This window comes from Panthera tigris, chromosome C2, assembly GCF_018350195.1.
Source record: "Panthera tigris isolate Pti1 chromosome C2, P.tigris_Pti1_mat1.1, whole genome shotgun sequence".
Lineage (NCBI taxonomy): Eukaryota > Metazoa > Chordata > Mammalia > Carnivora > Felidae > Panthera > Panthera tigris.
Genome location: NC_056668.1, coordinates 45,737,676 through 45,809,764, shown reverse-complemented (window position 1 = coordinate 45,809,764; position 72,089 = coordinate 45,737,676). Strand labels below are relative to the sequence as shown.

Here is a 72,089-nt window from a genome sequence, read left to right as displayed (position 1 = left end):
AGGGAGAGAGTGAATCCAAAGCAGGCTCCATGCTGTCAGCACAGAGCTCAACATAGAGCTTGATCCCACTAACCATGAGACAATGACTGAGCCAAAACCAAGTCAGATGCTCAACCAACTGAGCCATCCAGGTGCCCCAGAATACGCATTCTTTTAAGTGCACATGGAACATTTTACAGACTCACATATTAGGCCACAAAATAAGCCTCAATAATTAAAAAAATTGATATCATACTATGTGTCTTTTCTAACCACAATGCTATGAAAGTAGAAGTCAACCACAAGAAAAAATCTGGAAATACCACAAATACATGGAGGTTAAATAACATGCTACTAAACAATGACTGGGTTAACCAGGAAATAAATAAATTATAAAGTACATGGAAGCAAATGAAAATGAAAACACAACCATTCAAAACCTTTGGAATGCAGCAAATCCATTCTAAGAGAGTTTATAGCAATACAGACCTACTTCAAGAAGCAAGAAAAATCTCAAATAAACCACCTAATCTTACACCTACAGGTGCTAAAAAATACAACAAAAGATAAAATTAAAAACCAGCAGAAGGAAAGAAATAATAAAGATTAGAAGATAAATAAATGATATAGAAACAAAATGAACAAACAAAAAACACCTAGCAGAACAGATTAATGAAACCAAGAGCTGGTTCTTTGAAAAAGCAATAAAATTGATAAATCTCTAGCCAGACTTATCAAGAAAAAAACAGAAAGGGCCAAAATAAATGAATCACAAATGAGAGAGAAGAATAAGAAACACCACAGAAATACAATTATAAGAGATATTATGAAAAATTATATGCCAACAAATTGGACAACCTAGAGGAAATGGATAGATTCCTGGAGGCATATAACCTACCAAAACTGAAGTAGGAAGAACTAGAAAAGTTGAACAGACTGATTATCATTAATGAAATTGAATCAGTAATCAAAACACTTCCAACAAACAAAAGTCCAGGACCAGAGAGCTTTACATGCGAATTCTACCAGACATAAAGAGTTAATACCTATTCTTCTCAAACTGTACCAAAATATAGAAAATGAAGGAATACTTCTAAAGTCATTCTATGAATTGAATAAATTGATTTGAATTGATCACCATGAACAAATATTACTCCTTTATTCCATTTAATTTCTCTTCTGAACCATTTATCAATACCATTCAGAGGAATGTTAACATTCAGTCAAAAAAAGAGAGACACCTCAAATTGAAATAAGTGTCAGTGTTCTACATGATCTATGAGGCCAGCATTACCCTGATACCAAAACCAGATAAAGACACCACAAAAAAAAAAAAAAAAAAAAGAGAGAGAGAGAGAGAGAGAGAGAACTACAGGCCAATATCTCTAACTGATGAACATAGATGTTAAAAATCCTCAATAAAATACTAGCAAACCAAGTAAAACAATACATTAACAAAGTCATTCACCACGATCAAGTGACATTTAATCCTGGTTTGAAAGGATTGTTCAATATTCCCGAATCAATCAATGTGATACATCGCATCTAATAAGGAAAAGGTTAAGAATTATATGTTCATTCAATAGACATAGAAAAGAATTTGACAAACTGCAATATCCATTCATGATAAAAACCCTCAACAAAGTAAGTTTAGAGGGAACATGCCTCAACATAATAAAGGACATCTATGAAAATCCCACCGCTAACATCATCCTCAGTGGTAAAACCTGAGAGCTTTTCCTCTATGGTCAGGAATAAGAAAAGGATGTCCACTCTCACCATTTTTATTAAACATAGTACTGAAAGTCCTAGCCATGCAATCAAACAATAACAACAAAATAAAAGGCATCCAAGTTGGTAAGAAGTAAAAAATTCACTATTTATAGATGACATTATTCTACATATAGGAAATCCAAAAGACTCCACCAAAAACCTGCTAGAACTGATAAATTTAGTAAAGTTGCAGGATACAAAATCAGTGTAAAGAAATATGTTTCATTTCTATATACCAATAATGAAGCAGCAGAAAGAAATTGAGAAAATAATCCCATTTACAACTGCACCCAGAATAACCTACCTAGGAATAAATTTAGGCAAAGAGATGAAAATATATATATATATATACGTATATATATATATATATATATAGTCTGAAAACTATAAAACACTGATGAAAGACATTGAAGAAGACACAAAGAAATGGAAAGATATTCCATTGTCTATGCTACCCAAAGTAATCTACACATTTAATGCAATCACCATCAAAATACCAACAACATTTCTCACAGAACTAGAAGAAACAATTCTAAAATTTGTATGGAACCACAAAAGACCCTGGATAGCCAGAGCAATTTTGAAAAAGAAAAGCAAAGCTGGAGGCATCACAGTTCTGGCCTTCAAGTTATATTACAAAGCTGTAGTCATCAAAACAGTATGATACAAAAATGGAACAGAATAGAAAATCAATGGAACAGAATAGAAAATCTAGAAATAAAACCACAATTAGGGGTGCATGGTAGCTCAGTTGGTTAAGCATCTGACTCTTGATTTTGGCTCAGGCCATGATCTCACCATCATGAGATTGAGCTCCGCACCGTCGGGCTCTGCGCTGGCTGTGGAACCTGCTTTAGATTCTCTCTCTCCCTTTCCCTCTGCCTCTCCCCTGTTTGCAGGTGTAATATTTCTCTTTCTCTACCTCTCTCTCTCTCTCTCTCTCTCTCTCTCTCTCTCAAAAAATAAATAAAAACCACAATTACATGGTCAATTAATCTTCAACAAAGGAGGCAATAATATGCAATGGGAAAAAGACAGTCTCTTCAACAGATGAAGTTGAGAAACTGGAAAGCAACATGCAAAAGAATGAAACTGGATCACTTTCGTATACCATACATAAAAATAAATTCAAAATGGATGAAAGACCTAAATGTGAGACCTGAAACCATAAAATTCCTAGAAGAAAACACAGGCAGACACTGGCCATACCAACTTTTTTCTAGATATGTCCCCAGAGGCAAGGAAACAAAAGCAAGAATAAACTATAGAGACTACATCAAAATGAAAATCTTCTGCATAGCAGAGAAAACAGTCAACAAAACTAAAAGGCAGTCTGTGGAATGGGAGAAGATTATTTGCAAATGATATATCTGATAAAGGATTAGTATCCAAAATATATAATGAACTTGCACAACTCAACACCCCCAAAACAAATAATCTGATTAAAATATGAGAAGATGTGAACAACCATTTCTCCATACATACAGATGCTCATCACCACTATCATAAAGGAAATGCATATCAAAACCACAATGAGATACCACCTCACTCCTGTCAGAATGGCTAACATAAAAAACACAGGAAACAATAGGTGTTGCTGAGGATGTGGAGAAAAAGTAACTCTTACACTGTTGGGAGCAATGCAAACTGGTGTAGCCACTGTGAAAAACAGTATGGAGGATTCTCAAAAAGTTAAAATAGAAATCCCCTATGATCCATCAATTGCACTACTGGGTATTTACCCAAAGAATACAAAAACACTAATTCAAAGGGACACATGCACCCCTATGTTTATAGCAACATTATTTACAATAACCAACATATGGAAGCAGCGCAAGTGTCTATTGACTGATAAATGGATAAAGAAGTTGTAGTGTACACATAATATATATATATATATGTAATATGTAATATATAATATATATAATACATATATTACACACAGTGGAATATGATTCAGCCATAAATAAGAATGAAATCTTGCTTTTCAGTGAGATGGATGGAGCTAGAGAGTATTATGCTAAGAGAAATAAATCAATCAGAGGAAGACAAATACCATATGATTTCACTCATATGTGGAATTTAAGAAACAAAACAAACAAGCAAAGGGGGGAAAAAAAAGAGTAAGAGGTACAAACCAAGAAACAGACTCTTAACTATAAAGAACAAACGGATGGTTTCCAGAGGAGGGGGTATTGGGGGATGGGGGACATAGGTGATGAAGATTAAGGAGTGCAGTTTAATGATGTGCACTGGCTGATTAAAATAAAACTGTAAAAAAATAAAAATAAATAAATAAAATAAAAGATCTTATAAAAAATAAGTAATTACATTGGTGGCCTAAAAGAATAAATAAAATATGCATTGTTTCAAACAAGTGAGCATTTCTGTCTTCTTGGATGTAATCTGGAAATGCACCAAGGAACTGTAATATTAAGAATGACCTTGAAGAAAGGACACCATTTCAATTGTATATGAACATGGGCACACTTGAGGAAGGATTCTCTGTAGAGAGACCATATGAACAAAAACATATATTAGGAGGAAGTATACGGAAGGCTTTTAGTAACTTAGAAGTTCAATAGAATTGTGAGGAAAGAGACTTCAGAATCAAATCAAGATTTTATTGGGAAGTACCTCAAATACTGCCATGGTCACAAATGCAGAATAATATATAGAGAGAGGTATACATGTTTATATACCAACTGTATATCATGTCATTTGTATATACATGTGAACATAAAACATATACATATGCATATATAGAGTTCTATATATGTATGCTATATATACACATAAACTGGTAGATATGACCATCCTTGAAAAGTTATTCAAGAGGCATATTACTGAGTCAGACTTCTGCTTATGAAGAATAATCTGACAGCATTGTTTGGGAAATAAGAGGATATCAACAGGATGTATGAGAAGTAATAAGACTATGACAAAAGGCAGATGTGAGTAGTTTTAGTGTGTGAGCCTCAGTGGTTTCAATAGGGTTGTATATGGAATTAGTGGTGAGAGAGGAAGGGTAGACTGAAATTGGATCACTCATTATACTTTTTTGCCTGTGTTCACTCAAACACAACACTGACTCCACTATGGAGTGAAATGTGATATGAAAATTTGGGCTACACAGCTGTATGACTGTCAAAGATATTATATTTAAATTATTTTCAGAGAAATTACACTATTACAGTGCTTAATGCATTTCTGAAGCCACATTGAAAACATACAAACATACAAAATATTTTTTTTCTTAATTATTATAGTATGACAGGAATACCTGATTAAAATTCTTTCTATATTTTGAATAAAATACACACATATTTAGATGGTCATTAGTATTCTCACCTTAAGTCATTTGAATGCTAAGGCAATTATAACTGCAAAAAACTTTAAACACCAATCAACACATAGCAACATCTAGTCTGCACAATTTTGTGTAATTTTAATGGAAGAAGGACAGATACTAGTATGAGTACTAAGCATTTCTCTTTAACATTTTACTCAATGACTCTATGACTTTCTTATTTCTCAGGCTATAGATAATTGGATTTAACACAGGAATTATGACAGTGTAAAATAGAGAGTCCATCATATCTTGATCATCTGCCTGTGCAGATCCAGGGCGCACGTACATGAAGAGAAGGGGGCCATAGTATAAAGATACGGATAAAAGATGGGCTCCACAAGTAGAGAAAGCTTTCCGTATGCCTTGTAGAGACTTCTTTTTTAAGATTGTAAAAAGAACTAGTGTGTAAGAGACAAGAACAGTCAAAATGGTGAATACTTGTATTGACCCAGAGAAAATAAATACCATCAGAAAATTAATAGAAGGGTCAGTACAAGAAATCTTAAACAATGGCATAATGTCACAGTAAAAGTGATGTACTATGATGGAATTGCAGAAGGTTAATCTGAATAACAAAGCATTGTGAATTATGGCATGAAGAAGGCCACCTGAAAATGACAAAACTAACAGCCGGATGCATAGTGTATTGGACATAATCACTGGGTAAAGTAATGGTTTGCATATGGCCACATAGCGATCATAAGCCATTGTTGCCAGCAGAAAACATTCTGTGGTTACACTGATTGCAAAGGAAAAAAATTGTACCATGCATTCAGAGAGAGAGATCATCTTACTCTTGGCAAAGAAGTTGACCAGCATCTTGGGGGTCACTGTGGATGATATCCAAGCATCCACAAATGCCAAACTTCCAAGGAAAAAGTACATGGGGATGTGAAGCTGAGGTTCATTCCATATGAGGGCAATCAGACCAAGGTTCCCCACAATGGTGAGAAGATAGATAACCAAGAACACCAGGAATAGGGGGATTTGCCACTGTGGTTCATATGTGAGTCCTGTGAGAATTAACTCTGTCAGCAATGTTGCATTTTCCTTTCCCATGTCCTCACTGGGTGTTGCCTGAAATGAAATGGAATAAGATTTTTAAATGTCAGTAAGAATTTATATGTGAAAATATAGGGAGGAGATTTGAGATACAATTATGCATATCATAATGTCCTCTCAATTTTATGTGTTACCTATGTAATAGATGGAATCTGTTTTGGGGACTAGGAAATAAACGCAGTTACTCACATTTTTTAAATGTGGCATGGTTAACAGAATTGGGAAAATGAAAGGCATTGCGCATATGTGCTAAATTTATGGGATAGGATTGCATATGAAAAGCAAAGTCTATATCTGGGATGTGGATATTGGGTGAAGGGAAAGAAGCTTGAAGAGCCTGGGATATAAAATGAATTGAATAGCCCAGGAAGGACCTTGAACATTATTCATCATTGAATAACCATTCACTGATAATGTAAGAGAAGGGAGTGGCATTGTAAGATTCTTTTTTTAGTGAATATATGCTAGTGTGGAAAATAGACTGTAGGGAGAAGAAATTGAGGTCAGGAATACTAGTCAGGAAGATGTTACTGCTATCCACTGGTTCTCAACCCAGTTTACACATTGGAATTCTCTGAGCAACTTTTTGTGCAGAATATAGATCGTGAAGTTTTATTTTAGAATTAGATTTAGTGAGTCAAGAATGAAATCTAATAATCTGCATTTTAGACTTGCTCCTCAAGTGATTCAAATACATAAGATATGGCTAGTTCATGGGTGGAATCACATTGATAATGATGGGGAAGATGAAGAGAGAGATGGAAAAGAGTTTAGAATGTAGAAACACTACTTCTGTGACATATTGGAGGTGAAGGGGTGGTCAGTGAAGAATAGAGGAGTCATTAGGTGACTAAATAGATTTCGTGTACCCAAAGAAAATGAAAACACTAATTTGAAAAGGTACATGCACCACTATGTTTATTGCATCATTCATTATTTAGAATGGCCAAGATATGGAAGCAACCTAAGTGTCCATCTATAGACAAATGAATAAGCAAGATGTGGTATGATACACACACACACACACACACACACACACACACACACACATATGCACACAATGGATATGCACAATGGATATATATGTATATGTATATATTAATATCATATCTGTATCTATACCTATGTATGTATGTATGTATGTATGTATCTATACACACACTCACAATGGAATATTACCAGTCCTAAAAATAGGATAAGATCAGGCCATTTGATACAACAGGAATGGACCCAGAGACTATTACACTAAGTGAAATAAGTCATACTGAGAAAGACAAATATCATATTATTTCACTCATATTGGAGTTTAAAATAACGAATAAACAAAGAGAAGAATAAGACCTATAAATATAGAGAACAACTTGTTTGCCAGAGGAGTGGGGGAGTGGGCAAAATGGGTGAGTGGGCTTCCAGGTATGGAATGAATAAGTCAGGGAATAAGTCACAGCATAAGGAATATAGTCAATGATTGTAATAGCAATGTATGGTGACAGATGGTAGCTATGCTTGTGGTGAACACAGCACAAGGTATAAACTTTTCCAATTACTGTTTTACACCTGAAACTAATGTAACATTGTGTGTTAACTATACTCAAATTTTAAAAAATTCATGAAATTAGGATGCATTGCCAGTGTGTAGAGAGAATGTCCTCTGAATAGCGAGGTAATAAATACTTTGTTCTATGAATCTACTACAAATAATGACTTGAAAGTCATTGGGGTAGCTGAAGGCATACCTATGTATGCATCTATCCGTTGGAGAATACACAAAGTGAAGAGAAGGGTGAGGAACTAAACTGACAAAGTACATTAAGGTGGTTATAGAGGATATATATCATTTTTAGATAGCAATCTGATCCTCTTTCTGCTGCATAATCTTAGTGGCAGGCAAAGTTTACGATCCACCCTAGGAGCCAAAGGAGCTACAACGGACTTTCCTGTCCCCCTAACAACTAGAGTGAGGGGACATGAGATGTGGATGTGACAACTGAAAACCACCAACACTGGATTTGGAATTTGGAATGAGGGGGAAAAGGGACAAGGAAAAGAGAATTTGAGTTGCTAAGGCAGCCAAGGCACAATATGAAGACTCCAGCAAACGCATCATGCACTCACACCAATGACCCTGGCAGTGACATTTCCACATAGCAAGGGAACACAGCCCTCATGGAGCCAGTGGTGGCACACGATTTTTGTTGCTGACAGACTGCCTTGCTTCTTCTGTTGCTGCCCATTTTTTTTCCTTCTGATTCCTTCTATCTCCCTAGCATTTCTATGTTAGAGAAAATCCATTCATAAACATCATTTCTTGTTGAAACTAATTGCTCTGACTGACAGAGGAAAGTCAGGGAGAGACCAGGAAAGGATACTGAGCAGAATGATCAAGAAGAGAAGGGAAACAGGACAGATGTGTGTCATGAGCATAAAGAGAGGAAGATATTTAGGAAGGACAAAGAAAGTTATGGTACCAATTGCTAAAATACATGCTGTATTAGGACAAGGTGTGAACAGATATAATTGAGAATGGAAATTAAGAGATTTTTAGTGGCTTTAGCGCAAAATTTCCATTATGTGATGCAGTGGAAGACAGAGACTAATGAAAAGTGAATGGGAAACAAATTGCACAGCAGTGAACAGGGAAATTAAATTGAACATCCCAACAATGTGGAGGACAGTTGTTGTATGTATGCTGTGGGTGAACAAATAGAACATTTTTTCCCTGATATTGTCTTAATAAAAGTTTTCAAAAGAGAGAAATGGAGAGGAAGGCATTAAGAAGAGAAAGGAGGTAAAAGTAGGAGAAGGAGCAATTTTGGCTGGTGAAGAGATCAGGAGATGGAAGAAAAGCATTAAGTAGAGAATAATAGATGGATGGGTCAGTGTGGGAAAGACCACAAAGAAGGAGGAGGAAGGACATATCAGAGATAAGCAATGGACAACAAAAAAGGAGAGGGTCAGAGTTTATCTTAAGCTTGGTTTTCATGTAAAGTTGTCGGCATGTCAATCTTTTCTTTTTCTCTTAAAATTTCCAAATTTATTTTCCTATGGAGTATGTGTATGCAAGAGATTTTAAGTTTAACTTTATAAACTTGGTGCTATTCATATATATACTAACACTGTCTAAAAGTTCTATTCATATTAAAAGTGCTTTCTAATTTTTATTGCAGGAATTAGAACTTATTTTTTCTAGAAATCCTGCTGGTTTTACTTGAGAGCACTTTTTCTCCACCATTTATTTTCAGCACAATAAAACTGAGTCAAAAACCAGAGTGAAATACAAGTGACATAGATAACCAAAACCAATGGTTGCAATTGTTGAATGCATATGTATTTGGAAAGGGCCTATTTCCATGTAATCTCAAATCATTAAATTATTGAAAATTCTGAAGTTCAACTTGTGTGTGGTACTTATCAAGCCGTAAAAGCTGGAGCTGCAAAGGGACACTTACTGCCTATTTCCTGCTACATATATAAAAAATAATCAATGAAATTATTGCCAGAAGTGGGAGAAAGGATAGAGTTAATATGCAAGTGACTTTAAAAGTATTAATCAGAAAATGTGATCACTTAAACAAATGGAGCTTTTAATCAGAATAACCAGATCCATTTCTTATGTAGGAATCATTAAGACCTGACACTTAAATGCAGTTTAAATTGTTTCACATTTTAGTTCACCACACTTATCTTATAAAGTCATTATAGCTATGTTAAGAGATAATAAAGCATTGTTAAAGGGAGTAATTCAGCCTCACAGTTATTTTGCTTATCTAGATTATGGCCATCAAAATAAAATATACAACTTACACACACATTTTTTTCCATTATTTACCTGGCTTTTTGGCACCTGTAAACCCAATGTGAAATTTTTATAAATGTAATAGTATATCAACTTTGTATAGAAAAGAATAACGAATATTATAGAAATCATTTCTCTCTTACCCATATCTTATAAGAATTTGAGGAAATTGCTTCAAATTGTTAGGCTTTCTAAAGTAGATAAAAATATAGTAGCAATGGAATGACCATAACATAGGTAGCAACTCTTTGTACACTGATTCACTTTGGAGGCTTCACAAGCTCAGGAAAATGTTGCTTATACCAGTTTGTTTTGAATATGAGTTGGCCAATTGTCATAAAACTATGTGCTTTTGCCAAAAAAAGGAAGGCGTGAAGAACTAAAATTCCCCTAACAGTGCCCAAGGATTCCCCTCAGGACAAAAGTAAGGTGCTCTTTTGAGCATTGTAGATTTGAATTTGTGTGAAAAGTACAGGTATCCCATAGGGCAACACGTTCTGTAGAATACAGGCTCTAAAATCGTAAACATCAGGTCATGGTATACATTTCTAGTTTTAACAGTTGAAATTGCACTTTATGACACTACTGTCTCCCACAAATGACACTTCTGACATGTTTACACAAACTTCAGTTTGTCTATATATTTTGATGCTCTGAGTACTTTGATTAATATGGTTTTCTCTAAGCTAAGCATACATGATTTTATTGAGGCCAAAGTTCTAGATTCCTTTCAAGAGCCAACCCCAAGGAAAGTTCCTCCTCAAACAATCTACAGCTCACAACCCAGACCTACACCTAACTCCACATTTTAAGATGAAGTATGATCAGAAATCTTAGGCAAAGTTCAGGGGAGGTCAAAGGGAGAACAAAGATGATGAACCACAGTGAGAGGTGCCATAGATCAGTGCTTCTCAAGCTTTAATGCTTGTGAATCTCCTGGAGACCTTTTAAAATATAGATTCTGTACCAGTAAGTCTGAGTGGGGTCTAAGGGTCTTCATTTCTAACATGGTTATTGTTGCCTGTGGACATATGTCATCCACAAGGCCTTCATCATTGGAAGGCCTAGATTATCAGAGCGCCTAGGTCATGGGAGAAGCACAACGTGGCACATTACAAATGGAGAAGCTAGGAGTAACCAAATGAGGCAAGGAAGGCCAGCGTGGGTGGGATCACACATGCCCATAGAGGCTAGTTCAGAGACTTTGTTTTTACCCCAATTTAAAAGACATGAAGTTACTTGAACATGGTGGTAACGTACTCAGGTTTGCTTTTGTGCATTAGCAATGTTGTCAGTGAACTTTCATTCAGAAAAATAAAATTTAATTTGCTTATTTGTGACATTTTTACTTGACCTTTGAAGAGGAGGAAAAAATGTTCAACCTACACATGAGACTTGATTGGTAAGATAAGGAAAAGCAGACAGCATCTTTTTTGGCAGACCAATTAATCAGTTATCTCACTTCCTTATAATTTGGCCTGTGAAGGCCAAAATAGAGAAAAATAAAACAGCTTTAACATAAAGCAAGCTTGACTTACATTTACTGACTCCTTCAATTCTGTATAATTATCTCTTAATTCACTCTGCTGCCTATCTGTGAGTACAGAAGATCTGTAATGCTACTTCCAGTAAGAGTTGTTTTTTCAATTTTAGTCATTTATACAAGTGGGTTGTGGTATCCCTTTGTGGTTTTCACATGTATTTCCCTGATGACACATGATATAAAGTATCTTTTGTGTCCTTTTTTGGTATCTTTTTATCTTGTTTGTGTCTATTGTTTGTGTCTGATAAGCTGTCACACTGGCTCATTGCACAGATGACATTATGATGTTCAATCCCAGTGAACAAGAAGTAGCAACTATGCTATGCTTCTTGATAAGACAGGTGCATGACAGAGGGTAAGAAACTGACAAAAATTAAGAGGCCTATTTCAGTGAAATTCCTAGGGAGCCAGTGATACAGGGCATGTGGACATACCCCGTCCAAGGTGAAGGAGAAGTTGTTGCATAAGTCCCCTCCTACAACCAAAGGGGAGTCACAACACCTAGTGAGCCCCTGTGGGTTTGGGACAGAGTATAATTCTCATTTTGGTGTGCTACACTGGCCCATTTACCAAGTGACCAGATAAAATGCTAGTTTTGAGCAGGCTCAGAACAGGAAAAATCTTTGTCATAAGTGTTGGTTGCTATAGAAGCTGCTCTGTCGCTGTGCCGTGTGATTCAGCAGATCCAATGGTGCTTTAAGTGGCAGATCAGGCAGGGAGGCTGTTTGGAGCCTTTGGTAGGCTTCTGTAGTGAGCCTCATGTGTGGCCCTTAGAATTTTGGGGCAAAGCCCTGCCATCCTTGGTGGATAACTACTCTTCTTTTAAGAAACAGCTGTTGGCCTGCTATAGGCTCTTAGTTTAGACTGGATGCTTAACTATGGGCCACTAATTTAATATGCATCCAAAGTCACCCTTACAAGCTGGATGTTCTTTGATCCACCAGGACATTAAGTTAGGCATTCACAGGCTCATTCTATTGTGAGATGGAACTGGTATATACGTGTGTGTGTGTGTGTGTGTGTGTGTGTGTGTGTGTATATATATATATATATATATATATATATATGTATATATATGTGTGTGTGTGTATATATATATATATATATACATATATACGTATATGTATATACCAGTTCCATCTCACAATAGAATGAGCCTGTGAATGTATATATATACATACATATATGTAGGGGCCAGAGCAGGCCCTGAAGGCAACAGCAGTTACATGAAGAAGTGGCCTAGCAGTAGGCTGCTACACTAGCCTCTCTCCCAGGATGCACCTATGGGGAATTCTCTAGGATCAGTTGACAGAGGAAGAAACAAAATTGGGGCCTAGTTTATAGATCATTCTGCACAAAATGCAGACATCATCCAAAAGTGGACAGCTACAACACTACAACCCTTCTCTGAGACATTCCTGAAGTACAGAGGTGAATGGAAAGTGGCAGAATATGATGCAGTGCACCTGGTTGTTCACTTTGGAGGACAAATGTCCAGATGTATGATTGTATTCCAATTCATGAGCTATGACTAAGGAAATTTGTAGAAGAGGTATGTGAACAGATCTCTCTGCAAGGGTGAAAAACATAAAGATATCTGTGTCTCATAAGAACAATCATTAAAGGGTGACTTCAGCAGATAAAGATTTAAATAGTAAAGTGGATAGAATAACCTATTTTGGACAATAGTCAGCTTTTTTCTTCAAACATTTTTTTGTTATCATCCAATGGGCTCATGAATAAAGTGACCCAATGGCAAGGAAGGACGATATGCATGTGTACACATCATGGACTTCCATTTACTAAGGACATCTTGACGATAGCCATTGCTGAGTGCTCAGTCTACCAGGAACTAAAACATGAGTCTCTTATATACCACTGTTTACTAGAGTGATCAGCCAGCTGCCTGGTGGCAGGTTGATTACATTGGACAGTTTCAATCATAGAAAGGAAGTGTTTTGCTCTTACTATAATAGACATTTACTAGATATAGATTCCGCCCACCTCCATGAATTTGGTTCTACCAAAACCGTTGTCTTGGACTTAACAGAATTCCTTACCCATGTCATAGTATGGGTATGGAATACTATACAGAAGAAGTATTTCTTCTGACCAAGGAATTTACTTCACAAAGAAGTGCAGCAATGGGCCTGTGATCATAGAAGTCACTGCTCTTGCACTGTTCCCTACCATTCTGAAGAAACTTGTTCAATAAAATAATGGAATGACCTTTCTGAAGACTCATTTGTAGCAGAACTAGATGCCAATACCTTGCAAGGTTAGAGTACTAAATACTGATTGGCATCAGTATTTAATATGTGGTGATGTTTCCCCTATAACCAGGTTCCACAGGTCCAGGAATCAAAGGGTAGAAATGGGAGTTGCAGCACTCATTGTTACCCCCTAGTAACCCCCTGGCATAATTTTTGCTTCGGGTTCCCTTGATCTTATGTTCTGATAGCCTAGAGGTCTTGGAGCCAGAAGGAGGAATACTTTCATCAGGACACACAACAGTGATCCATTGAGCTGGAAGTTAAGATAGTATAAAGTTGCTATGGCCAAGGTCAAAGAGGTTGCTGCCTGTGTTCTCCTCTAGGAATTTGATGATTTACTGTTTTATTTAGATCCTTCATCCATTCTGAATTTATTTTTATGTATGGTGTAAAAAAAGTGGTCCAGTTTCATTCTTCTGCATGTTGCTGTCCAGTTTTCCCAACACTATTTGTTGAAGAGACTCTCTTTTTTCCATTGGACATTCTTTCCTGTTTTGTCGATTAGTTCACCATATAATTGTGAGTCCATTTCTGGGTTTTCTATTCTGTTCCATTGATCTATGTGTCTTTTTTTTTTGTGCTAGTATCCTACTGTCTTGATTATTACAGCTTTGTAATAGAGCTTGAAGTCTGGAATTGTGATGCCTCCAGCTATGCTTTTCTTTTTCAACATTACTTTGGCTATTGAGGGTCTTTTTTCCTTCCATACAATTTTTAGAATTGTTTATTCTAGCTCTGTGAAAAATGCTGATGTTATTTTGATAGGGATTGCATTGAATGTGAAGATTGCTTTGGGTAGTACAGACATTTTAACAGTGTTCGTTCTTCCAATCTAACGAGCAGGGAATGTTTTTTCATTTCTTTGTGTCCTCTTCAATTTCTTTCATTAAGTGTTCTATAGTTTGTCAGAGTACAGATCTTTTACCTCTTTGGTTAGGTTTATTCCTAGGTATTTTATGGTTTTTGTGCAATTGGAAATGTGATTGATTTCTTGATTTCTCTTTCTGCTGCTTCATTATTGGTGTATAGAAATGCCACCAATTTCTGTACACTGATTTTATATCCTGTGACTTTGATGAATTCATGTATCAGTTCTAGCAGTGTTTTGGTGGAGTCTCTCAGGTTTTCCATGCAGAATATCCTGTCATCTGAGAAGAGTGAAAATTTGACCTCTTCCTTGCTGATTAGGATGCCTTTTATTTCTTTTTATTCTCTGATTGCTGAAGCTAGGACTTCTAGTACTATGTTGAACAACGGTGGTGAGAATGAACACCCCTTTCTTGTTCCTGACCCTAGGGGAAAGGCTCTCAGTTTTTCGCATATAATGTGTGGATTTTTTGCATATGGCCTTTACGATGTTGAGGTGTGTTCCTTGTTTTTTTTTAATTTTTATTTATTTATTTTGACGGAGAGACAGAGACAGAGAGAAAGGGAGAGAGAATCGTAAGCAGACTCTGAGCTGTCAGCACAGAGCCCAATACAGGACCCAATCTCACAAACTACAAGATCATGACCTGAGCCAAAATCAAGAATCAGACAATTAACTGACTGAGCCACCCTGGTGTCCTGAGGTATGTTCCTTCTATCCCTACTTTCTTCAGAGTTTTTATCAAGAAAGGGTGCTATATTTTGTCAAATGCTTTTTCTGCATATGTTGAGAGAATTATCAGGTTCTTATCCTTTCTTTTATTAATGTGGTGTATCACATTTATTGATTTTTGGATATTGAACCACCTCTACAGCCCAGGAATAAATCCCACTTGATTGTAGTGAATAATTCTTTTAATGTACTGTTGGATTTGATTTGTTAGTAACTTGTTGAGAATTTTTGCATCCATGTTCATCGGGGATATTGGACTATAATTCTCCTTTTTAGTGTGGTCTTTGTCTGGTTTTTAAATAAAGGTAGTGCTGGCTTCATAGAATGAGTTTGGAAGTTTTACTTCCATTTCTCTTTTTTTGGAACAGTTTCAGAAAACTAGGTATTAATTCTTCTTTAAATATCTGGTAAAATTCCCCTGGGAAGCCATCTGGCCCTGGACTCTTGTTCGTTAGAATATTTTTAATTACTGATTCCATTTCTTTGCTGGTTATGGGTCTGTTCACATTTTCTACTTCTTCCTGTCTCAGTTTTGGTACTTAATATGTTTCTAGAAATTTATCCATTTCTTCAAGGTTGCCCAATTTGTTGGCATATAATTCTCATAATACTCTCTTTTTATAGTTTGTATTTTTTCAGTGCTGTTTGTGATCTCTCTTGTTTCATTCATGATTTTATTTATTTGAGCCCTTTTTCTTTTCTTTTTGATAAGTCTGGCTAGGGTTTTATCAATTTTGTTAATTTTTTTCGAGGAACCAGTTCTTAGTTTTGTTGATCTGTTCTGTGTTTTTAATTTCTATATCATTTATTTCTCCTCTAATCTTTATTTTTTCCCTTCTTCTGCTGGTTTTGGGTGAGGATGTGTTTTCTGCTGCTTTAGAGTGAAATGCTCTGAATATATATGTAAAGTTCACTTAATCCAGTGTGTCATTCAAAGTCATTGTTCCCCTGTTGATCATCTGCTTAGATGATGTGTTCATTGCTACAAGCAGGGTATTAAAGTCCCCTACTATTATTGTATTATTATCAATGAGTTTCTCTAAGTTTGTTTATTAATTGATTTATATTTTTTACTTCTTTCAAGTCGAGGGCATAAATATTTATAATTGTTAGATCTTTTTGTTGGATAGACCCCTTTATTATGATATAGTGCTTTTCTTCATTTCTTATTGTATTCTTTAGTTTAAAATATAGTTTGTCTGATATAAGTATGGCTATTCAAGCTTTCTTTTGATATCCATTAGCATGATAAATGGTTCTCCACCCCCTCACTTTCAATCTGGAGGTGTCTTTGGATCTAAAATGAGTCTCTTATAAGCAGTATATCAATGGGTATTGGGTTTTTTTTTATCCATTCTGATATCTTGTGTGTTTTGACTGGAACATTTAGTCCATTTACATTAAGAATAGATATTAATAGACATGAATTTAGTGCCATCGTGTTAGCTGTAAAATTGCTGTTCCTGTGGATTGCCTGTGTTCCTTTCTAGTCTATATTGCTTTTGGTCTCTCTTTCCCACTCAAAGGGCCCCCTTTAATAATTCTTGCAGAAATTTTAGTATTGGATAAAGGGCAAGTTTCCAAAATATATTAAGAGCTTATCAAACTCAACTCCCCAACAATAAATAATTCAATTAAGAAATAGGCAGAACACATGGACAGACATTTCTCTAAAGAAGACGTAAAGATGGCTAATAGACACATGAAAAAAATGCTCAACATCACTCATTATCAGGGAAATACAAATCAAAATTACAAGATACCACCTCATGCCTATCACAATGGTTAAAATGAACTCAAGAAACAGCAGATGTTGGTGAGGATGTGGAGAATGGGGAACCCTCTTACACTGTTGGGGGGATGTAAACTGGTTCAGCCACTCTGGAAAACAGTGTGGAATTTCCTCAAAAAGTTAAAGATAGAGCTACCCTACTACCCAGCCATTGCCCTAGCAGGAATTTATCTATAGGATACAAAAATAGGATACAAAAATATTGATTCAAAAGGGAATATGCACCCCAATGTTTATAGCAGCACTATCAACAACAGCCAAATTATGGAAAGAGCCTCAATGTCTATCAACTGATGAGTGGATAAGGCAGAGGGTATATATACACAATGGAATATTACTCAGCCATCAAAAAGAATGAATTTTTGCCTTTTCCATGTGGATGGAACTAGAGTATATTATGGTAAGCAAAATAACTCAGTCAGAGAAAGACAAATACCATATGATTTCATTCATATGTGGAATTTAAGAAGCAAAACTGATGAACATAAGGGAAGGGAAGGAAAAATAAAATAATATAAAAACAGAGAAGGAGGCAAACCATAAGAGACTCTTAACTGTAGAGAATAAACTGAGGGTTGCTGGATGGGAAGCGTGTGGGGGGATTGGCTAAATGGGTTATGGGCATTAAGGAGGCCACTTGTTGTGATAAGCACTGGGTGTTATATGTAATGATAAATCACTGAATTCTACTCTTGAAGCCAATATTACACTATATGTTAAATAACTTGAATTTAAATAAAATCTTGAAAGAAAGAAAAAAAGATCAGCATGGTTTCTTTGAGTTCTACATTCCTTGAATGGTCAGAAAAAAATGAAGTTACTGTGTTGGCTCTGGTGGTTGATGCTGATTATCAAGGGAAAATGGGACTAGTCCACAGTGGAGGTAAGGATGAATGTGTCTGGAATACAGATCATTTAGGGTGTCTCTCAGTATATCATTCCTTGTGATTATGGTCAATAGAAAACTTCAAAAAATTAATGTAGGAAGGACTTCTATTGGCCCAGACTCTTTAGGAATAAAAGTTTGTGTTACCCATCACGTAAAGGACCTGACCAGCTAGGTACTTACTGAAGGCAGAGGGAATATGCAATGGGTAATAGAGGACTGTAGTTGTAAATTCTAGCTATATATACATAATCAGTTACAGAAATGAGGACAGCAATTGCCAGGAGTATTTGCCTCCTTAATTTTATGAGTACGTTTTTGCATGCCTGTATGTGTACATGTAGCAAATGTCTTTGTTTTCTTTTCACTATTATTCCTTTATCCATGTAACATAAGATGTATTGCCTATATCTTATAGTAATTAAGCATTGTTAATTTGACATCATAATATTTAAGTTACCAGATATCAAAAAGATGAGAAAATATTACTCAAGGAATTCACCTCCTCCTCTGGGGAAGGGTTTAGTGCATTTTCGATGTACACGGCATACTTTTATCATGTGAGGCAGAATTATCACCATGCTGTTGTCCTAATTTGGGGATTAAATATAATTTAAGGAATTGTGTGTGTGTGTGTGCAAAGTGACATTGGGTGGACTTATGATGTTTCATTTTATGTGTCAATTTGACTAGACTGCAGGATGTCCAGATATCTTATTAAACATTTTTTCTCGTTGTGTTTGTAAGAGTATTTCCAAAAGTTATTAGTATTGAATTGGTGGACTAAGTAAAGCAGATAGAGCTCACCATTATGGTGAGCGCCTGAATTAAACAAAAAAGACAGAGGATGGCTGAATGTATCTCTGCCTGGCTGGTTTACATTGATCTTTCCCTGCCCTTGGTGATCCTGATTTGAGGACTCAGACTTGGCCTGGAATCTATACCATAGTTCTCCTGGGTCAGGCCTTTGAGCTACAACAAAGGCTCTCCCTGTCTCTAGCTTGCAAACGGCAGTTTCTCAGACTTAATAATTATATGAGCCAATATTGTATTAAAAAATCTTTATATTATAAAGATTTCTTCTTATAGATCTATATCTATATAATCATATTGATTCTGCTACACTGGAAAATCCTATACTAATAAAACAATTCATTGTGATTTATTCAGTTTCTTGCTTTACATTGAAAATAGAAGAAAATGTCATGATGCTACTGTTAGCTGTTTCCCACAAATAAGTCTTTTAATTAGTTAATTAGGTAGGTAGGTAGGTAATTAAGTGGGCTTCACACCCAACATGGAGGCAAACATAGGGCTTGAACTCATGACCCTGAGTTCAAGAGCTGAGATGCAGAATCAGACACTTAACCGACTGAGCCACGCATGCACTCCAAATTAGTCTCATTTAGAAAGTACCTTCTCAGAAAAGGTAAACATCACTTTATTATAACATCTGGAACATCTTGTTTGTGAATTTTCATTGATAATGATGAACCTAAAGTTGATCCAGCTTGAAATGTCTTTTTTTTTCTTCATTTTCTTAAATTAAATTTTAGTTAACATACAGTGCAATATTGGTTTCCGAAACAGAATTCAGTGATTCATCACTTACATACAACACCCAGTGCTCATCACAAGTGCCCTCCTTAATACCCATCACCCATCTAGCCCAACTCCAACTCTCTTCCATCAACCCTCAGTTTGTTCTCTATTGTTAAGAGTCTCTTGTGGTTTATTTCCCTCTTTTCTCTTTCCTCCCCCTTTCCCATATGTTCATCTGCTTTGTTTCTTAAATAAGCTTGAAAATTATTTTTTTTAATTAACTGAGGTCCTATCCATTAACCTTACTCAAATGAGGCAATGGAGTTTTGATTTGCTATCATCACTTTCAATCATGGCACCCAAGAGAAAGTTATAAAATGGTCCAGAATTCTTCATCCTTTGAAACAGAAGCCCAAATGAAATCTGGACCCCCCCCTCCCATAGCAGGGAGGAAAGTACAAACCAGAAGATAGAAACCTTTAGAATATTTGCATATTGTGTTTAAGTAGGAGATAGAGAATGTGTAGAAACTCTATTTTGACTGGTCTCTAAATATTACAAAAATTTTGCTTCACTGATTATTTTAAGTATGGTTTCAAACCAACAGAATTAACATTGCTGACTCAGAAACACTAATGGTGGAGCCTGTCAATATGTTTTCACAAACTCTCCACATGATCTTAATGTTTAAAGACCACCATTTTAAAAGAACAACAACATGAAAGCCTATACCAGAGAGATTGTGACATACACCTAATACACATACTCAGTAAGATTTTACCATAGCTACTCTACAACCTAGATGTTGAGAAATACTGTTCTAGTGTTGATTGGTGTTTATTTTTTTTTCTTAACCTGGTTCTTTGAATACAATCTAAGATACTTTTTTCAACAATCTTCTGAACAAAAGAAAGTATTGGAAAGTGATGAAAAAAATGTATATACTATATGTGTTTAAAGAGGTAGGAACTGTAAGTTATTTTATTTTTAAATTTTTATTCAAGTATAATTAGCATACAGTGTTATATTTCAGATGTACAATATAGTGATTCAACAATTCTATACATTCCTCACAGCTCATCATGGTAAGTGTACTCTTAATCTCTTTTATCTGTTTTACCCATCCTCCCCTCTGATAACCACCAGTTTGTTCTCTGTATTTGTCTGCTTTTTATATTTGTCTCTTTTTTTCTTTGTTTTGTTCATTTGTTTTTTTTTTCTTAAATTCCACATCTGAGTAAAATCATATGGCCTTTGTTTTTCTCCAACTTACATTTCACTTAGCATAGTACTCTCTAGGTCCTTCCATGTTTTTGCAAATGGCAAGATTTCATTCTTTTTTATGGCTGAGTAATATTCCACTATTACAATTTCTTCTTTATGCATTCATTTATGGATAGGCACTTGGGTCACTCCCACATCTTGGCTATTGTAAACAGTGCTGTAATAAACATAGGGTTGCATATATCTTTCTGAATTAGTTTTTTCATTTTCTTCAGGTAAATACTCAGAAGAAGAATTACTGTATCATATGATAATTCTGTTTATTTTTTTGAGGAACCTCCATACTGTTTTTTACAGTGGTTACACCAAATGCATTCTCACCAAATGCATGAGAGTTCCTTTTTGTCCTTTGTTATTTTTTCTTTTTTTATTTAATTTTTTTAATGTGTGTTTGTTTTTGAGAGAACAGAGTGTGAACAAGGGAGGGACAGAGAGAGAGGGAGACACAGAATCTGAAGGAAGCTCTAAGCTCTCAGCTGTCAGCCCAGAGCCCGGTGCAGGGGTAAAACCCATGGACCACAAGATCATGACCTGAGCCAAAGTTGGATGCTGAACCTACTGAGCTACCCAGGCACCCCTGTCTTCTGTTATTTCTTGTGGCTTGATTTTAGACATTTTTACAGGTATAAGGTGGTATCTAATTGTCGTTTTTATTTGCATTTCCCTGATAATTAGTAACCTTGAGCATCTTTTCACTGTCTGTTGGCCATCTGTATGTCTTCTTTGGAGAAATGTCTATTTAGATCCACTGCCCATTTTTTTTTTAATTTTTTTTTAACGTTTATTTATTTTTGAGACAGAGAGAGACAGAGCATGAACGGGGGAGGGTCAGAGAGAAGGAGACACAGAATCTAAAACAGGCTCCAAGCTCTGAGCTGTCAGCACAGAGCCCGCCGCGGGGCTTGAACTCACGGACCGCGAGATCATGACCTGAGCCGAAGTCGGCCACCGACTGAGCCACCCAGGCGCCCCATCCACTGCCCATTTTTAATCAGATTGTTTGGGTTTCCTGGTGTTCAGTTGTATAAATTCTTTATGCATTTTGGATATTAATCACTTATTGGATATATCATTTGCAAGTATCTTCTCCCTTTCAGTAGGTTGCCTTTTTGTTTTGTTGGTGATTTTCTTCACTGTGAATAAGCTTTTTGTAGGAACTGTGAGTTCTTTTAAATCTCCAGATTAAGAAAGCGAATGCACCTTGATAATAAAGAGCATTTCAAGTATGTTATCTATATTTCTAAGGGATGGTTTAATCCCACATCAGCAGTGGTAGTTCCAGACAACTAGGTGAATTTAGCATTGTGATATCATCCTTTACATCTAAATATCTATTAAATAATACATATGTAATTTCATAGTTTCTTTTTAAAGGAATCACCAGAATTAAAATATGGGCTTTACACAGATGTATATTTTACCTCTTTCCAAACATGCTACTTAGATGACAAAAACAATGTATAAAATGAATAGATCTATAACAAAAATGATAATAGGATTACACCAATGGACAAAGCTTTTTGGTGAATTTCTAGAAGGAATAAAGTAGTTGGTATTTTACTGAAGTTCAAACTGGAACAAAGGAATCTATAGACCTGACATATACAACAGGGGGCTGCAGAGGAAATCTGAGCTCCTGAGAGGCCCCCAACTGTCTGTCCCATACTCATCCAGCCTAAAGTAAGACTTGACAGGTAACACATCATGCTCACAGAGTCACAGCTGGATGTCAAACTTCTCATTCAAAGAAAAAAACAGGAAAACATACCTTTCTAATGGCTAAAGAAATACACAGTAGTAGTTCATATTATTATTTTAGCTTTGGTGTCATAACAACAAATGAATGAAAAAAATCTAGACAATTGACAAGAAAAAGCAGAACAAAGGGAATATTATATAGCAACAAAAATCAATGTAGCTATAGATATATGAAATAACATGAATTCTTCAGGCTTAAAGAGTAAAAGCAGTTGGACTGTGATCCATTCATTTCCTTTACTGGGGCTTGAGGGCATCTCCTCAGAGAAACAAAAAGAGGGCAGATTACCTGTTTTAATCTTGTGACTTGTACTTCCAGAAATACATAATAATGACTTTAGTTTTAAATATTTATATGTTTTACATCTTTAAACAAGCATCTAATTAAAGGGCTTCTCCTTGATATTTTGTTATGCTTTCCCAGGTGCTAAATCTAGTGTTAAGAAGAAGAATTCACTATTGGGGGCACATGGGTGGCTCAGTTGGTTGAGCGTCCGACTTCAGCTCAGGTCATGATCTCACGGTTCGTGAGTTTGAGCCGCTGCTGTGCTGACAGCTCGGAGCCTGGAGCCTGCTTCAAATTCTGTGCCTCCCTGTCTCTGCTCCTTCCCCACTCATGCTCTGTCTCTCTCTGTCTCCCAAAAATGAATAAACGTTAAAAAATTTTTTTAAAAAAAGAAGAAGAATTCACTATTGGTTTATGATAGTTGAGATTATCATGAAAGAAATAGGAAGGAGACCTGGCCTGCAGCAGCCATACCAAACCTAGTAATCTCTCTGAGCTCATGACCATACTGAAAAAGAGTGACAGTCTACTATATTCCACGTATTTAGGCTGTAAGATTTTTAAATTTCATAAGTATTTCACAAATACTTACTTAGGACCTGTGTGTAAGTCATGTCCTATGCACTGCACAAGATAGAAAGAGTTCTAGGACTTCTAAATTGTCATCTAAGTGTGTAGACCAAAAATAAGTACTATTGAAGACCAAGTGTGATCTAAGGATAAATAAACTAACAATGCTTCACATGAATATGCATTCCTATCCTCTTTAAGGTAATCTGCAAATGCATCAAGGAAGTTGTAACATTTAAGACAGAACTTGAAGAAAAGATATCATTTCAATTACAAATAAAAATTGGTAGTTGTGGTGTGGAGTGGAGGATTTTATTCTCCCTGGAGGGATGCATATGAGAAAAATGCTGAACCTGAGAGAGTGAGGTATGTCTAAAAAGCTTTCAGTAACTCTATATGGATTTAACACAGGACCTGTTAGGGGACTTAGGAGGGAAGGGACTTCAGAATTAAGCCAAGGTTTAAAAAAATGGGGCACCGGGTGGCTCAGTCAGTTAAGCACCCAACTTTGGCTCAGGTCATGATCTCACAGCCCTGCATAGGGCTCTGCACTGACAGCTCAGGGCCTGGAGCCTGCTTCAGATTCTGTGTCTCCCTCTCTCTCTCTCTCTCTCTCTGTCCCTTCCCTGCTCACACTATGTCTCTCTCTCCTTAAAAAATAAATAAATACTAACAAAATTAAAAATAAAAGCCTCAATGCCAGGGTGAATAAATGCAGGGTAGAAAAGATGCTGGTAGATATATAACATATAATCTGGACTTACGCATGAACAAACAAATACATGCATATATATATGTACATAAGTCCAGATATATATATGCCATATATCCACATAAACTAGTAGCAAAGACATTCTATTAAATGTTATTGAAAAGGGATATCATTAATCTGAATTATGCTTATAAAGAACAACCTAACACCTTTTTTTTGGAATTAAAAGAGAATCAGCAAGAGGAAGGGGTTAAGTAACTATAGAGTGTCACAAATCACAGAGGTAGGTAATTATGGGGGTGAGAGCCTTAGTGGTATCAGTAGGATGGTGTACAGAATTAGTGGTGAGAGAGGAAAGGTGGGGTGGACTTGAAGATGAATCACTCATTAAATTTAGCAAATGGAGTGTAATAATAAGTAACATTAATGGACTTTGAGGCACAAAACATCTAAACTCTTGTTGATTTTCATGTCTCTCTGAGCCACTCACTGCACGCTATGACATTCTATCAACTTAACATTATTTGGACTTTGGTAATGTACATTTGAAGCCCTATTTGAAGTTTATTAGTTTTGGTTATTAGTGAAGTTTTCCAGATTGCCCAACCACATACAAACATAGTTAGAAAGGACCCATAGAAGGCATCATAGACAATGAGAGGCAACTTGCCTTTGCTCCCTCTAAGCACACTAAGCTAAGCATCTCTTATAGTTTGGTCCTGTCTTCATTGTCTTAACACCTTTGTCATTTTTACCCTGTTTCTCCTATTTCTTTTTATTTCTTTCTGTGACATGAAAGTTGAATCTCCACAAGAAGCAAAATTCACCAGGCTTCAAATAAGTGGAAAGAAAAACCTTTTGAGGGCTGCAGAATTCCTAGAATTTGCCTCTGTTCACTCAAACACAAATCTGCCTATACTATCAAGCTAAATTCAATATGGGTCTCCAGGCTATCAAGCTGTATAAGGATCAAAAACATAGTAATCAAGTTCTATTCGGAGGCACTATGTATTTTAGTACTTAATGCATTTATGAAGTCACACTGAAGAATGTACAAGCCTGTGAAATGTTTTCATTTTTGTTTTCTCCTTTAATTATTTAAGTATGATAGGAATGCCTGATTAAAATTCCTTGTGTGTTTTTGACTAGCAAAGACAAATATTTTAAGTAGATTATCAGGTTCTCCCACCTTAAGTCATTAAAACAGTAGGGCAAATGGGGTGCTGGGGTGGTTCAGTCAGTTAAGCGTCTGACTTTTGATTTTGGCTCAGGTCATGATCTCATGGTTTGTGAGATCCAGCGAGCCCCATGTTGGGCTCTGCACTGACAACATGATCCTGCTTAAGATTCTCTCTCTTCCTCCCTCTCTGTCCCTCCTCTGCTCTTATGCATGCATGCACACTCTCTCTCAAAATAAGCAAAGATTTAAAAATAAATAAATGAAAGATTAGGGCAATTATAACTGCAAAAAAATTTTAATACTAATCAACACATAGCAATATCTAATCTGCACAATCTTGTCATTTTAATGAAAGGAGAATAGATGTTAGTATGAGATCTAAGCTTTTCTCTTTAACATTTTTCTCAGTGAATCTATGACTTTCTTATTTCTCAAGCTATAGATAATTGGATTTAACACAGGAATTATGACAGTGTAAAATAGAGAGTCCATCATATCTTGATCATCTGCTTGTGCAGATACAGGGCGCACATACATGAAGAGAAGAGGACCATAGTACAAACAGACAGATAAGAGATGGGTTCCACAGGTGGAGAAGGCTTTCCTTATGTCTTGTAGAGACTTCTTTTTTAAGATTGTAAAGAGAACTGATGTGTAAGAGACAAGAACAGTCAGAATGGTGAACATCTGAATTGATCCAGAAAAAATAAATACTATCAGAACATTAATAGAAGGATCAGTACAAGAAATTTTAAATAATGGCATGATGTCACAGTAAAAGTGATGTATTATGTTAGAATTACAGAACGTTAATCTGAATAAAAAGCCTGTATGAATTATGGCATGAAGAAGTCCACCTACAAATGATGAAACTAATAGCTGCATGGATAGTCTACTGGTCATAATTACTGGATAAAGTAAAGGCTTGCATATGGCCACATATCGATCATATGCCATTGTTGCCAGCAGAAAACATTCTGTGGTAGCACTCATTACAAAGGAAAAAAATTGTATCATGCATTCAGAGAGAGAGATCATCTTGCCCTTGGCAAAGAAGTTGACCAACATCTTGGGGGTCACTGTGGATGATATCCAAACATCCACAAATGCCAGATTCCCAAGGAAAAAGTACATGGGGATGTGAAGCTGAGGCTCATTGCATATGAGAGAAATCAGACCAAGGTTTCCCACAATGGTGATGAGATATATAACTAGGAATACCAGGAACAAAGGAACTTGCCACTCTGGTTGATATGTAAGTCCCATGAGAACAAACTCTTTTAGCTCTGTTGCATTTTTAGTTCCCATATTCTTAATAGATGGCATCTGAAATTAAATGTATTAAATGTAAAAAGAACATTCATTAAGGTTTATAAAAGAAAATTCAGTGAGGGTAACTGAAATAAAACCGTACACTAGCCTGAAGACCCTTTAATTTTATTTACTCTTACATGGAAGCTATTTGGGGGAATTGTTATGTTGGAAAAAACACAATTATTTCAATTCAAAATATGTAAATAATAAGCAGATTTAGAAGACAGGAAAAACATTCTGAACATGAGCAAACTTATGGAGTAATAATTGAATGAAGTAGGGAAATTCTGTGTGTAGAACATTGATGCAGCATCAAAAGTGCAGATGTTAGAAGGGCTTGGATTATACAAAGTTGAATGCCCTGTGAAATATCTTCAATTTTATTTTCCAAACAATAGGCATGGGCTGAAAAGTTTTAAGACGTGGAATGACATCATCAGATATTTGTTAAATTAAATGTTTGGTAGTAGTAAATAGACTGAAGGGAGGGGACAGTAGAGTTAAGGATACTAATCAGGAAGCTGTTACTAATGTCCAGTGATTCCCAAACCAAATTATACATCAGAATTGTCTAAGGGAGTTTTTGTACAAAATACAGATTGTGAGATATTAATGTAGAGATTAATTTGGTAGCTCATAATTTGGTTGTAATAATATGCATTATATAAATGCTCCCCAGTTGATCAAATAGCATGTGAAGTTCTTAGTCCATGTGTGATATGACGTTGGGGGTGATGAGTGGGACAAAGTGATAGATCAAAATAAGTCAGAGTGTATAGTTACTAGGACTCGGTAACCTATTACATGTGAGGGGAGGTGGTCAGTGAAGGAAGAAGACGCTTGGTGCCTGGATAGATGGTCATCAAAAACTGAGACTGAGGACTCAGGCGTACTGGCCAATTTTTGCAAGGAGCATTCTGGGACCATCCAGGTGAGATGTACTCAGCAATATTGTTCTATAAGATCTTAATAGAAATGACTTAGGAGGCGTCGGGGTGACTAAAAGCATAGTTATATATGACTCACCCATTAGAGACTGTGCATAAAGTAAAAACAAGGAGGGCATAGAAAGTAACTTCAGAAAGTTGTAGTAAAGAGATTATGAAATGGATGTAAATCATTTATTAGATGGATAATATTTAACCCTCTATTCTACCACATGAGTCTTGGTGGCAGACAAAAGCTGTCATCCAGCCTAGAAGCCAGCAGTTCTAGAAACTTTCCCATCCCCTTGCACATAGAATGAGGGGACTTGATGTAGGTTTGGCCAAACACCTACTCTAGATTTGGAATATGGAGAGAAGTAAACAAAAGTTCAGGGGGGAAAAAGAGAATTTTCATTGCTAAATCAATCAAGGGAGCAATATTAAGACCTCAGAAAATGGATCCTACACCCACATCAGTGGCATTATCGGTGTGAGCTATTGCATTCCACATTCAGCAGCAAGGCAACAGCTCTTTTTGAGTTAGATAGAAGAGGGACATAATTTTGGCTGCTGACAATCTGTCTTTATGTTCCTGTCCATTTCTCCAGTGGGTTTCTCCAACTCCTCTAGATTCTATGTTAAATCCACTTTCCGTTCAATTAACTCTTTCCGTCTTGCAACCAACAGCTGTGGCTTATACAATAGGAGAAAAGGAAAGACCAGAAAACGATACTGGGCAGAGTGATCATAGAAGCATAAAGGAATTGTAAAGCTGAGTGTTGTGGAATTAAAGAGAGTGAAGTACAGTGCCAAAAGTGAAGTAAGTGCTCTGGTAGGATGAGTGATCAGTGATCATTAAATGTGGGAATTAAGAGATTAGCAGTGGCTTTAGTGAGAGCAGTTTCTATTTTGTGATAGAGTTGAAGTCAGAGAGTAATGAGTAGTGAATGGGAAACAAATGGCACAACAGCGAGGAGAATGAAATAGAGACTCCAAGGAATGTGGAGAGCAGATGGCATTTGTCTGCTGCCTACTATGAGTATCCATAGTGTATTCATAGATGGATAGGTGTAGGAAAGACCAGACAGTGAAGAGGGAGAGAGGAAGTATTAGAGGAAGGCTGAAGATGAAACGAGGAAAAAGCTCAGAGATTGGGGGTAAATATTTGTCTTAATTCTGGTTTTTATTAAAAGTTGTTAATACTGAGAATACTTTCTTTTTCTTTTATTCAAAATTCCAACTTTAGTATCCCATGGAAAATGTATATGAAATAGAGACTGTCATTTTAATTTATGCTAGAAACTTTATATAGTTCACAAATATACTAGCACTGCTCAAAGTTCTTTCCATATTTAAAAGTTGCTTTGTCTTTGTTTTTACCGTGATTAGAACTGACTTTCTCTAGCTATTCCCATCAAGGGCTTGAGAGCCCTTTCTTCTCCACCAATTTTTTTTTTTTTTTTTTTTTTTGCAGAATAAAATTGAGGCAAAAATGGGAACCTAGTGCATGCAATATAAATAACTAATGCCAATAATTGTAATTGTTAAATGTATATTTATTTGGAATGGATTTCCTTCCATGCAATCCCAAATCAGTAAATAATTGAAAAATCTTAAATCCAATCTGTGGGCCCTTATTAAGTTAGAAAGTGGAAATAACACTGGAGGGACATTTTCTGCATTTTCATACTCAAGTTATTATCAGAGGTGGGTGAAAGTATACATAGGGTAATATTTAATTGATTTAACTTAAAAGTTTAATTATAGAATGTGGTTAATTAAATGGAATAAGTATTTTGAACAGAATCATCCGAAAGATTTCTTACATAGGAAATATTATAACCTAAATCCTTAAACTCTCTTTTAAATTGTTTAAAATTCTAGCTCATCAGAAGTATCCTACAGAGCCATTATAATTTTGTTAATCAGATATTAAATTATTAAAAAGTGCAATTCAGTTTTAGAGCTATTTTGCTTACCCAGATTTTATTCACAATTGTAAAATATATAGATTATTCATTATTTGTTTTCCGTTTCCAGCTGCTTATTTGGGTATTATATAAACCAAATCAAAATTTTTATAAACTTAACAGTATTTTTAACTTTCTATAAAAAATGAGTATTACAAAAATCATTCTCTCTTACCAATATCTGTTAAAAAATTGTGGTGATCCTTGCAGTGTTAGGCTGGAAAAAAAAATACAGTTGCACAGGAATAACAATAGCATAGGCAGTAATTCTTTGCATACTGATTCATTTTGGAGGTTTCATTTACCAAGCTCAGGAAAATGTTGTTTATGTCAATTTGCTTTGAACACAAGAGTCAACCAGTTGTAGAACTGTGTGTTTTGGCCAGAAGAGGAAAGAGTGAAGAACTAAAATTCCCCTAATAGTACCCAAGGGTTCCCTTTAGGAAAAAACTAAGCTATTCTTCTGGGTATTATAGATTTGAATTTGTATGAGAAGTCCAGATGTCCCATAGGGCATTACAGCCTGTTAAATCATAAACATCAAGTCATGGTATATAGTTCTAGTTTTAACAGTTGAAGTTGCACTTTAAGCCACTACTTTCCTACCACAGATGACACTTCGGACATGTTTATGCAAATTAGTTTATAAAATGTGTTGCTCTGAGTGCTTTGATTAATATGTTCTTGTCTGAGGTAATCATACATGATTTTATTGACGCCAAAGTTCTAGAATCCCTTCAGGAGCCAATCCCAAGGAAAGTTGTCCTTTTCATGTAATCTGCAGCTTACATCCCAGACCTACACCTACCTTCACACTTTAAGATGAAATATGATGACAAATCTCATTAGGCAAAGGTCAGGGGTGTCGTAGACTCTAAGTCTGAAGTTCTCTTTTGCCTAGCAAAAGAGCGGACACGGGATTAAAATGAGAGATGGCTAATGTCCGGGAAAAAGACAAGAGCCCCAAATGAGGGTCCTTGCCCTGTATTTATTCAGATCAAAGGCTTGCAAACGTGATGGGCGTGTACAAAGAGACAAAGAAGTAGGAACATTAATTTGTGGATGTGAGGGGAAAAGGGGATTTTGAAGATATACAGTGTTTGAGGTTTGGGTCAATATAAAACAAAATCCAGGCGTCGGGCAGATGGGTAGATGGTTGTTAACAAGCAGACAGGAGGCACCATGCCTGTTTATCTTTGCCAGCCTAGGAGATGAGACAGACAGGGAGAATAATCTCAGGGTTAACAAGACACCTTTTCTTTTGTTAACCATCTCCACTCAGGCTGCTTTGCCTGCAGCGCAGTGGTCCAAAGTCCAGTTCACCAATTTACCTAACCTGGCCCTATTCTCCTATGAAAGCAGCTTTCTGCTATAGTACTAAACTTTGGGTGCTTTCACCCTGTAATCTTGTTATTCCTACGTATTGGACACCTTTGCGCTGATTCTATTTCAGGCCTTTGCCTCTCTCTATTTTGGAGGGTTCAGCACCCCCTCTCTATTTTGGGGTGACTTTGCACCTCCCTATTCTTGGAGTGCCAATCTGGTTACCCAAACTCAGGTGTGAGCATTTTATGACTTTGTGTTTCTTTATGCCTTGTTAACCCATTGGTGTAGGCCCAGGGGATTCCTAAGTTATCCCCCACACAGGGAAGGTGCAAAGAAAAATCAAAGATAAGGAACCACAGTGAAAGGTGCCGTAGATCAGTGCTTCTCAAGCTTTGGCCTTAAGCCTGTAAATCGCCTGGAGATCTTGTTAAAATATAGATTCTGTGCTAGTAGGTCTGGGTGAGGCCTAAGGATCTTCATTTCTAACATGGTGATTGCTGCCCGGGGACATGTGTCATCCGCAGGGCCTTCATCATTGGAAGGCCTAGATTATCAGAGACCCTAGATCATGGGAGAAGTACTAAATTGTAAAAGTAACTGGAATATTAAGAGAGAAGCAGGCAGGAGCAAGTTGGGGTTAGGGAGGCCACATATGTGGATCACAAGAGACCTTGGAGGCTAGGTCGGGGACTTTATTCTTTACCCCAGCTTAATGGAAAACTATTGAGGGCTTTAAAACTTGGTTTAGATCTGTTTCTTGTGCATTACCAGAGTTAATGTTGCCATTGAACACTCATTCAGAAAAATAAAACTTAATTTACTTATTTGTGACAATTTGATTTGATATCTTACAAAAAACTTCCAGTTGCATCATGGTAGCAGCATAGGCAGGGAAAAGGGACTTATTTTTTGAAAGATTCATTAATCCATTTTCCTGGATTTCCAACATTCTTTAGAAAGATAGTGAAAGACAAAGTGAAGAAAAAACAACAAAGATACAAGAGGGTTCACTATGAAAATCTGCAGAAGGGTTGAGTGAGCAGAATGATGTGCAGAGGTAGCTTTTAAATAACCAAAACTTGACTGAAATTTCCTGCCCCCTTAAATTTTGTGCCATTATCTCCTAACTCATTTTGTTGCCTTTCTATGAGTGCAAAAGGTCTGTATTGCTGCTTCTGGTATGAATTGTCTTTTCAATTTTAGTTACTTTAATAAATAGGTTGTAGTGTTTCATTGTCGTTATAATTTGCATTTTGATGATGCTTAGCACCATTTTGTGCCCTTACTTGACATCAGTATGCCATCTTCAGTGAAGAGCCTATTCAGATTTTTCCCAATTTTAATTAGATTATTTGTTTTCCATTTTTTGAGTTTTGACAGTTCTCCATATTATCTGAATATGAGGTTTTTATTTGCTATATGATTTATACATATTTTCTGAAACTCTCTGGTTTGTCATTTTATTTTAGAAATGTTTTTGAACAAAAAGTCTTTTAATGAAGTTAATTATCTTTTTTTTTTTTCTTTTAGGGACTGTGCTTTTTGGTATTCTATTTTTCTTTGAATTTTTACTTAATTTCTAATTAGTTCAAATACAATGCATGTTAGTTAGCATCCAGTCATTTCAGGAGTAGAATTCAGTGATTCATCACTTGCATACAATACCCAGTGCTCATCACAAGTGCCCTTGTTAGTACCCATCATCCATCTAGCCCATCCTCCACACACCCCCTTCATCAACCCTCGATTTGTTCACTGTTAAGAGTCTCTTATAGTTTGTTTCCCTCTTGCTCTCTTTTTTAAAAAATGTTTATTTATTTATTTATTTATTTTGAGAGAAAGAATGGGGGAGGGAGAGAGAGAGGGGGAGAGAGAGAATCCCAAGCAGACAATTCACTATCAGTGCAGAGCCCAATACAGGGCTTGAGCTCACAAACTGAGTTCATGACCTGAGCTGAAATCAAGAGTTACATACTTATCCGACAGAGCCACCCAGGAACCCCCTCTCTCTTTTTTACCCCTTCCCATATGTTCATCTGTTTTATTTGTTAAAATCTACATATGAGTGAAATCATGTGGTATTTGTCTTTCTCTGACTGACTTACTTTGCTTAGCATAATACAGTCTAGCTCCATCCACATCATTAAAAATGGCAAGATTTTATTCTTTATGATGGCTGAGTAATATTCTTTGTACATATCTACCACATCTTCTTTATTCATTTATCAGGCAAAGGGTACTTGTGCTGTTTCCGTAGTTTAGCTATTGTTGAAAATGCTGCTATAAACATCAGGATGCAGGTGTACCTTCAAATCTGTACTTTTCTATCCTTTGGGTAAATACCTAGTAGTGCCATTGCTGAATTGTAGGGTAGTTCTATTTTTTACTTTTTGAGCAACCTCCGTACTGTTTACATTCCCACCAACAGTGCAAGAATTCCTCTTTTTCTGCATACTCACCAACACCTGTTGGTTTTTGTGTTCCTCATTTTAGCCATTCTGACAAGTGTGAGGTGGTAATCTTATTGTGGTTTTGATTTGTATTTAAAATGTGTTCATGTATTCTGCCCATTTCTTAACTGGATTATTTGTTTTTTGGGTAGTGAGTTTGATAAGTCCTTTATAGATTTGGGATACTAACCCTTTATCAGATATGTCATTTGCAAATATCTTTTCTCATTCTGTTGGCTGACTTTTAGTTTGGTTAATTGTTTCCTTTGCTATGCAGAAGCTTTTTTTCTTGATGAGGTCTCAATAGTTCATTTTTGCTTTTATTTCCCTTGCCTTCAGAGACATGTCAAATAAGAAGTTGCTGAAGCCAAGGTCAAAGACGTAGTTGCCTGTTTTCTCCTCTAGGATTTTGATGGGTTCCTGTCTCACGTTTAGGTCTTTCATCCATTCTGAATTTATTTTGTGTATGGTGTACGAAAGTGGTCCAGGTTCATTCTTATGCATGTTGCTGTCCAGTTTTCCCAACACAATTTGTTGAAGAGACTGTCTTTTTTTCTATTGGATATTCATTCCTGTTTTGTCAAATATTAGTTGATCATACAGTTGTTGGCCTACTTCTGAGTTTTCTGTTCTGTTCCATTGATCTCTGTGTCTGTTTTTGTGCCAGTACCATACTATCTTGATGACTACAGGTTTGTAATGTAGTTGAAGTCTGGAATAGTGATGCCTCCAGCTTTACATTCTTTTTCAGGATTTCTGTGGCTATTTGGGGTCTTTTGTGGTTCCATGCAAATTTTAGGGTTCTTTGTTCTAGCTCTGTGAAAAATGCTGCTGATATTTTGATAGGTAATGCAGTAAATGTGTAGATTGATTTGGGAAGTATAGACATTTTAATAATGTTCTTCCAATCCATGAACATGGAATGTTTTTACATTTCTTTATGTCCTCTTCAATTTCTTTCATAAGTGTTCTATAAATGTGTTATCTCTTCGGTAGGTTTATTCCTAAGTATTTTATGGTTTTTGGTGTAACTGTAAATGGGGTTGATTCCTTGATTTCTTTTTCCACTGCTTCATTACTGGTATATAGAAATGCAATGGATTTCTATATACTGGTGATATAACTGGCAACTTTCCTGAATTCATGTATTGGTTCTAGAAATGTTTTGGTGGAGTTATCTGGGTTTTCTGCATAGCATATCATGTCATCTGCAAATAATCAAAATTTGACATCTTCCTTGCCAATATGGATGCCTTTTATTTCACTTTGTTGTCTGATTGCTGAGGCTCAGACTTCCAGTAGTATGTTAAATAGTAATGGTGAGAGTTGACCCTGTCTTGTTCCTAACCATAGAGTAAAAGCTCTCGATTTTTCCATATTGAGGTTTTTAGCTGTAGGTCTTTTGTATGTAGCCTTTATGATGGTGAGGTTTGTTCCATCTCTCCCTACTCTGCTGACAGTTTTTACCAAGAATGGATGCTATATTTTCTTAAATGCTTTTTCTGCATCTATTAAGAGGATCATATGGTTTTTATCCTTCTTTTTATTTTTTTTAAGTTTATTTATTTATTTTTGAGAGAAAGCAAGTGCAAGCCAGGGATGAGCAGAGAGAGAGGGAGAGAGAAAATCCCAAGCAGGCTCCACGCTGTCAGCAGAGAGCCCAATGTGGGGCTTGATCTCACAACCCCTGAGATCATGGCCTGAGCCAAAATTAAAGGTGGGACACATAACCGACTGAGCCACCAAGGCACCCCATATCCTTTCTTTTATTAATATGGTGTATCACGTTAATTTGTTTGCAAATATTGAATCAGGCCTGCAGCACAAGAATAAATCCCACTTGATCATGGTGAATAATTCTTTTAATGTACTGTTGAATTCAGTTTGCTAGTATCTTGTTGAGAATCTTTGCATCCGTGTTCACCAGGGTTATTGGCCTATAATTCTCCTTTTAGTGTGGTCTTTGTCCGGTTTTAGAATCAAGGTAATATTTGTCTCATAGAATGAGTTTGGAAGTTTTACTTCCATTTTTATTTTGGGGGACCAGTTTGAGAATAGGTATTAACTATTCTTTAAATGTTTGGTGGAATTCCCCTGGAAGCCATCTGGCCCTGGACTTTTGTTTGTTGGGAGATTTTTGATTATGATTCCAATTTCTTTGCTGGTTATGGGTCTATTCACATTTTCTGTTTCTTCTTGTCTCAGTTTTGGTAGTTGGTATGTTTGTAGAAAGTCTGCCATTTCTTCCAGATTGCTCAGTTTGTTGGCATATAATTTTTCCTCATATTCTCTTATCATTGTTTGTATTTCTGTGGTATTGTTTATGATCTATCCTCTTTCATTCATGATTTTATTGATTTGGGTCCTTTGTCTTTTCTTTTTGATAAGTCTGGCTAGGGGGTTATCAATTTTATTAATTCTTTCAAAGAATCAGGTCTTAGTTTCATTGATCTGTTCTACTGTATTTTTGTTTCTAGATCATTGATTTCTGCTCCAATCTGTATTATTTCCCCTCTTCTGCTGGCTTTAGGCTTTATTTTGCTGTTCCTTTTCTAGCTCCTTTAGGTGTAAGCTAGAGTGTATATTTGCTACTTTTCCCTCTTCTTGAAGTAGTCCTGTATTGTAATATACTTCCTTCTTAAGACTGCCTTTGCTGCATCCCAAAGATTTGAATTATCATGTTTTCATTTTCATTTGCTTCCATGTACTTTTTTTTATTTCTTCTTTAATTTCCTGGTTAACCCATTCATTCTTTAGAAAGATGTTCTTTAATCTCCAAGTACTCATAATCTCTCTAAATTTTTTCTTGTGGTGACTTCAAGTTTCGTAGTGTTGTGGTATCAAAATATGCATGGTATGATCTCAATTTTTTGTACTTGGGATGATTTGTGACCCAGTAAGTGATATATTCAGGAGGATATTCCATATGCAGTCAAAAAGAATGTGTATTCTGCTGCTTTAGGAGGAAGTGTTCTGAATATATCTGTTAAGTACATCTGGTTCAGTGTGTCATTCAAAGCTATTGTTTCCTTGGTTTTCTGCTTAGATAATCTGTCCATTGATGTAAGCAGGGTATTAAAGTCCCCTCCTATTATTGTGTTTTTATCAATAAGTTTCTTTATGTTTGTCATTAAATGATTTATATATTTGGGTTCTTTTGAGTTGGGGACATAAAATATTTACAATTTTTAGATCTTCTTGATGAATAGATTCCTTAATTATGATGCAATGCCATTCTTCATCTATTGATAAAGTCTTTGGTTTAAAATCTACTTAGTCTGATGTAATTATGGCTTCCTCTGGCTTTCTTTTGACATCCTTTAGCATGATAGGTGGTTCTCCATTCCCTCACTTTCAATTTGCAGGTGTCTTTAGGTCTAAAATGAGTCTCTTTTAGACAAGCATGGAGATGGGTCTTGTTATTTTTATCTATTCTGATACCTGTGTCTTTTGATTGGAGCATACAGTCCATTTACATTCAGAGTGATTACTGATAGATGTGAATTTCGTGCCATTGTGTTACCTGTAAAATTGGTGTTTCTGGTGATGTTCTCTTTTCCTTTCCAGTCTTTGTTGCTTTTGGTCTTTTTTCCCCACTCAAAGAGTCCCCTGTAATATTTCTTTCATGGGTGGTTTAGTGGTCACAAATTCCTTTATTTTTTGCTTGTATGGGTAAGTCTTTATCTCTCCATCTATTCTGAAATACAGCCTTGCTGCATAAAGTATTGTTGGTTGCATACTTTTTCCTGCTCAGCATGTTGAATATATATCCTGTCAGTCCCTCTGGCCTGCCAGTTCTCTCTGTACAAATCTGCTGCAAACCTTATCTGTCTTCCCTTGTAAGGTAATGACTTTTTTTCCCTTCTGTTTTCAGGATTCTTTCCTAGTCTGTGTATTTTGCAAATTTGACTATGATATGCCTGGCTTTTGTTGAATTTAATGGGAGTTCTCTGTGCTTCTTGGTTTTTGATGTTTGTTTCCTTCCCCAAATTAGGAAGTTTTCAGCTATAGTTTGCTCACGTAAACCATCTTCCCCCTTTTCTCTCTTTTCATCTTCTGGGACTCCTATGATATGAATGTTATTATGCTTTAAGGAATCACTGAATTCCTAAGTCTACATTTGTGATCCAATACTTTTTTCCCTCTTCTTTTCAACTTCATTGTTTTCCATAATTCTATCTTCAGTATCACTGATTTGTTCCTCCATTTCATCCATCCTCACTCTCATGGCATTCATTTGGGTTTTCATTTCAGTTATAGCATTTTTAATTTTGGCCTGACTAGTTTGTAGTTCTCTTATCTCTGCTATAAGGGATTCTCTAGTGTCTTCCATGCTTTTTTCAAGCCCATCTAGTATCCTTAAAATTATTGTTTTAAATTCTAGTTCAGACATCTTACTTAGAGCTGCATTAAGTCTCTAATGGTGACTTCTTCCTGTTCTTTCTTTTGGGGTGAATTCCTTCCTCTTGTTTTGGTCAAAAATAAAAAAGAAATAAAAATTTTTAAATTTAAAAAATTTCTTTTTCTGATTAAAAACAAATAACCAAAAACAAAGGAAGCTACATCCTCTTTCACATATTGCTGAAGATTTGAAGCACTGTATCACTAGTAGACTTGATGTGTGTGAGGAGTCTGTGTTGGTCTCCTGGGCGTGGGGCCCATGGTGCTGCTTCCCAGGCACACTTGGCCTAGTAAAGATGTACCTCTAGAGCGCAGTGGGGAGTGGCTCAGTGCAATCAACTTCAACCTCCACTGGAAGGCACTGTGTTTCTCACTGAAGTTGGTGAATGCTAATGGGTGGGGAGAAATAGGATCCCCTGCTCTCTCATCTCCAGAGCAGGGAGCTCATGTGTACCACTCCTTAGAAAGCCCTCATAAAAGAGCAAACAATCACCCCTCCTGTGTCCAGGCCTTCCATAAGATCACCCTGTCTGTTGACCAAGCTGTCCACCTGCCATGCTACACAGCACTCCCGTGTTTTATCTCAGGCACAGCTGGGTTTCAAAACTCCAAACTTCAGAGACACCCACAGTGCAAACCCTCACTGATCCTCTGGGGGAGGGCCTCGCCCTGCTGTGGCCAGTGCTGACTTGTCCTAGGAAACAGTCCTGCAATCGTGTAGCAACTCAAGAGTTGATGTACAGCAGAGAAGAAAGCCAGCACCAAGGTTCGCTGCCCTCACCCAGCATCTTTGTTCCTATGCTGGTGAATGGGGCATCTCTGTGGTGCCCTCAGGGCCATTTGTCTATGGAAAGCAGTGCCCCCCTCCCAAATGTACTGCATAAAAGGGAACTCCATAAAAGTGATCCCAGAGGATCCTCAGAGCACACTCTCCACTCCCATCTCCACCTCCTTCCCCACTGGAGCACTGCTAAGCTTGCCAGGTGCAGGACCCTGTCAATGGCACAAACCTCTAAAACTTCAGACTTTGTACTTTACTGCTTATTTTTTAAAAAAATTGTGATTTTGATCTGCCTTGTTTTCCCAGTCAATGGTTGTGGGGAAGAGTTTTCTTGTGCAATCCCCTGCACATGTTTTTTTTTCGCTCTTTCTCTCTCTCTTTCTCTCTTGCTCCTCTCTCTGTGATCAAGGCTCCCTCCTGTCCACAGCATCCATGACTATTTTCTCCCCCAAGTCAACTCTCTGCAGCTCCCACCTTCCATGAGGTGGTTGTTTTTCTACTTGGAGATACGCAGTTTTGTTCTCTCAGTCCTCAGATCGATTTATAGGGTGTGCAGAATGATTTGATGTTGATCTAGCTGTGTTCCAGTGACGAGGCAAACTTATAGTTGCCCTACTCCTCTGCCATCTTAACCTGTCTCCTCTGGTGTTGTAGTTCTTGATTGTGCATTTATGTCTACAATTCTTTTAGCATATTATCTGTATCAAAGTTCCTTTTCTGCATATAGATATCCAATTGTTTCTGCATAATTTATTGAAAAAACTATTTTCTCTACTAAATTACCTTTGTACCTTTGCAAAATCAGCTGTCCATATGTGTATGGGTTTATTTCTGGACTTCATTCTGTCCCACTCATTTATTTGTCTATCTTTATAACAATACAACACCGTCTTGATACTGAAGTTCTATATGAAGTCATGAAATCAGATATTGTTAGAACACTAACTTTGTTCTTCTTTTTCAAGTATTTCTACATCCTTTACATTTCCATGTGAATAATATAATTAGCTTTATCAGTTTCTTAAGAAATCCTACTATGATTTTGATTGGACTTTTATTAAATCTATAGATGCATTTAGGGAGAATTGACATTTTCTTAAATATTGAATGATCCAACCTGTCTTTCCATTGATTTAGTTATTCTTTAATTTCTTTCAATACGGCATTTTTTTTTCTTTTTCTGGGTATAGGTCTTGCACATTATTTGTCTGATTTGCTACTGCTTTCATATATTTTTAACTATCATACATAGTGTCATGCATACGTACATCCACATGTTTGCAGATAGGGAAATTATGCAGTAGAGATAGTTTTGTAAACTGCTATTCATGCTTAATATGCAGAGTGAAAGTTCTAGAGAAAGGGTTCAAGTCCCTACTCTGATCCCTCCTGCACTTTCATTTTTACCTCTTTTAGGAAATTTATTAAAATAAAAGGAGATTTTAATATGATATATGAAATGACTAGATTCTGGCAGGACCACATGTGTTTATGGAGCATCCAAAGGTTGGCCTGTGGCTTTTACTTACCATTATTATTCTCCCCTTTTAGAAGACATACCAAGCAGTCCCCCAATGCATGCTGCCCTAAAACAGGCCCAGTCATCTCTCTCTCCTTCCTTAACAGAGAAGTAAACTTACTTATGGGCTTTTCCTTCTAAATATGTCCAGCTTTATTTCATTTCTTCTTCAAACTAGCCACCAAGCTTTAGTCTGGCCAACACACACCAGTCTTGTGCACCATGGGTAACATGTTCTTTTTGGCTCCATTTCCTTCACACTAGAAATCAAGATTCAAATTGTACTTATAAGGAAAAAGCCCCTTGGAGCTCTAGTCTAGGCCATAATTTCCTATGGGTTTTTTTTTTTTTTTTTTTGGTTTTGGTTTTCTGGGCTTTTTTGATTCAAAGAGATTCTTTTATTATAGCACAAGGATAGGACTCATGGACAGAAAGAGCTTCATTGTGATTATGAGGAGCATTTGATTATATACTTTTTAGTTGAGAGAGGTGGAGATAAAGGAAGTCTCTAAAGGGATTTCTGTATGTTGAAGAACACTTACAGAATATGTTATTTTGACTAAAGCTCAGAAAACAGTATAGTTTTGCTTTCTTTTCCATGCACTTACATATTTTTCTAGAACATCTGAAAGACTTACGTACTTCTCCTCAAAACTCCTGGAAGATGATTCAGTTTCTTCTGATTATCTGTTTTATATAAAGTATATAGACTGGGCTTTTCTTTGAAGATTTTAACTAAAAATTAAAACAAAAAATGCAAGTAGTCAGGTTATCTATTTCTTCTTAAATAAGCCTTGGTAGTTTGCATATTTTCAAGGAATTTGTCCATTTTATCTAGATGACATAATTTTTGTACATAAAGCTATTCAAGATATATCTTTGTTTGTTCTTTAAACATTATAGCATCTGAATGCATAGCATACATAATTTTTTATGTTCTGATATTTGCATTTTTGGTCATTTAGTAACTTAAGTCTTTTTTTCTTCTTGGCCCGTTTGGCTAAAAGTTTATCAGTTTTATTGATCAGGAACACGACAGGGATGTCCACTCTCACCGCTGTTGTTTAACATAGTGTTGGAAGTGCTAGCATCAGCAATCAGACAGCTAAAGGAAATCAAAGGCATCAAAATTGGCAAAGATGAAGTTAAGCTTTCACTTTTTGCAGATGACATGATATTACACATGGAAAATCCGATAGACTCCACCAAAAGTCTGCTAGAACTGATACATGAATTCAGCAAAGTTGCAGTATACAAAATCAATGTACAGAAATCAGTTGCATTCTTATACACTAATAATGAAGCAACAGAAAGACAAATAAAGAAACGGATCCCATTCACAATTGCACCAAGAATCATAAAATACCTAGGAATAAATCTAACCAAAGATGTACAAGATCTGTATGCTGAAAACTGTAGAAAGCTTATGAAGGAAATTGAAGAAGATATAAAGAAATGGAAAAACATTCCGTGCTCATGGGTTGGAAGAATAAATATTGTCAAAATGTCAATACTACCCAAAGCTATCTACACATTCAATGCAATCCCAATCAAAATTGCACCAGCATTCTTCTCGAAACTAGAACAAGCAATCCTAAAATTCATATGGAACCACAAAAGGCCCCGAATAGCCAAAGTAATTTTGAAGAAGAAGACCAAAGCAGGAGGCATCACAATCCCAGACTTTAGCCTCTACTACAAAGCTGTCATCATCAAGACAGCATGGTATTGGCACAAAAACAGACACATAGACCAATGGAATAGAATAGAAACCCCAGAACTAGACCCACAAAAGTATGGCCAACTAATCTTTGACAAAGCAGGAAAGAATATCCAATGGAAAAAAGACAGTCTCTTTAACAAATGGTGCTGGGAGAACTGGACAGCAACATGCAGAAGAATGAAACTAGACTACTTTCTTACACCATTCACAAAAATAAACTCAAAATGGATAAAGGACTTGAATGTAAGACAGGAAACCATCAAAACCCTAGAGGAGAAAGCAGGAAAAGACCTCTCTGACCTCAGCCGCAGCAATTTCTTACCTGACACATCTCCAAAGGCAAGGGAATTAAAAGCAAAAATGAATTATTGGGACCTCATGAAGATAAAAAGCTTCTGCACAGCAAAGGAAACAATCAACAAAACTAAAAGGCAACCAACGGAATGGGAAAAGATATTTGCAAATGACATATCGGACAAAGGGCTAGTATTCAAAATCTATAAAGAGCTCACCAAACTCCACACCCAAAAAACAAATAATCCAGTGAAGAAATGGGCAGAGGACATGAATAGACACTTCTCTAAAGAAGACATCCAGATGGCCAACAGGCACATGAAAAGATGCTCAACATCGCTCCTCATCAGGGAAATACAAATCAAAACCACACTCAGATATCACCTCACGCCAGTCAGAGTGGCCAAAATGAACAAATCAGGAGACTATAGATGCTGGAGAGGATGTGGAGAAACGGGAACCCTCTTGCACTGTTGGTGGGAATCCAAACTGGTGCAGCCACTCTGGAAAACAGTGTGGAAGTTCCTCAAAAAATTAAAAATAGACCTACCCTATGACCCAGCAGTAGCACTGCTAGGAATTTACCCAAGGGATACAGGCGTACTGATGCATAGGGGCACTTGTACCCCAATGTTTATAGCAGCACTCTCAACAATAGCCAAATTATGGAAAGAGCCTAAATGTCCATCAACTGATGAATGGATAAAGAAATTGTGGTTTATATACACAATGGAGTACTACGTGGCAATGATAAAGAATGATATATGGCCCTTTGTAGCAACGTGGATGGAACTGGAGAGTTATGCTAAGTGAAATAAGCCATACAGAGCAAGACAGATACCATATGTTTTCACTCTTATGTTTCACTCCTGAGAAACTTAACAGAAACCCATGGGGGAGGGGGAGGAAAAAAAAAGAAAAAAAACTAGGTTGGAGTGGGAGAGTGAGCCAAAGCATAAGAGACTCTTAAAAACTGAGAACAAACTGAGGGTTGATGGGGGGTGGGAGGGAGGAGAGAGGAGGTGATGGGCATTGAAGAGGGCATCTTTTGGGATGAGCACTGGGTGTTGTATGGAAACTAATTTGACAATAAATTTCATATAATAAAAAAAAGAAGTAGAGAAACTGGATATAAAAAAAATAAATAAAAACCAGGCTTTTCATTTTATTGATTTTTCTGTATAATATTTGTTTCAATTTAATTGACTTGTGTTCTTAATTTATAAATTTCTTTTTGCTTTCTTTGGATTCAATTTGTTCTTTTTATAATGTCTTAATGTAGAAGTTTTAACCTTAATTTAATTATTTTTATTTTCTAATATAAGCATTTAATGATATAAATTTCTCTTTAAGCACTATTTTACCTATATCCCACATACTTAAACATTTGTATTTTTATTTTCACTTTATTTAAAATATATTCTTTCCCTTATTACTATCTCTTTGACATATGGGTATTTAGAAGGATGACATTTTTTTTTAAATTTTGTTTTAAAGTAATCTCTACATTCAACATGGGGCTCAAACTTACAACCCCGAGATCAGGAGTCACGTGCTCCATTGACTGAGCCAGCCAGGTGTCCCTGGAAGGATGGTTTTTAATTGCCAAATAAATTATTGAAAAAGGAGTACTATAAACTTAATCTGTAATTGTGAATTTGTCTGGTTCTCATTTCTACTTTATCAGTTTTTCTTCAAGTATTTTGAAGCTCCATTGTTCAGTATTTACATATTTAGTATTATTTTGTCTTAATTAATTGAACCCTATAGAACCCTATATAACCCTATATAATTTTTCAATGTCCCTCTTTATCCTTGGTAATATTCCTTGATCTAAGGTCTGTTTTGCTCCGTAGCCGCTATAGCTTTTTTTTTTTTTTGATTCGTGTTTGCATGATGGATCTGTTTTCTATCCTTTTACTTCTAATTTATCTAAGACTTTATATTTGATGTGTTTCTTTCGAACAGTGTATGATTAGATCTTGCTTTTGAATCCAATCAGATAATGTCTTATATTTGGTATATAATACCATTTATATTCAATGAGATTATTGATGTGGTTGGGTTAAAAGTTACCATTTTAGCTAACATGATAGATGTTCTATGTCCATTGCATCTGTTCCTCATTCTCCTTCTTTTCTTTTCCTGACTGCTTTTGGATTAATAGAGGCTTTTTGTGATTTCACTTTATATCCACCTTTGGCTTACTATTTATACATTGTCTATTTTTTGGTGGTTCCTTTACAGTATACAGTATATCACTTTAATTAATCACAATATATCTTCAAATAATGTTATACCAAGTAATAATTGTGTCATATTGAAATAAGATGGTACAGGCATGCCTGATTCCTGTATAAAATATAAAATATGACCTTAAGAGAATAAGGGCATCTTCATGTTCTTCCAGACCCTGAGACATGATTTGAGTGCAAGTAATTTATTTAGGAACAGTTGATGAGTGAGAAAGTGAGACAGGAAAGGGAATGTAGCCAATAAAAAGTAATTTAAAAAAATTACAACTGTGGGCAATCAAGCTTAATCTTTTTTTGGAAACATCATTAGGCATGAATTTCAAAAGCATTATATCAACCAAAGGACAAAGAATTGAGGGTATTTACTCACCATCTCCCATCAGTCATTGGTTGATAGATGATCTGGAAGAGATTCTAAAAAGAACATTTACTTCTCAGTTTTCTAGTCTGCCTTAAGTGAGGGTAGAATCGCTCTGGCCATGAGGGAAAGCCCTCAGATGCAGATGTACAGCTAAAAAAGATATGGGCAACCATCAACAGTATCTACGACAGGGAATCTATAGGAATCAGTGGGCAGTGTGACTTGTGATTGACAGTGAATGAGCCATTCAGCACTAGCTATCATAGCAGGTCAGAATATCTCTCAAGCAACCCATTCTCAAAAAACTAAAGTTGTGATTTGTCCACAAATAACCAAAGGAATGATGAAATTTGCTTTTATAGGCTTAGAAAAGCAGAAAACACTATCTCAAAGTGAGTTATAGCATACAGTTTATACTACATAACACTTATCATAGGGCCTCTTAATTAAAAGAGAGTATCCTCTGATATTTGCCAAAATTCTGTTAAGAGTGATGGGATATTATTTAATTTATTTTTGAGTCTTTAAACTCTAACATATACTTACAATACAGTTACCAGTCACATTATCATCATCTATTGGTCCATTGCTTATAGTATCTTATGCACAAGGCAGTCAGCCACACAATATTGTGTCATGAATACTGCCCCTGAATTGAGCAGTGCCCTCAGCCTACCCAGCCATTCACAGTTTCTCTGCATACAGTTTGTCTCAATACTATTTATGGAACCCATTATTTTTCCCTCAATAGTTTATAAATGTGGTTTCATTGTCTTTGTAGTCTCAGTGCAACAGACAAAATGCTACCATACATATTTTTCTTTTAGTGGTAATCCTGTCTCTGTCTTTAAGGTTGTAGATAGTCTCTTTACCCCTAGAGTCTGAGACTGTTCACCACGAACATATCCTTGTGAATATGGATAAATGCTATCCATTGAGGATGTTTAGCTTAGGAATCCAAGATTTCCTTTGTTTCTAGGAAATGGCTTGATGATGTGTATTTCAGACTGATCCTGACTTGCCACTTTTAGAGTCACCAGCTGAAAGGTTGTAAATGCACCATAGAACCTCTTCAGTAGGAGGTTCTTCCCTAAAATACTCTTAAACAATAAATACCCCAATATGTTAAATTTTCTTACTAGTTTAAATATTATATGGTTTCACAGCACTTGTATTTTGAAATAATAGTGTCCTTATTCACAAATCTAAACCTTTCCCTCTGCCTAGTTGAAGAGAGGACATAGGACCTTGCAGAAACAGAATAGTCATTTAGATCTCCATCAGCACCAACATGCCTCTATTAAGTACCTCCATTTATATGATAAGGATCATTTTCTCCTAATACTGTATTTGATTTGTAGAAATTGTGATTTCAGTTCACTTCAATGTGTACCCTCTTCTTGTCTCTCCCTGTTTAGATTGCCAAGCACATTGATGTAATCATTTTACATTCATGTACTCTTTGTGCCCTGTCAAAAAGTCAAAGATTATCTAAAATATGCTGGAGGACCTGTACAGTGCTGGCTTCAGTCCTCAGCCTTACATCTTCCTAGCTTGCATTCCTGTTAAGTCTGTACATCAGATTTTCTGAATATGCTATTCTTCCTCTTAATTCTTCCTTACTGCTCACCAATATCAAGCCATCACCTGGATATTTTGCAGTGGCAATAGGTAGTCAAAGATATTACAGATTGAAACAAATTATACATTTGCCACTTTAGAGTTCCTTTAAATTCATATGTCCAATGAAGAAAGTCACTACATATTTCTTAGAGTAGCCAATGAAAGAAAAATAAATATTACACTGAAAGTTTTTATAATCATTTCAGAAATAAAAAAAACATTCCATAGTGGCACTTACCCAAATTAAGATATGTTTCATTGTCTAACTAAAGAAGTAAATTTTTTTACTTGAGTAATAGACATGTAAGAGATTATAAGAGCAATAACTATGGAAACTTATGTTTCTGCATGATTAAACATGAAAAGATAAATGCAGCATATTCCTAATGTCTGAGGAGATATATCCTGAAATCTTCCAATATCTACAAATTCTTGAATACCAATATTGCGTATAATTTCCCTGATAAAATATACTGTGTATTTTCATACAGTTGAGCCATACTTTTAATTAATTGTCTACTTTTTATTTTATCCCAGTTAAGATTCTTCTCAATAATATCCACCATTCTCTTATATTCTGTACTTTTCAAAATATTTTCTTCACTACAAAGAAAGTTTTCTCTTCAGGACAGTTTCCTCTAAGAAGTCACTTCATCTGAGTCTCTGAACAATCAAAAGGCAGCAAGACTTTTTTTTCATTCAAGTTTTTGTTTAAATTCCAGTTTCATTAATACACCGTGTAATATTAGTTTCAGGTGTAGGATTTAGTGATTCATCACTTACATAAAACACCCAGTGCTCATCACAACAGGTGGCCTCCTAAAACCCTTCACCTATTTAACCCATCCCCCTGCCCACCTCCCCTCCAACAACCCTCTGTTTGTTCTCTGTAGTTAAGGGTCTATTTCCTGTTTAGCCTCTCTTTTATTTCCCCACTATATCCATCTGTTTTGTTTCTTAAATTCTACATATGAGTGAAATCATGTTATTTGTCTTTCTCTGACTTATTTTGCTTAGTATAATACTCTCTAGCTATGTCCATGTCATTGCAAATGGCAAAATTTCATTCTTTTTGATGGCTGAGTAACATTCTATTATATATATACCACATCTTCTTTATCCATTCATCAGTCAGTGGACCTTTGGGCTCTTTCCGTAATTTGGCTATTGTTGATAATGCAGCTATAAACACCGAGGTGCATGTATCCCTTTGAATCTGCATTTTTATATCATTTGGGGAAATACCTAGGAGAGCATTGCTGGATCATTTCTTACACCATGCACAAAAATAAATTGCAAATGGATGAAAGACCTAAATGTGAGACAGGAAGCCATCAAAATCCTAGGGGAGAACACAGGCAGCCACCTCTTTGACCTCAGCGATAGCAACTTGTTACTAGACATGTTGCCAGAGGCAAGGAAAACAAAATAAAAAATAAACTATTGGGACTTCATTAAGATAGAAAGCTTCTGGGGTGCCTGGGTGGCTCAGTCAGTTGAGGTCCAACTTCAGCTCAGGTCACGATCTCACGGTTTGTGAGTTGTGAGTTCAAGCCCCACGTTGGCTTTGTGCGGACAGCGCAGAGCCTGCTTCAGATTCTGTCTCCCTCACTCCCCCCACCCCATTCATGCTTTCTCTCCTCAAAAATAAAAAAAACATTAAAAAAGAAGATAAAAACTTCTACACAGTTGAGAAAACAATCAACAAACCTAAAAGGCAGTCTTTGGAATGGGAGAAGATATTTACAAATGACATATCTGATAAAGGGGTTAATATCCAAAGTATGTAAAGAACTTGTACAACACAACATGGGAGAAACAAATAATCTACTTAAAAAATGGGCAGAAGACATGAATAGACATTTTTCTAAAGAAGACATCTAGATAGCCAACAGAAACGTGAAAAGATGCTCAACATCACTCATCATCAGGGATATACAGATCAAAACTACAGTGAGATACCACCTCATACCTGTCAGAATGGCTAAAATTAACACAAGAAACAACAGGTGTTGCTGAGGATAAAGAGAAGGGGAAACACTCTTACACTGTTGGTCAGAATGCAAACTGGAAAAGCAGCAAAACTTTTGATATACAGGCTTTGGACAATTATCTTGGCTCAGTCATTCCAGCCTCAAGCAAAGAAACATAAATATCTGCTACAATCATGTTACAAACTATTATTATATCTAATTTAGAGGCAATGTACAAAGAGTCAAAAATCACAAATTTTAAATGCTTAGTTTTCTTAAAGGTGGTCTATTTTTAATCAGTGATTCAATTCTGTGTGATATTAAGATCTCCTTACATTGAAACAAATACCCAATGAAGCTTTCATCATACAGCACTCAGAAACTGCCCTAGACACTGCCTTCTGTTAAACTTATAAAGCCAAAGCTACTTTTCATAACTTCAGACCCCTTGCATTTTGCACAGTTTGAAATGAGCAAGTTTAAATTTTGCCTTAAGAACTATTTATATTTTATTATTCTCTTCAAGGCATCTATAACCTCTTTGTTTCTCAAACTGTAAATAAAAGGATTTAGCAGGGGAATTATGATTGTGTAAAATACAGAATACATTTTATCTTGATTTTCAGCTGGGCCAGACCCAGGACGCACATACATGAAGAAGAGAGTGCCATAGAACAAAGAGACAGAGAGCAAGTGGGCGCTGCATGTGGAGAAGGCCTTGCTCCTGCCCTTTTCAGACTTCTTTTTCAGGATGGCAAAGAGGACATGGGAGTAAGAGATGATAATAGTCATAAAGGTGAAAGATTGTATAAAGACTGAAAATATAAAAATTAAGAGCATATTAACTCTAGGGTCAGTACAGGAAATCTTAAACAGTTGTAAAATTTCACAGTAGAAATAATGTATTACATTGGACTTGCAGAAAGTTAATCTGAATAACAAACTGGTGTGCATCATAGGATGAAGAAACCCTATAATATATGAAACACCTAATAACCGAATGCAAAAGATATTGGACATCACCACTGGATAAAGCAAAGGATTACATATAGCTACATAGCGATCATAGGCCATCACTACCAGAAGGAAACATTCAGTGTTTGCACTGGAAGCAAAAATATAAAATTGGGTGATGCATTCAACCAGGGATATCAAGTGATTGTTGGATAAAAAATTCATCAGCATCTTGGGAGTCACAGAGGTGGAGGAACAAGCATCTGCAAAGGCTAAACTGCCAAGGAGTAAGTACATGGGAGTATGAAGATGGGGGTCCTTCCAGATGAGAAAAATCAGTCCGAGGTTGCCCACCATGGTAGTGAGGTAGATGACCAAGAACACCAGGAACAGGGGGACCTGCAGCCCTGGAAGATCTGTAAGTCCCATGAGAACAAACTCCATCACCTGTGTTTTGTTTCCATCAGATTCACTCAAGTTGATCACTGAAATGGAAGAGTAAGTGAAAAACAGAGTTATAAAAGACTGTGAAAATAATCACATTTTATTTGCAAATAAATGTATCTTGCTTAGTTACATATCCCTTTTAACCAGAACATTTATCTTTACACTTCAGTATTCTTTACAAACAATATGTATTTGGGCAACTGTTCCTCAAAATTAAGGGGAATATATATATATATATATATATATATATATATACCATTAATATTAAATGGTATTATATGGCATTAAATATATATATATATATATATATATACCATTGGTATATATATATATATATATATATATATATATATACCATTTACACACCATATATATGGAATTTATTATGTATATTTATTTTATGTATTTATATTTATACATATTTATTATATATAATTTATTATATATGTAGAGTTTATTAGTTGTATAAGAGAAGTGGTTTTGTTTTTTAATTTGGAAAAAATTAATTTCAATTTAATAATCATCTTCTAATTATAAAAGCTTTAAAAATAGAATTAAGCTTTTGAAATATGCTAAAGATGAGTAATCAAAGCCAATAGCATACATTCTAAACAATATAGCATCTTCCTCAAATTAGGACAGATTGAAATGCTTACTCTGACCATTACTGTACAGTATTTTTCAGAAACTTCAATACATCTAAGATATGAAAACAAAATATAACAAAGATATAATGAAATGTCATAAAAATTGTAGGAGATAAATTCATATTTTTACTAATGTTATATTGTTATAATTAAACAAATAACATTATGACTTTAATAAGTACCAGATGCAGGATGAATACATAAATAATCACGAGATTTTTTTCAGTGCAAGCAAGAAAGAAATAAAAAGGATATATATCAGTTACAATAGCCATACACCTTAAAATACATTGAAATATTTTTAACATATATAAGACCTTGTGAATAAAATTGTAAAACTTACCGAAAAGTATTATACAATTTCTCAAGAAATAGCCAAAATATGTTCTCAGATAAGAAGACCGAGTATTATAAATATGTCATTAGAATTCAATTTCAGCTAGAAATTAAATTCAGTTAGTTGTTTTTAAGATTATTTATTTTTATTTATCTATTTTGAGAGAGAGAGACAGAGCCTGAGCAGGAGAGGGGCAGAGAGAGGAGTATCCCAAGCAGGCTTCACAGAGCTCAGTGTGGGGCTCGATCCCACAAACTGCAAGATCATGACCTGAGCCAAAATCAGGAGTTGGTCACTTAACTGACTGAGCCACCCAGGTGCCCCTGAATCCTAACTGCTTTTTAACATAATAGCATAAGCATAAAGTTTTTATAAAATAAAATTATTTTGAAGAGACAAGGAAAATATGAATAATAACAAAGTTAAGTGTGCAGTGGTGTTACAACATAAAGCCTTTAATGGAATATAATATGACATGAAAATAGGAAAATATAATAGTAAAACCAAATAAAGACTCCAAAGACTGATTCAACTATATGTATTGGCATTTAATATAGTACATGGGTGATTTTTCAATTGAGAAAATATTATGGCTACATTTGCCTATTTCAGAAAAAAAAAGTAAGAATGGCTTTGTTTTCCATGTTTGTTTTAAAATTGTTACTGGATCAAGGGCTTAAAAGTAAAAAATTAAAAAAAAACAATTTAAATATTCTAAGAAAATTCATGAAATAAATATAATTTAAATATATTACAAAAATCTCTAAGAAACCCACGAATTATAAATAAGGATGTAAGTGTATTTAATATAATGTTTAAATACATGAAAATGAAGTATGTATCAAATATTTCACAAGGTAAAAGATGAATAAAATGTTGGAAAAAATATGTATAGTTAATATAATAGGCTAAATATTAGTTTCTATCACATGCTAGGAAATATTACTAATTGGTAAGAAAAGTCAAGTAATTCGACAGAAAAAAAAATGGAATTGAATGGGCAAGTCACAGAATATGTCAACACATTGAGTTAATGTGAGGAAGGTGAGCACCTTCCCTAGTATTCAAGATGTGTAAATAAAATAAGACGTTATTTTTCATTCCTCAGATTAGCAAAATCTGATTGTTAGAATTTAGAAAATGCCACTGTCACCGTTACTAATAAAAATGTAAATTATTAAGACTGAAAAACAATTTGGTAATATTTAAAAAAAATACCCAGGGGCACCTTGGTGGCTCAGTCAGTTAAGCACCCAACTTTGGCCCACGTCATGATCTCACTTACAGTTTGTGAGTTTGAATCCCATGTCAGGCTCTGTGCTGACAGCTCAGAGCCTGGAGCCTGCTTCAGATTCTGTGTCTTCCTCTCTCTCTCTCTGCACCTCCTCAGCTTGCTCTGTCTCTCCCTCTCAAAAATAAATAAGCATTAAATTTTTTTAAGATTGAAAAATAAATAAAAATACACATACTTTTCAACTCAGCAACCCATGCCTTCTATCTATTCTATAGCAATAACATATTTCATAGGTAGAAAAGTCTACAACAACATTGTTCACAGTGGCAAAAGACTGGAAATAATATGTAAACCAACAGGATGAAACAATGGTTGAACAAATTTTGGCATAACCAGACTAACCAATATTATGGCTAAAATCAATAAAATGAGCTGTTGATCTACGAGTTGTCTGAAAGAAATTTCCACAATTGCTAGGAATGTGAGAAAAATAAGATGCAGAGAAATGTATTTAACATTATCTCATTAAACAAATAGATAATAGAGTCTTAAAATTCCCATTCTGTAGATCTGTGAATACACACACACACACACACACACACACACACACACACATATATTTGCAAAAACCATAAGAACATAAAGATTGTATAAAATGATAGACCCTAGCTTGTTAATATTTATTGTCTGGTGGAGGTGAGAGGGGAGAATAAAGGAGGAGAAAAATACACAGTACCTCCAAAACTGCTTTTGTGATAAAAACACAATATATAGTCATCCTATTTTATAGAATTGTAGATATTTATATATGGTCAATGACATATATTTAAGGATAGTCTTAAATTTTAATAGTAAAGAAGAGAAAAAGAGAGCAACAGGAATAATAATACTATTGCATTTAGTAGGTGGCAATAAATATTTTAATGAAAAATTAGGAATTAATCATAAGTAAATTTTATTTTATAGGTTTTCTGTATTTTAAAATACAGAAAAGGCTTTGGATTATGTAGCATATGCTTTTGAATATTTTCAGTTGTATCTGAATTCATCCATCGAGAGTAATTTCCCTCTCTCTCTCAGACAAAAGTTTTTTTGTAAACAAAGTTAGATATATAAACACAATGTTTTTTTTTAATAGTTTTCTTCATTTTCAGGTTCCTTTCTTTATATTTGATGTATCCCTGAAATAATTTGCTTGATTTTGTTCTATGACCTATAAATGTTGTCTAAAAGCAAATCCAAAGAAGAAATCCCAAGGTATTTAGAGGTGAATGCACAGACTCTTAGATCACCTAGAAGGAGAAAAATCTACCTATAATTTGATGTGTAAATTCATTTTTTCCCAAAATAAAATGAATAACACAATTTTATACACACACTTCTTGCTGATTAAAATACATTTAAAAATCTACCTATATACCCAAATTGTATTGTTTAACTTTAAAATGGCTCCATAGACAATATTTTCATAATGGTTCAACATTAGGGAGAATGAGGAGTTATTTCCCATATTCCTTGAGAATAGAAAAAAAATAGCTTTAAAAATTTATCTTTTGGGTGCAAGGGTGGCTCCATCAGTTAAGCATCTAACTTCAGCTTAGGTCATGATCTCACAGTTCGTGGGTTCCAGCCTCGCATCAGGCTCTCTGCTGTCGGCACAGAGCCCACTTCGGATCCTCTGTCCCCCTCTCTCTCTCTCTGCCCCTCCCTTGCTCTCTCTCCCCCTCTCTCTCAAAAACAAATAACATTAAAAAAGTTATCTTTTAAAGCATATACCCATGAGAAGGCCTAGAAACACAGCACATGCAGCAAGAATGATTGAAATGTCTCTTCTAAAAATTAGCCTTAATAGACACTGAGGGCAAGTCATTTAATTTCTAAGGTGGGGTTTTGTCCTGAGTGAGCCTGCCTAGGTTTCTTGCCAATTTTAAATCCATAATTGATACATCCTATTTTTATAATTAAGTCAAGAGCTATTAAGTTCTTAGATCTTTTCAATATCCATATGTATCTCTATATCATATAGATATACACATATATATGTGTGTGTGTATATATATATATATATATACACACATATGCACACACATATATCCATTGGAAACAAGGGGCTTAATAATGTTATCATTGGTGACTTTAGCTCATCTTTTCATGATTCCATGAACAAATTAAGGAAGTTTAAGCAGCATAATTTAGTTGTCCTTAGCCTGACAATGAAAAGTTTCTATGGTATGAAATAACCTCTGAAATTCTTGAGTCATTATCATCATTTTATCATTTGCCTCCTTTTTCTATTATCTCAAGTTTACTATTAAAAAGAAATATTATTTGTGTCTCCTCATCAGTCAAACATTTAGTATTTATGACAAGCATCGAGAATGGTCTACCCTGAAGTTAAATGAAAAACCTCATAGGGTTACTAGGATTTTCATTTCTCACCTGGATGTCTCATTATCAAATAAAAAAATTGAAAAACTACAAATAATGAAAATTAGACGGATCCTAGTGTCCTCACTCAATTTCTTAAAGTCTTTTCGAGATTGAGAAATGATGGGTTTCTTGAAGGAAAGATGGTGGGTTTCTAAAGGGAAGAAATATAAATTTCCCTCTACCATACTTTACATTGGGGCCAGAGACATCTTTATGAATCGCCAAACTGATGAAGTTTCTAGCTGCTTTCACACCCACATCCGCTGTACTTCCTCCTAAAATCTTTAAATGAAGAAAAGTGGAAGGTGCAGAATGAAGCAGTGATTACTTGTGCAAAGATTTTCCTTGGAAACCTCGACTGCAGGGAGAAGGTATTTATTTGTACTCTTTTCCAAATCTATTCATGAAAAAGAAAAAAAATATATTTTAAATTCCCTCAGTAAAAGTTACCAATGGATTGATTCCCTGTAGGTTGGGGGCAAAGCTGTTCTACTGGGCATTGTGAGCTAATTGGGGAATAACCCAGGCATAGCAGGTGTAACAATTAGAAATACACTTTGTGTCGTTAGAGTTCACTGTGAGGGCATCTTGACAAACTACCCCTGAGCAATTTTTAGGTCATAATAATTTCCTTTCTCTTATTGCTCTTGATGTTGCCACATTCCAACCACCGGATAGTTTCTTCAAATGTCTCAAAAACTCATGAAATTCAGAATGTCCAGATCCAAATTCAGAGTCTTTGTAAACAGTATCACCAAGTGTGGCCCTCATCCTGCCTTCCCATTCTCAGTTAATGGCATCATCATTACCCCGTTTTTAAAGAAAGAAACCTGAGAGTCATCCTTGACACTGAATTCCTGCCTTGAACCCATCAGAACTATTATCAAACTCATGGCTTTTATCTCTTTAATATCTGTTGAAACCACCCACTTTTCTCAAAATTCAAGAAAACTCCATCTCCTGCCTAGAATACTCACATATCCTTTTAATAAGCTCTGCGTATTTTCTAATATATTCTCCCACCAAAATCTGAATTTGGGCCAAAATCATCTTTATAAAATGCCAAACCACTGAGATCAGCACACCCATGGATGAGATTCCATTTAAACCCTTAAGTATAACTTATGATCACTCCTAGAAGATCAAAATTCTTAAGCCTATATATCCCTTTCCTCATCCTAAAACCTATCCATTCATTCTCTGTACCAACCTTTGGTCCATTGTAGCTAATAGATTCTTTAGGGAGAATGAGTCTATTTATTTGACAACAGAATCTAGGAGCTGAAGTTAAAAATCAAAATGTATAGTAAATTAAAAGGTTAAAAATCATGGCTTTCATATGCAATGTTGATGAGGAAAAAAAACAAAAACAAAAAACCAGAATTTATCCCTTTGTTTTTCTAATGTTAGTGTAGCAATGTAAGGAGTTCTCCTTAAACAGCTGCAAAGCTGCCAGCATCTCTCCAGGCCCAATGTAAGGAGTTCTCCTTAAACAGCTGCAAAGCTGCCAGCATCTCTCCAGGCCCATCAGACTCTGTGTGACATGCTTGCCTCTGTGTGAGCAGCACACACACACACTTTTGTGATGGGGCTGACAAGGGCTCAGGAACCAGGGTAGAAGCCTGAGAGTGCCCACTGGTTAGCACTACATTTTCTGTAGTAATGGGAACAGGTCATAGGAAAATGACAAACAAGAATTGCAAAATTATCCTTTCACTGACTTACACATAGTAAAGCATACAACAGAAATCTGATGTAGGTTGGGGATAGTAAAACCCCAAATTTCTGACAGATAATAGGATTTGTGGCTCAGTTCTCTTGAGCTCCAAGTCTTTCTCTGGGAAATACTGGTTGTGTAGTAACTGTGAATTCACTCAGGGAAAGGGAAAATTATGCTGTGTGTGGGTAACTTTGTGGATTGTGCAAATTTAATACCAAAGGCCCTGTGGTTCCTCGTCAGAGCAGTAACTTTTAAACATTGCATTATGTTTTACTCTTGGCCACAGAGGCTTTCTTTTCCAGTTCAGCTGGAAGCTTTATTCCCCTCATTCTCCTTCAGAACGCCTTAATACTAACTCAACCAGCGTCAGAGCCTTTGTTCCAACTTTTAATTTTTGCTGCTGTTTATTTGTTTTGCCATTTCACACAACACAACTCCTGGCCTGATGACTGCAACTGACTTTTGAACTCAGTTAATTGCTGATGTCTGTTCCTCTCAGGTAGTAGCTTATTGAATGTACAAGAGGAAGCCTCGCGTGTTCAAGTGAGAATAAAAGTTATAAGGAACTGCCTCTGTTAATTCTGTGTGGTATAGCATTAACACTCCTCACTTGTAAAAATTGAGGATGTTTGACTAGAGGATCCTCGCGTGTTCAAGTGAGAATAAAAGTTATAAGGAACTGCCTCTGTTAATTCTGTGTGGTATAGCATTAACACTCCTCACTTGTAAAAATTGAGGATGTTTGACTAGAGGATCCTAACTGCTTTACAAGTATATTCTCCATTATGCCTGGAATTCTAAGGATTTTTTGGTTATTGGGCTCTAGGAGCATTTAAGTAGATTATGGAAGTAGGAAAGTAGGAAGGAGAAGAAAATATACTTTCTTTCTTGATTTGGTTGTAACTCAGCACCCCCCAATTTTTTTTTTTTTTTTTAGCTTATCACTGAGATTGGAGAGGTGGAAATTTATGGGATAGATTTTCCTATGTAAGAAGCAGCCATATTCCCAAGTACTAAAAGAAAGAAAATATCCTTCTGAGTGACCCATTTATGTTCCATGTTCAGAGATTGTAATGCTTTTTCTTCAGACCTTTGATCAGTGAGAAAGTGACACAGCCTCAACTTAAAGAGCTTTATTCTCCTCCCTATAGCCTAGGACACGAATTAATTAATATTTAATGTATTGGTATAAATTTACCACACAATATTTCCATGGAACTGCTGTGATTTTGTCTCAGTACAATGAACTGTTCCAGTGAAATCAGATGGCCATCTGCTATTGATACAGTATTTTTTCTTAATGGTGCCATTCATAGAAACAACGTTCCATTGGTTTGGGTGATGGAGTGTGGTGGTAGATTGACATTTAATTTATCACCTAATTTGCCTTTTTCTCAGATTTTATAGGATGGCTAAGGCCTCGTATTTCTTCAGTTCATTGATAATGTTGTCTAGCATTCAATGTGCATGCCCATATATTAGATCATGCATTCAAATATAGTTTAGCCCTTATCAAATTACTCCACTCAAAAACCTTCTCTGAGTCCTTGCAATTTGAATAAAGCCCCAATTCCAATGCTCAATAACCTATTACGTACATGCCAAATGCCCATTACCTATTCTCCTACCAGTTTAATTACAAATGGATAATATTTCCCCTGGTATGTGTTCCACTGATTTATATCATAAGATGACTACTCATCTGGCCCAAACAGAAATTTTAGTACAGTTTTGAGTAGCTGGCCTTATTAATATTATAGTCTCAGATATTCTTAACTGAACATGGCATTCATGGTGACAGAAACCATATTCATATGGCCTGACCCCATACATCATTAGGCATAGAATGGATGTACATGAAGATGGCAAAAACAGAAACAGTAGAAAAACTATGAGAGGCCTGTAGACTGAAAAGCGTAATGTGACTTCTCTAATCCACTGTTGTCAAGGTGGTACCCACACGTAGTACCACCTGTACACGTAGGCCCACAGACCTACTTTAGGCTCAGTAGAAGCAGTGGTATAGGAGGCACTTAGAGTTTAATAGACTATTTTTCAGTACAATGCTAGCTTATATACAGAATTTTCTGTAAAAATGTATGTTAAGCAACACAGAATAGAGTAGGAATTATTGTCTAAGAATCATACATCAGGAAAGAAATGTAGCAGAAACAGAAAATCATTGCTTATTTATTTAGACAAATATTTTTGTTTTATTCTTCACCAAAATACAAGAATATAAATAAAGAGGTCAAAAAGCTTACAGTGGATACCATGCTTGAAGGAAAAAAATTACAAGGAGATAGGAGGATATAATAAAGTTTTAATTTAATCAGTCCCTCTAAAATGAAACACCATTATTACAAGACTGATTTGAAACACTGAAAATTTTCAAGTGGTTTGTAATTACTAAAAAATTAATTTTGTATAAACAGTACTTCTAATAATGATTTTTTTCATTGATACTGTCAGAATGAAAAGGGTAATTCATACTTACCAGAAATTTTTAACTCTACTTATTGTGGAAAGTATTGCTATGTATTGTCTATATGTTTAGACAAATATTTTAATGTCAGCAAGGAGGATACTTATTTAGAAGTACTTTTTTTTTAGGTGACTGTAATTACCTTGAAATGCTTTAAGATGATGTGTATAGTCACTTTTGTTTTTAAAACTCATGAACTTTATACTATTTAATTCCAAACAATTTCTTGGGTATAAAAGTCTTACAAAGCAAGAATAATGCAGCTGGAAATTGTTTGGTTTTATGGAAGGCTTTTAGAAGACTTTGCATGTGCTTCAAACTGTTTCCAGAATAGGTTATCATTGGAAGTAGAGCTCTCATGCATTTATTCATTGAATAATCATCTACTAAGATGATGATATAAGAGTAAAAGCAACTGAAACATTGCTTCACTCTTGCCTATAGCTGAAGAACAAATCTTAAATTCTGACAAATTGACTGGGTGTTTAAAAGACTTAATAATTGCTTAAAGTCATCAGCCATATTTTTATAACATAGTAATATAAAGTTTACACATTTTCTATTTTTTTTTAACTAAAAAATGCATTGAGTATTATCAATGTGCAAGATGTCCATTTAGGTTTTGTGCTTATTTAAATAAAAATTGAAAAAATGGTAAGGACATTTTATTTGAGAAATGTGTATTCCTTTATCATTTTATTAGTCCACCTTAAATTTGTTTCTTTTGCTGTATGTGTAAGAAGAGATTTAGTAGAGAATTGCAATAATATACAACAAAGGATGCATTTTGCCCTGTTCTTCATCTGGGGCAGATTCAAGACTCACAAATCTGAAAAAAAAGAGTGTTGTAAGAGAACAGGAGAACAGTGAGCAAATGGCCACCGCTGTGGAGAAGGCATTACTTCAGCCTTTTTCATAATTCTTTTTCAGTATGCCAAAGATGACATGGGTGTGAGAAACTTAATTTAATTGTTCATAGGAGTGAAGTTTGAATAAAGACTGAGAAACCAAAAAGAATCAATGCATTAATAGATTCATCTGTTTGGAAATTTTATATGGCAACAAGAATTCAAAATAGAACTGGTGTTTTTATGTTGGATCTGTAGAAAGTTAACATAAATGGAAATTCCATATGAACAATAAGAGGTAGAAAACCAGAAACATGCAAAACACTCAGCAACTAAATTCCATTTGGAAGAAAATCCATAATATAATACAGACAATTTCAGGGTGGCTCAGCGTCTCAGTCAGTTAAGCAACTGACTTTGGCTCAGGTCATGATCTCACGGTTTGTCGGTTAGAGCCCCACATTGGGGTTTGTGCTGACAGCTCAGAGCCTGGAGCCTGCTTTGGATTCTGTGTCTCCCTCTCTCTCTGCTCCTCTCCTGCTCATGCTCTCTTTGTCTCTCAAGAATAATAAATATTTTAAAAAAAAGAATTAAAAAAAAAGAATACAGACCATATCAAAAATAAAGCTAAAATGAAATCAATAAATTCAACTATGGATATAAAATCTAGAAGAAACCAAAATATTACAAGAAAGGAGAGCCAATGGAAAAAATTTAAAACTAGGAGAAAGTAAAGAATTAGATAAGAGCAAACAAATTTAGATGTAATTTTTAAAATTATAAGCTAATTCTTTTAAAATACCTACAAAATAGAAAAATTATTAGCTAACCTACATTTTCCTAAGTGAGAAAAAAAATGATAAAAGGGAAGTAACCTTCCAAACCCATAAATGTAAAAACCATTATGTGAGTCTTTGTCTAGTTCTAGATAAATAAATTTTAAAATATGGATGAAGTGAATAGTTTTATGAAAAATAAAATCATAAATTTTATTCTTAATAACACACAATAGGCCATCCACAGCTAATAAAATTAATATGTTCTGGATTTAAGTAAGCTTGTAGATCTAATTCTATCATCAGTTCTCTAAGTATACATTACCTTTATCACAAAGATACTATCAGCCAGATCCAAAATGTGAAAAATTCTATAGAAAATAAACCAGTTTATTCAACAGATAAATGACATGAAAAAAGGAGGAAGAGAAAACTATTATAGATGAAAAGAAATTTAAGAACCATCATCAAAATGCAATAGATATACTTTATTTAAATCCTGATTCAAACAAAGAAACAACAAATTTTTGATACAAATTGGGAATACGGAACACAGATTGATATTAAATAATGTTAAGCAATTAATTCTGTCATGTATAATAATTTCACTGTGGTTACAAAACAAAGTCTTCATTTGTTAGCATTACATATACTAAAAGATTAACAAGTTTTTAATAATTGGTTCTACCTTTAATAATTCTGTCATGAAATATCATTGCAGAAATTAGAAACATTATGTAAGTGCCATGCCCTCAAAGTAAAAAACAAAAAAGCAAAAAAATAAAACAAACAAACAAAACAACTGTCGAGACATATATGCATGGAAACATTTATTTTTGTCAAAATGATAACAAAAATTTAAAAAATTGTAACAGAACATAATGGTAAATTATTGGAACAGGGCCCTAATCAAAAGTAAGGAAAATGTAATGCAAAAATCAATCCTAACCTATAAATTAAAAATATCCACATTAGATATTTAAAAAAAAAAAAAAAAAAGGCAGCAGGGCAGGGGGGTTGCCTGTGTGGCTTAGTTGGTTGAGCATCTGACTTCAGCTCAGGTCATTATCTCACAGGTTGTGAGTTCAAGCCCCATGTCGGGCTCTGTGTTGACAGCTGAGAGCCTGGAGCCTCCTTTGGATTCTGTGTCTCCCTCTCTCTGCCCCTTCCCCACTCACTCTCTCTCTGTCTCTCTCAAAAAGTAAATAAACATTAAATTTTTTTTAAAAAAATCCTGTGTCATTGTTAGCCACCAAAACAGTAAAATTAACCACAGTTTTCTGCAGTCAATAGAACTTTTCAAAAGAATGCATTCAGTTGTCTAACATTTTAAAAAGCCATTTCTAATGGGAACCTATGGCAATAAAATTGTAAGCCTATTAAAATGAATTGAATATTTTCATTTATATTCATAAGTCAAATGATTGATAAATTTATGATGCATACTGTCTTCATTTTAGATAAGTATTTTGATGTTTGTTGGAATTAAAGAAAAAAAAACCCTAAATATAACTTTTAAAATACTTCAACAAGAGGACCATTTTCACTCCTGCTTCAACAACTTGAATTTAATTTTTATTTCCTATGAATTCTTTTTTTTTAAAACACAGTGCTTGAACAAACAGATTGCTCAAGGAACATAATTAAGTCCTCGCCAAAAAAAAAAGAAAGAAAAGAAAAGAAAAGAAAGGAAAGAAAAAGAAACTAAAAGAAAAAAAGGAATCTATGTCAATTGTAGTATACTAAAATAAATTAGTCTAGGGGTGCCTGGTTGGCTCAGTCAGGTAAGCATATGACTCTTGATTTTGGCTCAGGTCATGATCACACAGTTTGTGAGTTCCAGCCCAGTGTTGGACTCTGCTCTGACAGCAGGGAGCCTACTTGGGATTATCTCTGCTTCTCTCTGCCCCTCCCCATATGTGCGCCCTCTCTTTCTCTGTCTCTCTGTCTCTCTCTCTCTCTCTCTCTCTCTCTCTCTCTCAAAAATAAATAAATAAATACACTTAAAGAAAAAAGGACCACTAGCTCAATTTTTTGCCTGCATCCATATATGCTTAACCAGTTTCTCATCCTTGCCCTCCGCTTTGCCATCTACCTAGTGTAGGAGAGCAAAGCAATCTCTATGCAAATGTTTACCAACTTACTATTGCTAACAAAATAGTCATGTAAATAGAGTACAGGAGATCTGTAATATCTAAGAAAGCTATGTCTTGAGACATTTCCAAATCTGCCAATTCCAAAATACCATTATATTATATTGCCCTTCCTGTATGAAAGTTAGTATGTGGGCTTCTAGATATGGGAAATTAAAATCTTGATGTTCCATTATTTAATTCAAGCCAACTTTTTTTTTAACTGTTGTTATTAAAATGCACCAATTTTTTCAAACTCTTCATTTTTATTAATTTTCCTCCCCTTTATTTCGGAAACATTTTTCTTCCAATAATCTAAGTTTTTATCATTTTATCATGATGTGGTAAAACATCACAGAGCCTTATTAACATGCAGGTCGAGCTCAGAGAGCTAGGATCAGTCATGAACTAAATGACTCCCACTTACACACCAGCCTCAGTTACTGTCAATTATTAAGTGGAATTTAGGGGAGGAGTCCCTTGCAGATATCAAATTTTCAAAGACTAAATGTTCAGATAAAAAGGAATTACAATATTTTTAAATAAATCAACAATTAGTAGTAGGAGTCATTTCAACTGACGTAATAACTTTAATTGGACGTATATCCAAGTAAACATTGTGTGAAGCTGGGTTCCTTCACCCATTGCTTAGTAACCACCCTGACCACTAGCTCTTTAGTAAAAGGGCAGAACCATAGCTAATCTGTAAGATTTAAGAACTCGTTTATGCAAAGGGTGAGAACAGAAACAATTTGAAATTTCCCTTGACAACTATTTACTTCTTTGTAGCTCATCTCAAGGCACCTATAGCCTCTTTATTTTCTCAAGCTGTAAATAAATGGGTTTAGCAGGGAAATTATAATAGTGTAAAATAGGGAATACAATTTGTCCTGATCTTCGGCTAGACTGGATGCAGATTGCACATACGTGAAGATGAGAGTGCCACAGTACAATGAGACAGAGAGCAAGTGGACACCGCATGTAGAGAAGGCTTTGCTTCTGCCCTTTTCAGACTTCTTTTTCAGAATGTCGAAGAGCACATGAGGATAAGAGATTATGATGGTCATTAAAGTGGATATTTGTATTAAAGCTGCAAAAATAAATATCATTAGTGCATTAATACATGGGTCAGATAGATGAAATTTGGAATAGTTGTAAAATTTCACAGTAGAAATAATGTATTATTCTAATACATTATAATAATGTATATTCTATACATTCTATACATAGAGTAATATTCTAACATTATAATAATGTTAGACCTGCAGAAAGTTAATCTTAATAACAAACTCATGTGAATCAGGGGATGCAGAAAACTGATTGCATATGAAATAATTATCAACTGAGTACAGAGTCTGTTGGACATTATCACTGGATAAAGCAAGGGGTTACATATGGCTACATAACGGTCATAGGCCATCACTACCAGAAGGAAACATTCTGTAGTTGCACTGGAAGCAAAAAAGTAAAATTGGGTGATGCACTCTGCTAGGGATATCATTGCAGTCTTGTCTAAGAAATTGACTAGCATCTTGGGAGTTACAGAGGTTGAAGTACAAGCATCGGCAAAGGCTAAACCACCAAGCAACAAGTACATAGGCATGTAAAGATGGGCATCCTTCCAAATAAGAGCCATCAGTCCAACGTTGCCCACCATGGTGATGATGTAGATGACCAAGAACATGAGGAAAAAGTGGAACTGCAGCCATGATCTCTCTGTAAGTTCTGTGAGAACAAACTCAGTGACCAAAGTCTTGTTTCCTTCTGACATGTCCACACTTGACCACGGTAATGAGAAAATATGTATCAAAGACAATCACTAAAGGTAACATAAAGTAGTAGCCTTTTATTTGCACATTAAATTGTACCTTACTGTTGTTTTCCATTTAATTAATAGTTTTTAAAGTTTAACTTTTAGCCTGTAGCAAATCTGTTTACAAATTCTTTAAGTATCTGATCCTAAAATTGGAAAAACCTGAAATAAAAGCAAAGTTTGAGGCAATATTAAAACCACGTGAAGGGATATTGCAAGTGGAAGAAATACCATTGCCAAAACCATTGCATGAGGGAGAGAAATAGACTATCAATTTAACATAGGTATAACCATGTAATTTTATTGCAAAGAAAAATCCATAAACAAAGGGAAAGGACAAAAATATGTTGGGAAAATGTTTGGAACATATTCTGCATACATGGGTTTAATACATATAAAACACACACGTACACACACACAACCTCTTACAGCTAGGTTCATGCAAGTTAAATAATCCAGTGGAACTAATGGGAAGAAAATATGAGCAGACCTGTTTACGGAAGAGTAAGTCAACGTGACTGATAAATATATGAAGCAATGCTCATCCTCCATAAAATTAGAAATATTATTTAAATTGATACATCATTTTCACTAGTTAGAAAGGAGATAAGCTACGAAGCAAAATGAGAGATAATATCTGATGACAGGAAAGTGAGAAAGGAAGCATTTCCTACTATAACTGGTGAAAATGTAAATTGTAACAGCCTTTTATATGTGACATTATCTGTCAAAAATAGAAACTTATATAAACTTTGATCACCAGTCTTTGTCATGGGTATATATTCTAGAAATAATATCATTCTCATACAAGAATAAAGTACAAATATTGTACTTAATGTTTTAGTACATGAAGACAAGGACTGGAAACAAAGACAACTCCCAACTAAAAAAAAACAAATTGAATAGTTGAATAAATTATAGTGCACTCTTACTGTGGAGCACTATTCAAACATAAAAGAAATGTGTTTGAGCTGTATCAGTTAACAATGGAAGCTTTTATTAATGTATTAAGCGAGGGAATCAAAATATAAAGAAATTTAAATTTTATGGACCCATTTATATAATTTAAAAAATTATGCATATAAAATTTTTAAAAATTTATGCATATAAATAAATATGATATGCATGTGGATAAATATACCAACTTTCTTAAAAAAATTTTTTTTAATGTTCGTTCATTTTCAAGAGAGAGAGTGAGACAGAGCATGAGTAGGGGAGGGCCAGAGAGGGAGGGAGACACAGAATTGGAAGCAGGCTCCAGGCTCTGAGCTGTCAACACAGAGCCTGACATGGGGCTCCAACCACAAACCTTGAAATCATGACCTGAGCCGAAGTCAGACACCTAACTGACTGAGACACCCAGGCAGCCCGAAATATACCAACTTTCTAACATAGATTTTTCTGTGCAGGAGTAGATGTAGCATTAGGAATAGAGAAAACAGAAGAGAGAGATACTTCATCACAACCCCCACACACACACCAAAGTTCATGACAAAAACATGATATGTATCATAAGCCCTTTTCTATGTAATTTTCTTGTGTGTGTGTGTGTTTGCATTTGTGTGTCTGTGTGCATGTGTGTGCCTAGAAATATATATAAAAGGATGGTCACAAGTATGTTAATAAAAAAGAAAAAGAAAATGCTATTGTAACCTTGAAAGAAGAGTATTTGGCACTGAAAACTCAATGTAAAATTAGGAATAAATAATCTGTAAATATTTCTTTGAAACATTTATGAATTATCTTTAATTCTTAAGGATGCTTTCCATGTTAATATTTGGTAATAGACTTTTGACTATTAAGAGCAAGAATGATTTTTTGAAATAGTCAAAGGTATTGAAATTGTTAAAGATGGTGTCTAAGTATAGGAGTCATTTTTATTGTTTATACAGTTTCAGTACTTTTCTTATCTAATTTATTCCTAAGGGTTTTATAGGTTTTTCTGCTACTCCGAATATAATATCTGATATTTTCATGAAGTAACAAGATTGATTTTCTTCTATGACTTTAAAATGACATCTGAAGGAAATCAAGAATAGAATTTTCCAAATATTTTAGAGTGAATGGGTAACCTTGCTTGAAAGAGAAACAAAAATATATTTACCATAATAATAACAGTTGGAATAATAGTAGCTTACTCATTTAAAAATCAATTTTACAATTTTATATCCATACCTCTTGACATTTATAATACATAAAGATGTTAAATGAGAATGCATTTAAAAAAATGGGCTTGTTTAACCAATGGGGAGAATGACAAGTTGTTATTCTCCATCTTTGCTAAGCTAAAAAAATTAATAAGTTTAAATTACTAAACACATACCACAAGGATCCCTTTTATAACATATATACCTAAAAGGATTCACTGGAGTTCATTTGCTAAAAATCAACTATGTGAATTTTAAGGAAATGTCATTTTATTTCCAAAGTGAAAACTTTGTCCTAAAGTGGCCTTGCTTTATTTACAACCCAAATCACCAAATAATAGATATTTCTAATGTCACTTCATTGATTCAGCATAATTAAGGCAAGACATGACAAGCTTTGGGAATTTTTTTTTCCTTAAGAGGAATGTGAAAAAAACATCACATTAGAATAAAGGAGATAGTGCTAGCTATATATATATATATATATATATATATTGTATATTATGTAATATAAGGGCTATATTACAGCCCTTGTTTTCTCATGATTCCATGAAATTTTAAGAGCTATGTATTAAAGACCAGCCATTAAACTCAAGTTTAGAATTATCTTGATTCTGCAAAATTATAAATGTAGATACAAACTACATGTCTGTCTCAAATCTAAACTCTCTGCATTATAAAATGTAACTTAAAACTGTTGAATCATTCTTCTCAAGAGTATTTTAATTTTTCCCATATACTTCATTTTTCTATTAATTAATTATGAATTTTTGTGATAAATATGTCTCCTGTACAGTTAGTCATCCTCTCCCATTCATCAAATTTTGATCACTGAGTGAGAAAAATCTCAATGTCTCACTAGAATTTTAAGTTCTTACATAGATATCTTACATAGATATTTGGTTATCCAAAGACAATTTGAAATATAGAAAATGTATAAATCACTGTACTCTCACCCAGTTCCCATATATTGGAAATTTAGTCAGTGATAGTTTTCTAGAAGCAATGTAGAAAATGCAGAAATGAGGCTGTGATTGCTGGCACACTGATTCTCATCAGTAACTCCAAAATGAATGAAGATAATATATATTACTTCTATTTTCAAACTTGTTATTTAAAAAACAAAGGAAGAGGAAGGAAAAATAGTTCCCCTATGCTTCCAAAGGATTCTCTGTAGGATGAAATGATATTCATTCTACTGGGTTTGGTGAGTTAATCATCATTTCACCCCTACAACTAGCTGTAACAATTAAAACCTGCCTTTGTAATCCACAGGGACCACTGTGGGACATCTATACAGAATATCAATTAACAGGCTTTAGGTAATATTTGTTTTCCTTTCTCTTGTTTCTCTTAATGATACCATCATCCAAATACTTACTTTACATGTTCCTTTGGAAGTCTCAAAGATACCTTAGAGTACCTTACCATGTCCAAGTTTGAAATCAAGATCTTGTGTTATTTCACCCCCAGTCATAGTTGAATTATACCAGTTATACCTCAACCTATTAATAGTCAAGCCCCAATTCTCCCTCCTTCAGTCATAGGCAACCACTGCTCTACCTTCTGTCTATAGATTTACCTGTTCTTGACATTTAGTAAAAATAGTATCATATAATATGTGATTTTACTGACTTCTTTCACTTAACATAGTGTCTTATAAGGTTTTTATATTGTAGCATGTAACAGCACTTTATTCCTCTACATTACGAACAATACTCCATTGTATGGCTATGCAACATTTTGTTTATTTATTCATCAGTTGATGGACATGGGTTTCCACTTTCTGGCCTTTTTTTTTTTTTTTTTTTTTTTGATGGACATGGGTTTCCACTTTCTGGCCTTTTTTTTTTTTTTTTTTTTTCATCTTATTTAATACTTGTTTATTTTTGAGAGAGAGACAGAACGCAGGTAGGGAAAGGGCAGAGAGAGAGGGAGACACAGAATCTGAAGCAGGCTCCAGACTCCAACCTGTCGGGACAGAGACCCACGCAGGGCTCAAACTCACGAACTGTGAGATCATGACCTGAGCTGAAGTCAGACACTTAACCGACTGAGCCACCCAGGTACCCCAACCACTTTCTGGCTCTTATGAATAATGCTACTATAAACATTCATGTACAAGAGTTTTTGTTTGGACATATGTTTCAATTTCTTTTGATGCTATTATAAACAGAATGATTTTCTTAATTTTATTTTTTGATTGCTAATTGCTAGTGCATAGAGATACAATGGATTTGTATATTGTATCCTGCAACAATGCTGAATTCATTTATAAGTTCTATTTGTTCTATTTGTTGTAGATGCCTTAGGATTTTCTAAATAAAAGATCATGTCATCTAGAAATACAGTTTTCCTTCTTTCTTTCTTTCCAGTCTGGGTGACTTTTATTTCTTTGATTTGCCTAATTATAAGATCATAGGTATTTTTAGTTTTCTTGTGATTTCTTTGCTTTTGTTATCAGGATAGTACTGGTTGTCATCGTCAGTTTTGGTTACTATAAGCAAGCCATAGACTGGGTGGTATACAAACAACAGAAATTTATTTCTCACATTTCTGAGAAGCCCAAGATCACAGGTGAGTCCAGCATAGTTGAGTCCTGGTAGCAGCCCTTTCTGGTTGCAGACTTCTGACTTCTAGTTGTATCCTCACAAAGTGAAAAGCAGAGAGAGGAAGCAAGCTCTCTTGTGACTCTTTGAATGGTACTAATCCCATTCACAAGGGCTCCACCCTTATAGCCTCATCAAATCCTAATTGCCTCCAGAAAGCCCCACCTCCAAATTCCATCACCTTGAGAATTTGATTTTAACGTATGAAAACACACATTGGGGTACACAAACATTCAGTCTATAGTACTGGCCCTATAGAATGAGTTGGAAAATGTTTCCTCTTCTTCTATATTTGGAAGAATTTGTGGGAAATCAGTATTAATTTTTCTTTAACTACATGGTAGAATTCACCAGTGAAATCATCTGATCTTTTCTTTGTGGAAAGTTTTAAAGTTACCAACTCATTCTCTTGCTAAGGTTTATTCAGGTTTTCTATTTTTTCTGGAGTTAGTTTTGGTAGTTTGTTACTTCCTAGGAATTTATCCATTTCCTCTAAATTATCTAATTTATTGGTATGTGTGGCAAATCAAATACCTATGTCCTAGTTAAGGAGATTATAGGGAACACATTACACTGCTTTCTGGCCATGCTGAAAACAGCTGACCATTATCTAGTTAATGCATATTTATGCCTGTGCTCATGAATTCCTTAGACCACGTTATCTGTGGAATATCTTATCTTGTTCTCCACCCTGCTTTCTGCAGTTGCTCTTTTGTAGTCTTGGGAATGCCTTGTTTTTTTGCACTCTTTCTATATCTTCATACTGACAGGTGGCCACTGATGTTATGCAATGTTTTCACTATACTGTATGCCTAATAAATACAGGAGCTTGAGAGCAGCTTGGGGAGACTTCCCTTAGCCTCTCTCTCAACTCTCTTGACTTGTGGAGTCTTAAGTAATCCTTTCTGCCCCACCTTGGCTTTGCTGGACAAAGCTGAAAGCCAAACCCGCAGGTATGGAGTTGTTATAGTATTCCTCTATAATTGTTTTTATTTCTGGATGGTCTATAGTGATATTGTTATACCCAGAATTCGTGATCCCCAGAGACCACCAGGGAGCTGAGTCCAATGCAAAAGCAAAGAGCCTTTATTTGAGCTAGCTCGAGCTCAATCCCCTACCTGCACTGATGCAGTGGTGAGATACCGGAGAGAGAGAGCATGGGTTTCAAAGGTTTATAGGGATCATGGCCTTAGCCGATTGGCTGGGGAAGGGTCATGGACTCAGCTGATTGGCTGGGGAAGGGTCGTGGCCTCAGCTGATTGGCTTGCTAGCCGATTGGCTGGGGAAAGGTCAGAGTCCTCTCAAGCAGGTTGCTGGGCGTGGTTTGATTGGTTTGATCGGGTACTCAAGGGGAGGAGGTGTGGTCTAAGGTTTGAGTGGGAACTTCTTTCTTCGGCCATGTCGGGGACATAGTCACTCAAGATGGAGGATACAGAACCAGATGGAGTCTGCCGGCCTAGGTCTGCTCTTTCAATATCCCCTTCTTGATAACTGATCTTAGTTTTGTTGTTGTTGCTGCTGTTGTAGTTATTTTGCTAGAAGAAAGATTTTATTATCTTTCTATTCTTTCTATAAAAAATGACATTACAAAATCATTGTTATATGAGGAGAATGACTCGTTTTCTGTTGTTCCTGTAGTATTATCACAAACTTGGTGGCTTATACAATACAAAATGTATTGTCTTATGGTTCTGGATGTCAGAAGTACAAAGTCAGTATCACTGGGATAAAATCAAGGTGTCATCTCTGGTGCCTTCTGGAAGTGCTAGGGGAGAATCTGTTTCCTTGCCTTTTCCAGCTTCTGAAGTCTACCTGCATTCCTTGGCTCATGGTCCCTTCCCTCCATCTTCAAAGCCAGCAGTATAGCAAATGACCAACTACTTTTCAATTTTCACATCTCTTTCACTGACCAGATCCAAGAAAGTCTCTCTGATTTTAGGAATTTATGTAAGTAGATTGGGCTCCCTGGGTAATTCTGGATAATCTCTCCATTTCAGAGTCTGTCTCCTTAATCACATCTGCAAAGACCATTAGCCTTATAAGGAAACATATTCATATATTACTGAGATTGGGTTGTGAATATCTTTGGTGGCCATTATTCTGTCTCCCACAAAGATATAATATCAATATTTGTAATTTATCTTGATTTCTTATTCTTTCTCTCAAATACATATTCTTTTTTGTATATAACTATGTATTTGCAATGTGTATTTTCTTTTTTTTAACGAGTATAGTTGACACACAATATTAAATTAGTTTCAAGTGTACAACTTAGTGATTTGTCAAGTTTATACATTATGCTACTTGTTGAAGGGTTTTTTACCACAATACCTGGGATTTGTTGTCTCACTTCAAAGAATGAAGAGGTGGACACAAAATGAGCATCGGGCAAAAGTTTATTAGAGTATAAGATCAGAAAGGAAGAATAGTAGCAAACCTCTCTTTACAGAGAGGGGACATTTGAAAGTGAATGCCCGAGGACTATAGGCAAGGGTCCTTGTTTTATAAGGTTCTGGTCACCTCTCCCCACCTTGTTCTATCTCAGGTTTTACCCTTATGGGCTTGATAGCTCTAGGTGCTGGTTTGTCCATTCCTGATTGGCTCATTTCCATTGTATGAGGGGTAGTCTATGCCCATACTTAGGTCTTTCCTCAAATTCCTGAGGGGAAACCTGAGGGGGAGTAGTTGGGGTCTCTTACATTCTTAAGAGGAACCCTGTGCCTGAGGGGCTTGCTGTGGTCAGACACTCCCAGCATTGTTCCAAAATAGGTGTTTTTCCCCACCCAGGGACCTCAGGCCCTAATCTTTCCCTCTCTGCCTACTGAATCCTGTCTTCTCATGTCATACAATGTTTACCACAAATGTAGCTACCATCTGTCTTGTTACATCTATCTTACAATATCATTGACTATATTCTGATCTTAGTTTTTTGAAACTTCTCTTTTATTCTTGGTCAGTCCAACTAATGAAATGCCCTTTTTCTTTTTTATCTTTTCAAAGAATCACTCCTGGTTTTGCTAGTTTTCTCTATTGCTTTTCTGTTCTCTCTTTCATTAATGCCTAGTCTTCTTTCTGTTATTTCTCTTCTTATGCTTGTTTTGGATTTATCTTGTTTTCCTTTTCTAGTTTCTTGAGGTGGAAGTTTAGGCTGCTTATTTTAAAACTTTTTTCCACTTTTATGGGTATAAATTCCACTTTACTACTTA

General features: G+C 35.4%; 4 protein-coding genes across 4 annotated transcripts; all 4 read right to left on the bottom strand.

Annotated features, from left to right (window-relative positions):
* Positions 1–5,233: 5,233 nt before the first annotated feature.
* LOC102967751 (olfactory receptor 5H2) lies at positions 5,234–6,181 on the bottom strand. The gene has a single exon (XM_007095987.2). It carries the CDS (start codon positions 6,161–6,163, stop codon positions 5,234–5,236), a length of 930 nt encoding a protein of 309 aa, XP_007096049.1. The 5' UTR covers positions 6,164–6,181.
* Positions 6,182–25,766: 19,585 nt separating this feature from the next.
* Positions 25,767–26,696, bottom strand: LOC102967471 (olfactory receptor 5H2-like). Its single transcript, XM_007095986.1, has one exon. It carries the CDS (start codon positions 26,694–26,696, stop codon positions 25,767–25,769), a length of 930 nt encoding a protein of 309 aa, XP_007096048.1.
* A 22,106-nt stretch (positions 26,697–48,802) lies between these two features.
* LOC102967189 (olfactory receptor 5AC1-like) lies at positions 48,803–55,124 on the bottom strand. Its single transcript, XM_007095985.2, has 2 exons — positions 55,022–55,124; positions 48,803–49,743 (listed from the first exon to the last, which is right to left on the bottom strand). Exons 1-2 carry the CDS (start codon positions 55,122–55,124, stop codon positions 48,803–48,805), a joined length of 1,044 nt encoding a protein of 347 aa, XP_007096047.1.
* Positions 55,125–63,104: 7,980 nt separating this feature from the next.
* LOC102966901 (olfactory receptor 5AC2-like) lies at positions 63,105–64,085 on the bottom strand. Its single transcript, XM_015543713.2, is given in 4 exon segments — positions 63,105–63,134; positions 63,136–63,450; positions 63,452–63,500; positions 63,559–64,085. Coding segments are annotated over 4 exon segments (921 nt in total).
* Positions 64,086–72,089: the final 8,004 nt, after the last annotated feature.

Coding starts and splice junctions, on each gene's coding strand:
- LOC102967751 (XM_007095987.2), bottom strand. CDS start 6,163: ATGGGAAAGGAAAATGCAACATTGCTGACAGAGTTAATTCTCACAGGA.
- LOC102967471 (XM_007095986.1), bottom strand. CDS start 26,696: ATGGGAACTAAAAATGCAACAGAGCTAAAAGAGTTTGTTCTCATGGGA.
- LOC102967189 (XM_007095985.2), bottom strand. CDS start 55,124: ATGAGGGCCACACTTGGTGATACTGTTTACAAAGACTCTGAATTTGGA. Junction 49,744..55,021: donor TTTGAAGAAACTATCCGGTG/GTTGGAATGTGG, acceptor CTTCCATTTCAG/TGATCAACTTGAGTGAATCT.